Below are 72089 nucleotides of genomic sequence, written 5' to 3' on the forward strand. Positions count from 1 at the left end.
GCACTTTTAACATGTACGCGCGTCTGAAGGATGCACGTACATTTGAATGGCGCGCGGTGCAGGACCTACGGTGAGTCACATGACTGTCTGTGATGTCACCACAGGTCCTTCTGCACCCGCAAAAACTGCAGCGATAGTACAGAACTTGTGCTATCTCTGCAGTTTGTACTTGAAAGGCTGGGGGGCCCATCAGAGTGTGGGAGGGGGGCCCATCAGAGCATGGGGGCCCTGCACAGTCTGCCGCACATAACGCCGGCCATGAAAAACCGGCAGCCCCGCGGCACTGTACACAGCACCGCACTAATTAAGGCACGTGGGGCCCACTGAGGGCCCGAGGCCTATCGGGGGATTCCCCAGTACCCCGGCGGGCCAGACCGAGCCTGATTAACAGTACAAAACAGACTGGTACAGGAGGAGAGAGGACAGTGCCCGTGAGGGCTCACAGTCTACAGGGAATGGGTGAGGGTACAATAGGTGAAGACAGAGCTGGTTGTGCAGTGGTGTACTGAACACTGGAAACTCCCCTACATCTAATACTTTTTCCTTTCCAACTCCCAAAAATATATAACTCTCATTGAAACCTGGAATTGAAGACCACTGTCTCTGAGGCTCTATATCGCATGTAGGGCAAATTTTTTCAGACCTGATAGGTCGAGGATCACCCTCTAACCAAAACCAACCAGTTCTTAGAAATCCTTGCCATCTGGATTCTCCATTTCCTGTACTGTGACATTACACTCTCATCATGGGGGACTTTAACATCACAGTTACGGTAATATCCACTCTCAGATCCTATCTTGGCCTTTTACAGCTTACTAATTTTCCTACACATGAAGATGGGAATACACTGGACCTGGTCTGCTCCTGGCTCCTCTCAGTATATGACTTTGTTAAATCCTCTCTCCCATTCTCACAACCTTTTTTGCTTTCCTGCTCTCCATCTGGCCAAATGAGCCTACTTCATTACCCTCATCAAATCGCTATCTTAGAATCCAAAATGACTCTTCAAAACTTTCCACTCCCTCCTGACCCCTAAAGCCACCATCCCAAACCTCAGCTTTGAAGATCTGACCACTTATCCAAGAAAAAATTAACCATTCGCATCAGAACATTTTTACCCTATTCCATTTGCAGCTTGGATCCTTTCCCTCCCATACCTAAGGTTCACTTTCCACCTTTGAACCTATCACAGAAGAAGTTACCAGGCTCCTCACTTCTTCTCCCCCTACAACCATCACTAATGACTATATTCCCTCATATCTCTTTTAGTCCCGCTCCCAGGCTGCAACTACCCACCTAAGTAAAGTTTTTAACCTCTCTCTTTCTTCCAAAAGCTTTCCCTTCTTTCCTCCTCATACCATTATCACTCCTTTACTTAAAAAACAAACAACATCCCTCAACCAAAATGTCCCTGCTAACTACAGACCTGTCTCTAACCTCCCCTTCATCTCTAAAGTGCTGGGACACTTGATCCTCTCTCTTCTAATTTGCTGTCTCTCAGATAAGTATCTCATTGACCCTTTACAATCCACTTTCCATACTTTATAGTCTACCAAATTTACCCCTACTAAATTCTCTATTTACTCATAGACAAATGTAATAGTCACTACTCCCTGCTACGTCTTCTTATCATTTCTGCTGCATTTGACATTGAATCACCAGCTCCTCCTCAATTGGTTTTCCTCCTACCTCCCGTAGCACCCTCACTGTATCAGTTGCCCTATCTTTTGCTCCACTTCCCCTTATTGCTAGAATGCCTCAAGGCTCATTCCTATACCCCCTTTTCTTCTTTCTATACAATGCCCTTCTTGGACAAATCATTAGCAGATTTGGTTTAAATTACCATTTATAACTTTTGTTTATCCCCTATATTTACTCACTCACTCACTAATGTCACCTGCATCTTCTAAACATATCCAGAATCTCACTGATTCTCCCCTTCGAAAATGCAAAAACTCACTGTCGCTCTTCATTCTTGGCTGGACTACTGCAATTCTCTACTAAACTGTCTCCCTCTTACTAAACTTTCTCCTTTCCACTTCTAAATGAAGTAGCCAGGGACGTATTTCTCTCTAGCTGCTAAAACAATAGCTCCACTTTGTGCCAATCAATGCACTGGTTACCCAGAGTACATTATAAACTTATCACTCTCACCCACAAAGTTCTCCACAGCTCTGCATCACTATACATCTCATCCCTCATCTCATCTCTTTCATCACCTTACCCATGCTTTGCATTTTGCAACTAATCTAAAACTAACATCCTCCATAATGTGAACCTCCCACTTCTATTTCCAATACTTCTTTTGTGTTGTGTAAGTTGTCTGGAATCTACTACCACAGACAATCCAATTAACACTAGAACTACTGAGGTAGTCATTTTGACTACTTTGCACCATGTATTTCTATATAGGTGTCATGAGTCCAGTAGTTCTAGTGTTAAAAGGGTTGTCTACTATTTGGAAAACCTCCTCTCTTTTCCCATGTTTGTCCCCATTAAAATATAAGAGCTTACATTCACACTGTTACGAACCGGCGCCGCCATAGCCGCAAGCAGCCTGCTGCGGTTCCTGTTGCACCCAAGCGCCGGCTGCCGTTCTTGGCCGTGCCTCGGGTCGTCCAGTTGGCTGTTTTTTCCACCACGTCTAAGTGTGGAGACGCGGCTAGTGCGCAAGTGTGCGCCGATTTACCCTAGCCAGAGTTTAAGCCCGGTGTTTTGCCTAGTGAGCATGCTCAGCCTGTTTGTGTTATGTCTGAGACTAAGTCCTCAGTTCAGGCTACTGAGCATGCTCAAACTGATAGTCTGCTTTCTAAGCCTGTGGCTCAGGCTACTGAGCATGCTCAGGCATTTAGTGCATCAGAGGCTAGGTCCGGTAAGGACCTCACTGAGCATGTCCGTGAGGTGGCAGGCCCTGATAGGGCAGAGGGTGTCAGGTGTCCTGATGACGTGGCAACTCCGGACTGGCTCGCAGAGGCCCGCCCCTATGATCTGGCACCTCAGTATTGGTCGTCAGACGATGACTGGTGAAGTGTTTGGGGCGTGGCTGCCATGAGGTCATCAATGACGTGGCGGTTCCGGATAGGTCGCATGTGACATCACTGATGACATGGCACTCTGCTATTGGACCTTGGTGGTTCCACCCTGGGTTTGGGGCGGACCCAGGTTATAAAAGGGGCTGGAGACAACATGGAGGTGCGCAGTCTTCACTTTTGCTCAGTCAGAGCACACCTCCATGTTAGAGCCTCTTTGCGGCATACGCCTACGGTAGGTAGGGTTAGGCGAACGGTGCCTGTCATGCCAAGATTCGTGGCTCGGCACATCAGGGTCAGGCGCCGTGCTTCCCTCCTGCCGTTCCAGTCCTGCTATAGCAGCCCAGTGGCGTTAACTGGGCTGCGGCTGCTGTGCTTCCTGTCCGATTGTGTCCCCTACGCACACGGACAACGCACCTGCTGCGCCACCTGTCTGATTGTGCCCCCTACGCACACGGACAACGCACCTGCTGCGCCACCCGTCCGATTGTGCCCCCTACGCACACGGACAACGCACCTGCTGCGCCACCTGTCTGGTTGTGTCCCCTACGCGCACGGACAGCGTACTCCAGGACCCCTGTGGAGTTAACAGGGTGTTCCTTATTTTCCTCGGCTTCCCGGTCAACGCTACTGGTGTACACATCTGGCCTGACGTGTCCTACACACACGTGGCCAGTCGAGAGGTGGCCAGAAACGCTAATCGGAGGACCGCTCGGCCTGACGTGTCCTACACACGTGGCCGACAGGGCGCTTTCGTGGCGGTCTTCCGGTCAACGCTACCTGGTTACCACCCGGCCTGACGTGTTTCCTGCACACGTGGTTGGTGTAGCGCTAGGTGCACCAAAACGCTAATCGGGTTGTCGTCCGGTCTGACGTGTCCCAACACACGTGACCGGTTCCCAGAGTTCCTGGGTTATCTCAGAGCCATCCAGCTCTATAGTCTCCGCCTAACCCTCAGGTGCCAGCAGCTCCTTTGTCATCTGGAGCACGGTGGGCCCCGACTGGCGATTAGGATATATACCCCCTGGTCCTAATCTGCCGGTCCCCCTGTAACACACCTCCCATGCTGGCACCCTTCCAGCAGCGTCTGAGCTCGCAGTTCAGGGGCTCCTGTGACATTGTGACATCACACAAGCTAAGTGGCTAGCCACCACTGGCTTCTCCCTCCATGTCTACGGAGAAATAAATAATCAACAGGAAGAAACTAGCTAGCCAAAGCTTGCACTTCTTAGTGATTAATAATTTGTCCAAAGGAGGGAAAAGAAAAGTTGGCGGTGACTAGGCAAGGGGCTTGCTTGACATCACAACTTCAATTGAGCCTCGGGAATGTGAGCGCCAACACCCCTGTAACGGTGCCAACATTGGAGGTGAGTGTAAGCTTTTTTTATTTTAATGGGGCCAAACATGTGGAATGAGAATGGGTTGATCAAGTAGTAAACAACCCTTTTACTACCTAGCTAACTTCTCTAATCTTCCCTATTGTCCCTTTCTAAATTTCTCAGAATCTGGTCCCTCCAATTCATCTTTCTACACATCCTCCAGTAGCACTTAGTAGCTGTACTTAGGCAAATGCTGGCTAAGTACACATTCGAAATGTGGTGATAGAGAAGGATATTATCAATACCATGGATGGCAAGAAGAACAAACAATTCAATTTTGGAACAAATAAAGCCAAACATGTCACTCGAAGAAAGGATCACCAAGCTACAACTTGCCTACTTTGGACTTATCATACGAACATCTTGCACAGTGTTCATCCATCAAGTGCTCGAGATGAAGCTGAGGCTCATTAAATGATAAGCAGATCTACACCTCCGTACTAACAAATTCCCACAATGTCTGTCTGCTATTTAATCCTTCTTGTTTGCGCGATTCCTAAAGCATAACATGGACAAAACTGAATTCATTATCTTTCCTTCTCCTCTTTCAACCCCTGCAACAAGCCTATCCATCAAAGTTGATGGCTGCTTACTCTCCCCAGTCTCGTAGGCTCGTTGCCTCGGAGTAACCCTCCACTCTGCTCTATCCTTCAAGCCACACATCCAAGCCCTCTTCACCTCATGCCAATTACAACTCAAAAATATCTCCTGAATTTGTGTATTCCTTAAACAAGAATGTGTAAATACACTAGTGCATGGCTTCATCATCTCCCGTCTCGACTACTGCAACCTCCTGCTCTGTGGCCTCCCTTCCAACACTCTTGCACCCCTGCAATCTATCCTAAACTCTGCGGCCCGATTAATCCAACTCTCCCCTAGCTATTCCCCAGCCTCTCCTCTCTGCTAATCCTTTCACTGGCTTCCCATTGCCCAAAGACTCCAGTTCAAAACACTAACCATGACATAAAAAGCCATCCAAAACCTGTCTCCTCCATACACCTGTAACCTAATCTCCTGGCACCTACCTAAACGCAACCTCAGATCCTTACAAGACCTCCTTCTCTACTCACCTCTTATCTCCTCTTCCCAAAATCACATACAAGATTTCTCTCGCACCTTCCCCACACTCTGGAACGTTCTACCCCAGCCTACCAGACTCTCACCTACAATGGAAACCTTCAAAGGGAACCTGAAGACCCACCTGTTCCGACAAACTTACAATCTACAAAAACTATCAGACCAGTACACCACTGCACAACCAGCTCTGTCCTCACCTACTATACCCTCACCCATCCCCTGGAGACTGTGAGCCCACGCAGGTAGGGTCCTCTCTTTTCCTGTAGAAGTCTGTTTTTGTAATGTTCATGATTGTTGTACTTGGTTTTTATGTATACCCTTTCCACTTGTGAAGCATAATGGAATAAATTGCGCTAAAATAAGAAATAATAATAATACCACTAATTCCCCTTTCTAAATTTCTCAGAATCTGGTCCCTCCAATTCATTGACTCTACATCTTCCATGCACACAATAGCACTTTTTAACTGTACTTAGACAGGCTGATGATCAGATCATGCAATTTAATTTAAAAACACTTATTTATTATAATGATGGTTGGATCATACATTACAATCACTTTTTACCTATTTTGTCACCTCACGTCCTTTTAGATTGCAAGCTTGCGAGCAGGGCCCTCACTCCTCTATTGTCTGTACATGTTCTTGCTTAACTTTAAAGTGCTGTGTAACATGCTGGCGCTATATATATATATATATATATATATATATATATATATATATATATATATATATAAAATTAGTATACATTCGAAGGTGGTGACTGACTCCTTACTTGGCTGAGCACTGCTTTCATCAGTCTATGGCTGTTTTTCGAAAGCATTAAATTCTTACATCATCTTTAAATTTGTAAGCTTTTGGCTCAGGAGAGGCATATCTGAAAGAAAGGTTTAACTCCTTCACTCCCGGGCGATTTTCCGTTTTTCCGTTGTTTTTTTTTCCTCCCCTTCTTCCGAGAGCTGTAACTTTGTTTTATCTGTCATTCTTGTGGTTTGCATCTTTTTATTAACATTTTACAAATTTTAATACAAGAAATAGAAGGAATAAGGGAGGAATTAGGGAAGGGAAAAAGGAATAGACATAAAGGAAAAAAGGAAAAACCAACAGTTATGTGTCGCCTTTATGTTTTCTGTCATTCTTGCCCTACAAGGGCTTATTTTTTGCAGGATGAGTTGTATTTTTGAACGAAAACAATAGTTTTACCATATAGTGTACTGAAAAACAGCAAAAAATTCCAAGTGCAGAAAAATTGCAAAAAGAAGTGTGACGGTCCGATTGTTTTTGAGATATTTCATTCATATAATAAAACTGACATGTCGGTGTGTTGCCTCAGGTTGGTACGAGTTTGCAGACACTAAACATGTATAAGTTTAGTTTTATCTAAGGGGTTAAAAAAATTCATGTTTGTTCAAAAAAATGGCGTACTCTTTGCACCATTTATTTCGATTCATAGCGTTCTTATTTTTTTGGATTTATGGCTTAGTGATGGCTTATTTTTTGCGTCTCGAGCTGACGTTTTTAACGGCACCATTTTTACGCAGATGCTACGTTTTAATCTCCTGTTATTGTATCTTGTGCTAAATATGTGGCGACCAAAAACGTAATTTTGGCGTTTGGATTTTTTTTGACACTACGCCATTTACCGATCAGATTAATTGATTTTATATTTTGATAGATTGGGCATTTCTGAACTCAGCGATACCAAATGTGTGTATATTTTTTTTATCGCTTCATTTTCAATGGGGCGAATAGGGGTGATTTGAACTTTCAGGTTTTTTTATTTTTTAAAACTTTTTTTTTACTATTTTTTATTTTACCAGCCCCCCTAGAGGACTATAAGGAACAGCAGTCTGATCGCTTGTTCTTTTCTGTAGATCACAGCTGCACAGCAAAAAAGCAGCTCTTCTCTTAGGCCTCCGACACACATCTGTGCCGCCGGTACATGTTTGGTACGTTTTTGCACGTACCGGCGGCACGGAGACACGTACACCAATGCTACCCTATGGTAGCAGGCACACACACGTAAAAACACATGGAACGTGTGTCTGTGTCGTTTGTACGTGTGTGCGCTTTCCAACATGCTCGACATGTCCGTTTTTCTCCAGGATCACGCAGCCACGGACCCACTAATGTCAATGGGTCTGTGCCTGCACGGACGGCACACGCAGCATGTCCGTGTGCTACACGTACCATCCGTGTGTGTTTTTAAGTGAGCAATGTTGGTCAATCTATTTTTTTATTTGGTTATTAGTCAATTTACCTTTTTTTCTGTGGTTGTCAGTCAATATCCCTTTGTCGGTCGGTCTGTATCTCACCCTGTCCATTACTTTCTGATCCCCAATCACCAGCGCGGCGAAGCACAGCTGTGCAAAAGATACGGCGGCTTTAATTATGTTCTAAATGCCAGCCGTTCATTATTCAATCTACTATTCCCTGCTTCCCGCACCCACCGGCGCCTATGATTGGTTGCATTCAGACACACCCCCATGCTGAGTTACAGCTGTCTCACTGCAACCAATCACAGCATCTGGTGGGCGTGTCTATATTGTGCAGTTAAAAAAATAAATAAATAATTAAAAAAAACGGCGTGCGGTCCCCCCCATTTTTGATACCAGCCATGGTAAAGTCTGAAGCTGAAGGCTGGTATTCTCAGGATGGGGAGCCCCACGTTATGGGGAGCCCACCACCCTAACAATATCAGCTAGCAGCCGCCCGTTAGATTCGACATTTCCAGGACTCTAACCGACTCTTCCCGAATTGCCCTGGTGTGATGGCAGTCGGGGTAATAAGGAGTTAATGGCAGCAGCCCATAGCTGCCACTAAGTCCTAGGTTAAATATGGCAGCCGTCTCCCCAAGATAACTTCCATGATTAACCTGTTATTAAAATTAAATAAACACACACATTGAAAAAATCCTTCATTTAGAACAATTAAAATAAACAAACACCCTCGTTCACAAATTTAATAAAACCAAAAAAACCATCCAGGTCCGCCGTAATCCATAGATGTCCCACGACGCTCTCAGCTCTACTACATGAAGGTGACAGGAGCGGCCACACACAATGACCGCTCTCTATCACCTCCAAGCAGCAACTGAAGTGAGCCGCGTGATCATCGATGAAGTCAGTCAGGTTACTCGCGGATACTCCACCTGTGACTGCGAGTCACCCAAGTGACTGAAGTGAGCTGCGCAATCAGCGAAGAAGTCACAGGTGAGTTGTGGTGTCGGGTGGTTAACTCCAGCTAGCCGCGGGTAACCTGAGTGACGGCAGCGCTAATGGCGTCGCTAACTTCAGTTACTCAGGGGATTAGCGGACACCGGTGATTCCATCACGGATGTTCACTAATCAGGACGCCACACACAGACAAAGCCGTGGTATGACAATGAAGTCGGGTGAGGTTCTCTTTTTTATGCGTAAGTATGTTTTAGGCCTCACACACAGCGCTCTGCCGGGTGTTAGGAGAAGTGACTCTTGATAGCTACAGGAGTCATCACATGACCCTGTGCTACCATGACAACTATCAGATCACATGATCACATCACGTGACTTCCGATGGCACTGGGTAAGTGAATGCTTAATACGGCGCTCTATTTCATCTCACTGTCATATTTTGCCAGCGAGATACAAGAGGTAAACAGGCATGAGTGGGTCACTGACTCACTCGTGCCTGATAGCCGCACAAATCAGCTGTTCAAATCAGCTGATATGTGCAGGGATGGCTGCCGACTGCCCGTGGCAGCCGGCGATGATAAACCTTACACGATCCATGACATACCCAGTACGTCATGTGTCGTGGACATGTTAATGTTCATCCAGAGAAAGGTTATTTTTTTTTTTTTTACTGCATATGCTTCTTGCTTTTCATCAATAAAGTGCTGTGTTGTTGCCAATTTGTATGGTAAAAAATGAAATTTTACAGTACTATTAATGCAGTTTATATTTCACATATTTATTGTTTGTTTACATGCTAAAGTATACAGAGGGCTGTTGTACTCTTTAATTTGTGTGTCATGCAGTGACTCCGGAGTTCTGCCAGGTATAAGGGAACTCCCAGCAAATGCCGTAATACACATGGTACTCTGGGAATACCATACAACGATGAGCCCTGAGGCTAGGGAGAGGGGAGTGGAGTCACATTTTGCTACTTACCTGAGGCTGTTTTCTGCATTCCATAATGTTCCTATAAGTGTCCTTGTACCCATCGTTGATCACATGCCTAGGCCTTTGCTTGGCTCTTTGCTAGTGAGAAGGTTGGAGGGAGCACTAGTCTTGCCACTGCAATAAGGCAAAACAGGGGAAGGGAGACAGGCAGAGGGCAAATAGACACAAAGGAAAAACACTTCAAGCTCCTCTAATGCAGCTAAACAACACAGCTGCAACTGGCATGACTCTTCAGTTTCTTCCAAAGACTAGCTCCTTCCCAAGTTGACAACATAAGAATGAAGATACTATAACTGGCATGAGATGATGAGACACGTGATGTTTTGTACCTAACGAGAGTGGTCACAGAAGAGCTGCATCTGAGATAATGGAAAGCCAGGTATGAAAGAGTCCTTAACCCTTACAGCACTAAAAACAAGTAGATTTTACTCAAATACAAGTAGTGGATCTGCGAGCAATAAGGCATTGTGACATTCTGATCCCAGACCTGTCAGAGGTCTCCCCAGAGCGAGACACACTTATTCTATTGTGTTTTTGTAACGGCCATACCAGTGTTTTTGCATTGTCCTGCCCCTCTTCCCCAGCAGTGACGCTAGCACTCTCACATTCCTGGCCGCCCAGCAATAACGGCTCCAGCCTCATTTTCTGCTGCTGACTTCCGGGGCCTGCCCATCCCACACTGGTCTCCTGGGATTGTCCTTAGGATTCACATGCAGACATGCCCCTTTGTTAAAGGGCCAATACACCCTAACCGGGAAGTATCTCTTTGCCTATGGCCTAGAGTCAGGTATTTAAGACACCTTGCCCTTAACGGAGGTACCTAAGCAACGTGTTCCTGAAGTTGGTACTTCTCAGGTCCCTTTGTGCTGCCGCTGCTGTTATTGTACTGTGTACTGATTACTGATACTCTTCTGTGTTCCTGTGCATCCCGATTCAGCTCCTGCAACCACTCACACCTACTATTGTCGCTGTCACAATTGTCTACAAGCAGCTCCTATGATAATGGACGCTGCTGCAATTACCCATCTTGGCTGCCGCTGCAACTACTAATCTCGGCCACTGTTGCCATAACTACCTGCCTTGGCCAAACCTACAATACCAGCTTCTGCTGCTGACCTTACTGTCAAAGAGTATTTGTGTATATACCAGCTACCAAGGCACTGTGATCCCCTGGGGCTTTCCTTGTCGGCTACCTACTAGCATGTTTGCCTATCTCCACCTCCTGTAGTTTAGTGAAGACTTGGTAGCCGTTAAGGTACGCATCTCCAGGACCGTAATTGGTGCCTTTGGTCCAGTGGATCCACAAAGCCCTTGATCGCATAACGAGCATTACAGTTTCTCCCTCCGTATATATGTATTGTATGTATATCTGTATAAACAAAAAAAGCAAAAATGGAGGCAGCACTCAAGGGGTTTAGGTGAAAAAAGTTAAGTTTCATTCCCCCATCTAGATGTAAGGTTTGCCTCCACTTTTGCATTTGGTTGTATATTCAGAGGACTTTATTGGCTACTGCCCAAGAACCCTAGGAGGGATTACACCACTGACTGAAGGCTTTTTGAGATTTTATATATATATATATATATATATATATATATATATACAAATTGTATATACAAACTGTATATATACACACATATCGGGGAGTCTGAATGGAGTTGCACTAATGAATTATTTGCGTGTGTCTGTTTCCATATACTACATAGGGGTAATAAGATTTATGAGGCCAGGACAGGTTGTCATGAGAGCCCCGGACAAGATGACGATGATGGGAGTAGGAAGGTAAGAAGAGATTTATTCTTGTGGGTGGTGCTTTTCAAATGCTTTTTTCATAGTTCTGTACTGGGGTTGTCAGAAGCTTGGCTGTCACTATGTCTGAACTGGAGCTCTACTTGGACTTGCGGTCTCAGCCCTGCAGATCTGTCTATCTTTTTGCCAAGGCCAACAACATTCCATTTGAGCACCATGAGATAAAGCTGTTGCAAGGTTAGCTGGGCATTTCCTTCCAGCTCATGCAGCATTATAGCTAGTCAGGTACATGTGCTCTATAGGCATCAGGGTGAGGGAGGCTGCAGCATAAAAGAAATAAGACTGATTGAAATAAATATATATATATATATATATATATATATATATATATATATATATATATATATATATTACTGTATATACACTGAAAATTGTATTTTAATTCTGTCAGTGGAAGATCAATTAATTAGTTCTTCAGGATGGGTTTACATATAGAAATGTTACTTTCAATGATGATAACTTTTATAAATGTGATAATGTTTATAAATGTGTAAAGTTTTGTATTAAACAAAGTTGCCCAGTTCTCTATTGAAGTAGTTAATTGATATAAACTGAGTGAATCCATTGAAATCGCAATATATCCCACCCTATACTGTGATTAATATGTAACATATGCAATATATCCCACCCTATATTGTGATTAATATGTAACATATGCAATATATCCCACCCTATACTGTGATTAATATGTAACATATGCAATATATCCCACCCTATATTGTGATTAATATGTAACATATTTAATATATCCCACCCTATATTGTGATTAATATGTAACATATGTAATATATCCCACCCTATATTGTGATTAATATGTAACATATGTAATATATCCCACCCTATATTGTGATTAATATGTAAGATACAGTATGTAATATATCCCACCCTATATTGTGATTAATATGTAACATATGCAATATATCCCACCCTATATTGTGGTTAATATGTAACATATGCAATAAATCCCACTCTATAATGTGATTAATATGTAACACATGCAATATATCCCACCCTATATTGTGATTAATATGTAACATAAGCAATATATCCCACCCTATATTGTGATTAATATGTAACATATGCAATATATCCCACCCTATATTGTGATTGATATGTAACATATGCAATATATCCCACCCTATATTATGATTAATATGTAACATATGCAATATATCCCACCCTATATTGTGATTAATATGTAAGATACAGTATGTAATATATCCCACCCTATATTGTGATTAATATGTAACATATGTAATATATCCCACCCTATATTGTGATTAATATGTAACATATGCAATATATCCCACCCTATATTGTGATTAATATGTAACATATGCAATATATCCCACCCTATATTATGATTAATATGTAACACATGCAATATATCCCATCTATATTATGATTAATATATAATATAAGCAATATATCCCACCCTATATTGTCATTAATATGTAACATATGCAAAATATCGCACCCTATATTATGATTAATATGTAACATATGCAATATATCCCACCCTATATTGTGATTAATATGTAACATATGCAATATATCCCATCTATATTATGATTAATATGTAACATAAGCAATATATCCCACCCTATATTGTGATTAATATGTAACATATGCAATATATCCCACCCTATATTGTGATTAATATGTAACATATGCAATATATCCCACCCTATATTGTGATTAATACCTAACACAAACTCATCATTTCTACAACTTCATGTTAAAATAATGAAAATTTTTTTTTTAAAGACCGAAACCCATTACTGTTTAAAGAGTAACATCTATAAAAGGGAAATTATTTTTTTTTAGATTTTTTTTCTGTAGAGTATTATAGACCCAGATGAAAATCAAGACTGCATTTGTTATATAGCCTATAGCTCTTACAGTTTAATTAATGTCCATTGTTAAAGAAGAGAAAGGACAATATGCACTATTTAAAACAGCAAAGAATAATACAGTGTTCTGTTAAAATGAATAAATAAGTATATAAAATAGAGGCTGCCTTTATGTGGCTTAATGTTTAGTTGGAGCAGTTAGCCTTTGTCTATTCGCTGTATTTCTGTTGCAACAGGTTAAAAACAGAGCCAGAGGCAATATACAACAGAATGCTGTGTAAGCTGCTAGTAGTAAAGCCTTTCCCATGTGTCTAAAGTGTTATAGTAATGAGTTTACTTTTTACATTGGTTTTTTTTTCCTCAAGCAATATATATCCAGCAGTATGTATAATAGAGAATTCGCAGTTTGGTATTGATTTAAAGGGGACCTGTGGTCAGCGAGACTATTGTGTATCTATTTAATAATGGATGGAGCTCGTATTGTGAAATCAAGTGGCAGATTTAATTCAAATGTAACTAACTTTTCTATGATTAGAGAAATATATAAGGTCAAATCTAGAGTAGGTTTGTTAAAGGGATTGTTTACAGCTTGAAAACCCCTTCTTACTTTACAAGTAAATAATGCCTGTGAAATGAGGTTCTTCAGTTTTAGAAAACAGATGGCCATTTTCTTTGGATAAGCCGTTAACATCAGATCAGTGGGGATCAGTCTCTCAGCACCCTCTAACAAGTTGGCATAAGCCAACTTGATGTTTCAACAAGCATTAAATCTCCTTTCATGCTAGCCAATAGTGCTGAGCACAGTTACAACTAAAAGAGTAGCTGTCACTTGGAGATATTTACAAAGTTTGTCGACTGTTATGGCGGCGTACAGATCTGTTCAGACTACTGATTTTGACACTCCACCCTATAGTTTCTCTGATGTCTGTGGACAATGCAGACAGACTTGCAGAATGGTATTTCATAGGCAGGCTAGCAAGAGTTAATCTCTGCTAGTCTGCTTATTAGTCTCCTTTGATGACATGTTGTTGAAGAGCCAATCACATCTGCTCCGCTCCTCTATATGCTGGCTAGATACATCCTTTTATGCCAGCTATTGTTTATTTTAGATGGTCTGGTGAGATGTTGTGATCCAGACTATTTGGTGATTGTGGTACTTGTTGCTGAGTGTGGTTGTGCAGTTAACCCTTGTTGCATTTTTTTGCTTTCTTTTTGCTATTGAATTTATCCTGAGTCTCTTATTGTCTATTCCTGTGTGTGCAGTGGGTCAGAATTTTGGTTTTCCCTTGTATGTCTTTATCTGTGTTTCCTTCTCACTTCTACCCCTTCCTTCCCTGGTGGGAGGGGGAAATTAGATTTGATCTGGTCAGTAGCTTAGCCAAGTACGTGACTCAGGCAACTCCACCATCAAGAGTAACCCTCAGGTTAGGGATAACCTATCGTCCAATAGTTTGAGGGATAGCATAGGAGCCCCTGTCCCTCGTTATCCTACAGTCACATTGTGACAGCAGAGCTGTGACTAATATGTGATAAATGAACCATGGCACCTGCTGGCCCACCACAAGTCATTTCAATCAGCTGATTGGAGCTGGTGCTGAGTACAGAATTTCCACAGATCTGAAATAGCCTATCCTAGGGATATAGTCCCTCAGATTCTCATAGAGGCTTGTCACCCACATAGATTTGAAACAGAAATTGTGGCAGGAAATTACCAGTGGGAGAAGACGCATGAAGAATGGTCAAATCACTTTGACGCCTGAAGCAGTAACAAGATATTAAAAGAGGTTAAAATAGACTGAATATATGCACAATAAGTTGCTTTGTCTTTGCAGTACATATGGTAATTATTTATTTATGTTTTATTAGTACTTTTTCAGGAGGATTTATAACAGAGTCTGCATTTAGAGGATGCCATGTGGACATACCCCTAGGGGGAGAACTATTTAAATTGATGCACATAGTTTTTCTATATTTATTGCCAACAAATTCTGCATCACATGGTTTATTCCCAGTAATTTTTACAATGAGATGGATGATAAATATTTTAGAGAATTGCTGTTATTTAGTTTCCTACAATATAAAATCAACAAGCCAAGAGTGAGTAAGCCAAAGGTTTACCAAATACTTTGACAGCAATTAGCTAATAAAATTAGCTTATGAGACCAACCAATAGAAACAAATTATGATTGCCGGCAAGGCTGGGAGAAGTTTAGCTGTGAAGTTTCAATAGTTCAGCAGTCAAAATTGGTGCCATAGAAGGTTACACACAATGAATATGGATTCTTGAATGCCAGAGAGAACTGTAGAGGGTTAAAATAGATTTCAAAATGCAAACCAAGTTAATTTATTATATTAATCTTTTAGACCTGATGGGGCTGATAAATTTCTAAAACTAAAGGCCACTTTACATGCAACGACATCGCTAACGAGATGTCGTTGGGGTCACGGAATTCGTGATGCACATCCGGCCTCGTTAGCGACGTTGTTGCATGTGAAATGCAGGAACCGCCATTAACGATCAAAAATACTCACCATATCGTTGATCGTTGACACGTCATTCTAATCTCAAATATCGTTGGTGCTACGATGTTGTTCGTCGTTCCTGTGTCAGCACAAATCGCTATGTGTGACACCGCAGGAACGAGGAACAAAATTGTACCTGTGGCCACCGCCAATGAGGAAGGGAGGAAGTGTGCGGGATATTCCGGCCACTCATCTCCTCCCCTCCGCTTCTATTGGGTGGCCGCTTAGTGACGCCGTTGTGACGCTGCACGAACCACCTCCTTAGAAAGGCGGTTCACCGGCCACAGCGACGTCGCTAGGCAGGTAAGTATGTGTGACGGTTGTTAGCGATGTTCTGCGCCACAGGCAGCGATATGCCCGTGATGCACAACCGACGGGGGCTTTCACCAGAGACATCGCTAGCGATGTCGCTGTGTGTAAAGTGGCCTTAAATGTCAGAATGAGTTATGTGTGTGTGTGTGTGTGTGTGTGTATGTGTGTGTGTGTGTGTGTGTATATATATGTCCGCTAAAGGAATCCGCACCGTCTCATTTACAATCAAATTTTGCACAGACACCTCATGTGACTCATGGAACGTCATAGACTATGCTTTGACGGGAAAATGTAACCCCCCGCTTTACAGTTACTCTCCAAAAAACCTGCCTCCATTAAAGTAAATGGAGCTGGGACTACAGGTTATTAATAGCAGCGCTGAGTGGTTGCTAAAGGAACAAAATAAATTGTTAATATAAGAAGCTTATGTATGAGGTAATAAGATGTCAGTGGGGAGACCAATAGAGAGACAGACAGGGAAAGAGACAAACAGGGAAAGAGAGACACACAGCCAAAGAGACAGACAAAGGCAGACAGAAAGATAGGGAAAGATAGGGAAAGAGACAGACAGGGAAAGAGACAGACAGGAAAAGAGACAAACAGGAAAAGAGACAGACAGACAGGGAAAGAGACAGGCAGACAGGAGAAGAGACAGACAGAGACAGAGACGGGGAAAGAGACAGAGACGGGGAAAGAGACAGAGACAGAGATGGGGAAAGAGACAGAGACGGGGAAAGAGACAGAGATGGGGAAAGAGACAGAGACGAGGAAAGAGACAGAGGTGGAAAGAGACAGATGGGGAAAGAGACAGATAGACACAGAGAGAGACAAACAAACATAGACAGACACAGAGATAGAGAGACAGACAGAGATAGAGTGAGACAGAGAGAGATAGAGAGAGACAGAGATAGAGTTAGAGAGAGACAGAGACAGAGATAGAGATAGAGACACAGAGATAGAGAGAGACGGACAAAGAGACTGATACAGAGGCAGACACAGACAGACATGGATAGAGACAGAGACACACATGGATACAGACAGAGACACAGACAGACTGGCACACAGACAGACATACAGACAGGGAAAGAGACAGACAGGGAAAGAGACAGACAGGGAAAGAGACTTACAGAGAGAGACAGACACACAGAGAGAGACAGACACACAGAGAGAGACAGACACACAGAGAAAGACAGACAGATAGACAGAGACAGACAGACAGAGACAGACAGACAGAGACAGACAGAGACACAGACAGAGACAGACAGACAGAGACAGACAGACAGAGGCAGACAGATAGAGGCAGACAGAGACACAGTTACTATCCCAGGCAACGCCGGGTACTACAGCTAGTGTTCACTAAAAATTATATAGCCACTAAATTTATTCATAATGTAAGTAAAAGACTCTCATCAGGGCTAAGGGTATGTGCACACAATTTTTTGTGTGTTTCTTTTCTGCACACAAAGTATGTTTTGGCAGGAAAAAAGCAGCTGAAAAAACAAGCATTTTTATTGTGTTTATGCATTTTTTCACTTGCCTTTTTTCCTGCCTCTCTCTGTGGTTTTCTTAGTCATGGCAATCACAGGGGTTCAGGGGTTGTACAACTCGTGATCGCAGCCGGGTCTCTGGCTGATGTTACAGTTGGGACCCGGCTCCCACTGCCCGGAATGCTGCAATCACAGCATTCAGAAGGCAGGGGAAAGAAATGTTTACCTCTCCCTGGTGATCAGGTCCCTATAATGCGATCACAGGGACCCAATCGGTGCCATGGTAAACCTGGGTAATCATGATGATGAACTCAGGTTACTGAGCCACGGAGAGCCTCACAGACCATGCTGTATGCATGATGAGTGAAGCAAACTGCTGAGATATAATCCTCTGTAGTGATAAAGCACTGCAGGGGATTATAGAAATGCAGAAAAAAAACGCAGAAACAATTGACATGCTGCATCTTTTTTCAGTAACAAAATCTGCAAGGAAAAATTAGCAGCATGTGCACAACAAGTCATAATTCTCATAGACTTTGTTGGGATGCTTTTTCCTTGCTTTTATTAAGTAAAAAAGCAAGGAAAAAAAGCATGAAAAATCGCAAAAAAAAAATCCCACGTACCCGCCCCCGTCGGTTGTGCATCACGGGCAAATCGCTGCCCGTGATGCACAACATCGCTAACACCCGTCACACGGACTTACCTTCCCTGCGATGTCGCTCTGGCCGGTGAACCACCTCCTTTCTAAGGGGGCGGTTCGTGCGGCGTCACAGCGACGTCACACGGCAGCCGTCCAATAGCAGAGGAGGGGCGGAGATGAGCGGCTGGAAGATGCCGCCCACCTCCTTCATTCCTCATTGCCGGTGGATGGAGGTAAGGAGATGTTCGTCGCTCCTGCGATGTCACACATAGCGATGTGTGATGCCGCCGGAATGAGGAACAACATCGCTAGTGCCAAAACAACGATATTTGGTGTTTGAACGACCTCTCCAAAACCAACGATTTTTACCACTTTTGCGATCGTTGAAGGTCGCTCGTACATGTGACACGCTGCAATGTCGCTAACAATGCCGGATGTGCGTCACAAACACCGTAACCCTGACAATAAATCGTTAGCGATGTCGCAGCGTGTAAAGTACCCTTAAGAGCTCTATTTAAAAACCATTTATTTTGTGAAATCAGGTGACAGAACAGTTTAAGAGGGAGCGATCACACTTGGGGCCTGGTGCCTGAGTGAACACCCTTCCACATTAAGCACCATTGTAAAGAGCACTTTAATGGTGAGACCCCTGTAACTTTTCATTGGCGCACTGGAGCTTCCAATTAGATTCTGATGAGTTACACAATGTGGAGCAGAATAACGAGGACCATCAGCTGACTCTAGCTCAGCAAAACAAAGTAAAGAAATCAATGGCTGATATAATCTGAAAAGTACATATGATCCTGATCTTTAATGCAGTATGACGGATGTGTGTACAGTGGTGCTTATAATCACTGTATATGTATAGAAACTGACCTGTTGAAGAATTTGAGGTCTGTATTACCTAATGTTTTATTCACCTAAATAAATTGTGTCTGTTTTTATATATCTTTGTAGGTGAGAATCTCACTGAAGAATTTAAAAAAATAAATCCATTACAGAAAGTTCCAGTCCTAAGAGATGGAGAATTGACCCTTGTTGAGAGGTGGATGTGAACGTTTTGTACTAATTTTGTTTTATTTTCCTCTGCATTAATTACATTGTTAATTTTTCAACATTGTGCATTTTCTTCATTTCCAGTACGTCTATCTTGTCTTACCTGTTACAAAAATATAACACTCTGGACCACTGGTACCCATCCGACCTTCAGACATGTGCACATGTTAATGAATATCTTGTATGGCAGCACTACAACACACGTCCTCATGGCAGTAGAGTCTTCTGGCTGAAGGTATGTTCTCTCAGTACAATATGTACAATATACAGAATCTCTTCTAGAACCTGGAGTGTAGCAATAGAGAATGCAGAAATAGTAGTCACACCAGGATAATAAGTCACATATGGTAAGATGGGAGCCCTTTTACACATTTTGCATTGGGGCCGAGGAGCTTTAACACTTAGAACAGTGATCCTCAACCTTTCATACATTAAGAGCCACATTCAGGTCTGAGAGAAGGTCACCAGCCACATCTAGCTCCCCTAACCTCCATCCCACCCAGGAGGTGACAACCAGCTCCTGCTTTCCCAATAGCTGTGACACCTAGAGCCCCATTATTAGTATAATTAAAGCCAAAGCTTCCACATAGAAATCCCATTGTGGCAGTATCTAGGTGTTCCCTGCATACCCCTATTTTGTATTCTGGCATCAAGCATTTCCATCACACTATCACACTCAGCTTCAATAGCCTCCTCTATCGGCCAGTAACAACCTATCTCCAGTTTACTACTTGATTTCTGTCTTAAAACTTTTTTTAATTTTTATTCTACTAGCCCCTCTAGGTACTAGCCCCCCCCAAGTGGACTATAAAGATCAGCAGTCTGATCGCTTGTTCATTTCTGTAGATTATAGATGCATCGCTCTGACCTGCAGAAACATTGCTCTCCTCTTTGAGACTGCGCTCTGCCGGCAGTTAGAGGAAGTGACACATGATAGCTACAGGAGTCATCACATGATTCTGTACTACCATGGTAACAAGCGGCTCCACGTGATCACATAATGTGACTTACGATGGCGGTGGGTGGGTGCAAGCTTACAGCTGCGGACATATACAGTACATCAGGCTGTCAAATTTTGACAACCCGATCTAAGTGTTTAACAGGCACAGGTGGATCGCGGATAAACTCGTGTGTGGGAGGCACACATGTCAGCTGTTCAAATCAACTGACATCTGCGGGGATTACCCTAACATGATCCATGACATACCCAGTAAGTCATGTGTCATAAAGATTTTAAGGCTAGGGTCACACTAGCATACAGCCTACGATGCGAGAGAACACTGGGTTCAAACTCTGCTGTGAGCATGAGCCGAGTGTTTTTGTACCGCCCCGCGGCCTCGGCTGCAGCCGCCGAGCCGCTCGGATCCGTGCTCGCGTTCCACGGGTGGTGGCTCGAGCCTCTCACGGACAGGGGGTCACGTCGCTCTGCAAGGGGGTTGGCGTTACACACGGGGGATGCGGGTATTTGGTTTTGGGATGATTGTTCGCGACGCCACCCACGGGTTGTGGTGATGGTGGACACTACCGCTGTGGTGAAGGTACGGGGACTCCCGGGAGCGGTGTAGTGGCACAGCTAGGTGTTGACCCCTCCGTGGGTAGGGGATGTTGGTCCCGGGGCTTGGTCGGGCTGTGGGCAGGGGTGCAGGGCGCAGTGTTGCGGTGCAGCATGGTGCGGTGCCTGATGGCACTGTTGTACTCACGATTAAACCACACAGAGTCACTGGTAAACCAAATGGAGGAATGAACGAGGCCCACAGCCGGCTGCAGCTTCCTAGTCGGGTTGGCAATGTCCGCCTTTTTCCTGCACCTGTGTTTGTAGTGTGACCACTGTGCCTGGGCACTGGTAGTCTGCTCCCCGGCGTGTATGTGTCGTATGAGCCCCTGTTGCCCGCAGACGCTGGCCCTTGGATCTCTGGCCTCTGGCGGTGGCTACTATCCGGACGGGTTGGGCTGTTGCCTTCAATCGGGACTTTGGTGGGAATGAACCCCTGAGGTCCAGACCGCAATCAGTTAAACTGACTATGGTGGTGGCATATAGACTAGTCGGGGTCTGAGTACCCTGCCTGGTGCTCCAGTATCCAGTTAGCTCCCCGGTTTGGTTCCGGTGGGCCACTACCCTGTCCCGATCCCTTACGGTTCCGCTGGTCGTATTCCCGGTCTCTTGCAGGCGGCCACTGCCATCTGCGTGCCTGACTGTTTGAACCATCTGTCTGCACTGACTCACTGTCTGTACTCGACTGTTTTCTCTTTTCCTGCCTCAGGCCAGCAGACTCCTTGGGGGGGCGTGTCTTTCTGCCTGACTCTGCCCACCTGGTGTGCCTGTCTAACACTGAGGGAGGAAATCAGGTCTTTGTGGTTGACTGATGGTACCTTTCTAGTGTGGGGGTGTATGTGGTGAGTGTTGTGACCTGTGACCCCTGGGGTCCAGGGCGTCACATTATTCACTGTGATCTGATTCTCTCATATACGAGAATCAGAGCACAGGTGAGGAAAAGATGGAGAGATTAATTTCTCCATCTTCTCCATTTCCTGTATATCACAATGCACTCGAATGACATCAGTGCAGTCCGATGTTTCACATGCACCCATAGACTCCCGATTGCAGCATGTTGCAATATTTTTCCTCAGCCCAATTACAGCTGATAAAAAAGTCACAGATCCATTCTGCCTCATTAACTAACATTAGTCCTAGTACAATGCAAGATATGCTCGCATTACACTCCTCTGTATTATATACCAGTGTGAGCCACCCCAAAATTGAGCTTATGCGACTGAAAAAATGTTTAAACATCAAAGAAAGTATTCTATTTGTCTTTATCCCAGATTGCCTCATTCATTAATAGAATAATGAAAAATGTATCAACCTCCCAAACATTGCAGATATGGGATACAACTGGATATTCTGTTTGACCTACTCTCGTCCTTCTGCTATACAAAACTGATTAACTGTGAGCATCTATCTACCTTCAGCAAGCTTTTACTACCAGCTATAAATCATTACGCCTTCATATTTTAATATTGGCTCTGTTTTTGGTTCTGTTTAAATGTTGTTGCATCTGGAGTTGTATGCTTAGATTGTGCACTAATGTCACGTCTTTTATTATTTTATGTCTTTATCTTACCTTAACATGTATTTGATCATTATAGGATTATTCCCAATTAATACTTTTATTTTAGCATATCCTCGCATTATGCCATTAATTTATAAATCATGGGAGTCCAACCAATGATACTTGCATCCGTCTCAAAGACGAGGCCCTGACTTGTTCTACTGTCTGTGGAGAGATGGCCGAAATACATGTTTGTTTGTAAGGCAATTCCTATCGCCTCTTCACTGAGAGCAGCACAGGATGGGGACCCATTCTTGAGATCTATGATATAGGTCCTATTGGTGGCACTGAAGCTTGCCTGATCCAGGAATCTGGCCAGCCTCAGAACAGTGTTTTCACATTCTAATGAAGTGTTTCCCCAACTCCAGCCCTCAAAAGCCACCAACAGTTCATGTTTTCAGGATTTCCATAGCATTGAGATTTTGGAATCATCCCCTGTGCAGGTAATTGAATTATCACTTGTGCAATACTAAGTAAACCCTGAAAACATGCACCATTTGTGGCTCTTGAGGACTGGAGTTGGGGAACTGTCATGGTTCCACTTCCCCGTCCACATGGCTAGGGGACAGAGCCTTCTCTCGGGCCTGACTTCCGGAGCTTGGATGCTTTAAATTCTGTCATCTGTGGTGAACCAGCGCCGGCTATAAGCTTAGCATTGCTTTGCCTGTGATGGCTGGTCCCTGTAAGTGTTTCCTGATCCGTCCTTCCCCTGTGCTCTGTCTGTGCTCCGTCCCACCTCCTTCCTTGCCACAATAGCCCCAGTTGTTTCCCCTTCTCCTACCTCCCCACTCGGTTGCTTTCTCTGAAACTGACCTCGGCCTGACCTCGACCCCGCTTTTGCTCATTCCTCCAGTCTTCTTTCTTACCGTACTGTGTATGACCTGGCCTTCCTGACCATCTCTCACATGCCCCGTGGCCTCTGTATTCTGGCTAACTCTGCAGGGCAGTGCTCCAGCACACACTGTGTGTCCACCTCCATGCTGATTCAGCTCTGTGTAGTGTCTTTTCCTGCAGAGTTCCAGCTCCCCCTGGTGGTAGCCTGACAGGAACACTGTTTTAATGCATAGAAACTTCAAACAGCACACACTCCCTTAGATAATTAACCGCTCCGAGACTGAGGGGTGGCCGGTGATCTAGTTAATAAACTCTACAGAATAGAATTAAAAATCTGTGTATTTGTTAAGATAAAGAGCTGCAAATTCCAAGGTTTTTTGTTTCAACAAGTAATTTGCAGTTTTACCCATTAATAGAGATTAGACAACTCTTTCAAATCTTGCTATTACAATAGACAGTGGCATTTCCCATGGCAGCAATCAGTTCCCTGTGCTGGTCAGAGATATCTGAGGGATTAAACTGCTTTCCTGCAATCGCAAAAGTTAGACTCAGTTGCTGGCAGTACAACACAGCCAGCACATGCGCTGTATGGAGCAGGCTCAGCCTTCAAGCTTTTTCCATACATGAAGCATGCATGAGGATGATTAAGTCCCCAGGACACAATAGTTCCTGACACTTTACAGAGTTCACCAGGTGATTGAGCCGGCCAAGACTTTTGGCAATGCTAGGTCACTATGTGTAAGCATAGCTTTTTTTTACTTTTACTTTATAGGTAAGTGTAGTCTGCTGAACTTTCCTATAGAGATGTGTGCTGGTCATTTTATTGTTTAGGCCTGTCTATACAAGGACATTAGTTGCAGCTTTCCATCGGAGGTATACATGGGGATATGTATAAAGGAAGGCAAAACAGATGTTTCCAAATTTCTTTTTTTATATACTTTTGGAATTAACCTTAAGTAATTCTAGTTATCTTTGAACACAAGTAAATGTTATGATTGTTTGACATTTCATATACTTTGACAATATTGAATCCTGTCAAAGAATAGCATTTAATAGTCACATTTCTAATATGACCTACAAAAATAATTAGCATTTCTAGTATTTATGATTCAGCACATTCCATGCTTAGCTTGGCGGTCTGCAAATACAGATACATATCATTTATTTCTGGAGGGTAAGACACCTAATTTGCATTTACATATAATCAGGTTAAATTTGAATCCTTACAGCAATGTAATAACTACCTGTGAGTATAACGCAGTGTGACTGTCAGTTTACTGTGGTTTGCTTTTTGCCTGCCCTGGAACTAGAGGAATCAATTTCTTTTAAAGGAATAGTTTTACCTTTTGCTCTTTTAAATGGAAAATGTAAGGTTACTATTAAAGATTAGCGAGCACTATCATGCTCATGTGTTCAGTACTTGTAATGAGCATTTTGATGGGCTTGACTCGTTAACCGAGTATAATGGAGGCCCAAGAATCTGGCAAGCATTTTTTCGAAAAATCTTTTTTAAACAGGCATGAGGTCCCCTTAGACTTCTATTATACTTGGTTAATGAGACGAGCCCGTCAAAGCTTCAGACGGCTCATTACAGTGCCTGAACCCGAGCATGGCAGTGACACGCCCCAGGGCCTAGGGTACTCGGTTCCGGGCGTTGGATACAGGATGACAATGTCACTCAAGTGGCCAGTGCCCGGATTGTGACCCCAGGGGTATCTTGAAAAAAAAGGGATATTTACAAGGGAGTATGTACAAAATGTTGGTGACGCCACTTGCCGTGCGCGGCTATTTAGGGGAAAGCAGCCACTTCTTAATGTCCTCTGCTGGGACCGTTGGTGTGGTGCAGCATACATGTTGAACCCCCGACAAGTAGGGTTAGGCCCCAGGGGATCAATGTTAGAGGTACCAGTTGGTGCTGACGAAGGTATAGCAATAATTCACATGACACGGGTTCTGAGGTTTAACTAAGTTTTACTCACTGAGTCCTGGTAGCCGCAGCCTGCTTCTTGCTGGTTTCGGGGTCCTGGGTTCCATTTGTCCCAGTGCTGGTGTGGTGACCTGGTAAAACCTCCTCATTGCACGTTTTGGTATTAGGGTCCCCGTGGCCTGGAGCAACTGGATGTCCCTCTCTATTCTCCATCTTGTCTTTCTGGATATGTATACCAGGTAACTTGAACCTCTCTTGGGTCAGACCTTTCTTTCTGTCTCACTGCCCAGGTTCCCTCTTTGTTACTGGGTCCTGTACTTTCAGTGGTGATGGACCCTGATAGTCCCCAATCACCTGCAGGATTACTGGGTGGGCTTGAAACGTCCGCCCAGACTAGGGTCCTGTGCCCCATCATGCTCTGTTCCTTAGTGTACTGGCTCTGTTCCCCTTCAGGTGAACGGTCTCCTCTTTCATTCACCGAGGCCCTCTCCGGACCACACACACCCTCTTTCCCTCACGACTTCCACTGACTCCCTCTACCAACTGACAAACTGACCACTCCTCTCTCTGTGTTTCCGGCTACCGGATTGGGCAGGTCCCAACCAATGGGCAGCTACCTCTCTAAACCCATTGCTAGCCTGTTGCTCAGTCTGGGAAGTGGGCAATTTAATGTAAGTAGTGCAGTTGCCAGCATTGGTCTTCCAGGAAACCGGGGTAATGCAGTCCTCTGTGGCACCTGTTAGCTCAGGGTGCTGCAGCAGCGCTTGCTCATCACTAGTTACTATGTTGTTGACATTATTTTGCAAAGAAACCTGAAAGAACCGTGCAACCACTGTACCATCAAAGGGTTTAACCCTGGCTTTACTTTTTTTTCTATGGGGTCAAGAACTTACAGACTAGTGTCACGCTAGATACGGGGAAAAACCAAGCGCATGGAGAATGGGAAGGGTAGGGAAACCCTGTGTGCAGGGAGAGGGAAGATGGTGACCCCTGACCAATCCTACTTCTGGTCCATGGGGTCCCCCCTAGATAGATTCCACACCTTTGCGCCGAGCTGGATACCTGACCTTAGGTATCAATAGTACTGTGCCCTAAATAGGGAAGGGATGGGATTAGCTCTTTATCAACCACACTAAACAACTATGTAAGACACACAGGGGGAGACACATGAACAACTTATCATTAGATGACTCAAGTAGAAGTTCAGACGGAGAGAGATAAATCCAGCAGGAAAACTACCTATTACAATGAATACTGACAGCTTGAACAATGGAAAGTCAGGGAGCACTCTGCATAGCCAGACGCTGTGACCTTCAATGGCCAGACACCACATGACAGTCTGTCACATGTGACACACCCGTGAAAGGTAGTTGCTAACTTCCTGTCTGTTCTGCTGATCTTTGCCAGCTCACAGACCACTCCTGCTGGATTTCCCGCTAGAGATCCAGTGATTGACAGCTATCTCTGTATCTCTGTATGCACACTTATGTAAAGAAAAATGTCAACCAATGATAGGACCTCGCACTGAATCAAGAATCCCAGAATGAACAGTAGATTAAATGATTAAAATACATGTTATACTAAATCTTTTCTTTCAAAACTATATATTAAACTACTCCGCTCTCCCTGCTGTATAATATGATGCCTTCAAATTAAATAGCATTTTTATGGTGATAGGTTTCCTTTAGCTACAAATTTTACCATCATTTATTACAGTCTTAGTGCACAAAATGATAAAAAAAAGTCAGCTTTTAATAAAACATTGAGGTCAAGTTCACAAATTGCAGTTTGGCACAATACAGGATATGTTTTATGTAGAAAAAAAATCTTGAAAAAAAGTTTGTGTCAGTTAAATAATAATACAAGCAACAAAGTACTAAACTGTGTTAGCAAAGTTAGATGATAGCTTCAGTACTTAGACTTTAGTGTTAGAAGATGGATCTAGAAAAGCTCATGCATTTCTTTTTCTGCTCGAGCCACTGAATAGTTGGAAGAAATGTTATTTTGGTGTGCACATTTTTAAATAAGGCTAAATGTCATTTTAATCTAGTGTATGACTCCGGTTCTTATGGATCAAGAGGCTTCACCAGAAAAATTGGACCATGTCCTTGCTGAATTTCAAGAGATCATGGTACAATTGGAGATGAAATTCTTACAGGAACGACCATTTATCGCTGGAGATCAGATATCACTGGCAGATCTTATGGCTATTGTGGATATCATGCAGGTGAGTGCATAGAATCCCAGATTATTGCTGAATTTATTAACTTTAATTTCTCGGTGTTGCATTTCTTTCTTCAGATTTATTGGTAGCCCTCCATATAGGTGTCTAGACTAGATATTATAAGTGAAGTTGTAAAGCTTGCTTTTAGAGGTTTAGACTGTCCAGTAGAACTAAAGTTTGTGTTAGTTACAAAATATACCTAAAACTAAAAGAAAATGAATTTATTCAATTTGCTTTGTGCATTGTCCTTGGTGAGACCATCATAAGTCAACCTGTAAAAGAAACCTGACAGCTGAAATATGCTGCCCGTTCCACAGGCAGCATGCCTCAGACTGTGGCTGCTTGATTTTCAGCCATATACAGTATGTTTAACTCTAAAATGCTGTGACATTTAAAAAAAACAAAAAAAAAATCATGTCTACTAGCTGCTGGGGACCAAGCTGCATGGGATACTATAGGCAGGTCTTGGTCAGCTTTCTCCCTGCCCACACTTCTGGATTGACAGGTCTCTTCTTGGATATGCCTGTAAGGAGATACATGTCAGTCACTAGTATTAAACTATATTTTTTTTCTAAAGCGCTGCATAATTTCAGAATTAGACATATACTAGCTGTAGTTCCCGGGCGTTGCCCGGGATAGTAACTGACTCTCTGTCTCTCTCTCAGTCTCTGTTTGTCTCTGTGTGTCTGTCTGTCTCTGTCTGTCTCTTTATGTCTCATTCCCCGTCTGTCTCATTCCCCGTCTGTCTCATTCTCCGTCTGTCTCATTCTCCGTCTGTCTCTGTCTCTTTCCCTGTCTCTTTCCTTGTCTCTGTCTCTTTCCCTGTCTTTTTCCTTGTCTGCCTGTTTTCCTGTCTGTCTCTTTCCCTGTCTGTCTGTGTCTGTCTGCCTCTCTCTTTTTGACTGTTTGTCTCTCTCTGTCTCTTTTATGTCTGTCTCTGTCTGTCTATGTCTGGCTCTTTCCCTGTCTGTCTGTGTCTGTCTTCCTCTATCTCTTTGACTGTCTCTCTCTGTCTCTTAGCTTGTCTGTCTGTCTGTTTCCATGTCTGTCTGTCTCTTTCCATGTCTGTCTGTCTCTTTCTGTCTCTCTCTATCTCTCTCTCCACCGACATCTTATTACCTCACACATAAGCTTCTTATACTATGAATGTCCTTTGTTCCTATAGCAACCACTCACAGCTCCCATTAATAACCTATAGCTTTGCAGCTCCATTGACTTTAATGGAGGCAGGTTTTTTGGAGAGTAACTGTAAAGCCCGGGTTTACATTTTCCCATCAAAACACAGTCTATGACGTTCCCTGAGTCACATGGGGTGTCTGTGCAAAATTTTGGGATTGTAAATGCGACGGTGCGGATTCCTTTAGCAGACATACATATACACACACACACACACACACACACACATACATACACTCAGCTTTATATATTAGATGGTGGAAATCAGGAAGCCACAGTCTGATATATGCTGCCCTTGGATATCAACTGTCAGATTTCCTTTAACGGTTGACTTGTGAGTGTCTCTCAAATCATGATTCACAAAGCAAATTGCATAAATTACATTGTTTTTCATTTTTGGTACATTTTGAAACCCACTGTATCTTTGTCAGTGCATAAGAGAAAGCTTCTTAAGTGTGAGAAGAAAACAGTATACATGAAGGAATCGCACAAAAGTTCAGGAAGAAGACACAAACTCCATATAGCAGCTGTGTAGTCTAAAGCCTGCTTTACACGGTACAATTACGCATACGATATCGTATGCGATTGTACCCGCCCCCATCGTATGTGTGGCATGTTCAATTTGTTGACCGTGGCGCACAAACGATTATTTCCCATCACACGTATTTACCTTCCATACGACCTCGATGTGGGCGGCGAACATCCACTTCCTGGAGTGGGAGGGACGTTCGGCGTCACAGTGACGTCACGCGGCAGCCGGCCAATAGAAACGGAGGGGCAGAGATGAGCAGGATGTAAACATCCCGCCCACCTCCTTCCTTCCGCATTGCCGGCGGGAGCCGCGGGACGCAGGTAAGGAGATGTTTATCGTTCCCGGGGTGTCACATACAGCAATGTGTGCTGCCTCGGGAACATTGAACAACCTGACGTTCAATTTTTAGTAATTGAACGAAGTGCATGCGATCAACGTTTTAACGTTCAATCGCAATCGCACGGAGGTATCACACGCTACAATGTAACTAACGATGCCGGATGTGCGTCACTTATGATGTGACCCCGCCGACACATCGTTAGATAAATTGTAGCGTGTAAAGCCCGCTTTATTCAGACTCATGAAATCATAACAGTGTTATCTATAATGCTATTTCCTAACATGCTATATCTTCACTAAAGTTGACTAAACTTTTCCATTCTGCAGGTAATTGCAAGTGGAGTACCCATTTTTGAAGAAAGACCAAAGCTTGAAGCATGGAAACACAGAGTCGAGGAAGCCCCAGGGCCAGAGCTTTTCAAAGAAGCTCATCAAGATATCCTTAATATCAAAGAACAACTCAATTTAATGACCCCTGAAGCAAAGAATCAATTTAAAGGCAGACTTCTCCTGTTTACAAACTGCGGATTGTGGTTATGTTAATGTGTCATATTTTAAAGTAAATGCATATGGAGAAATAAATTAACTAAGATTTCTTGAATCTTTTAAAAATCCATTTTATGGCTCGTCATCCATAGGAGATAGCTATGTGCCAAACTGTTTTTTGAACAAACAGCTGTTTTGTGTTTTTAATAATCTAACAGGGATGTCTACTTTGTTGTATCATCATTTAACCACACTGAGTGCTGGGAGGTGAAAGCTGAAAGTGTTTGTAATCACACTCAGCTCTGTTGCACTGTACATAGTAGCTGCAGAGATCAGAGCTGAGATCAGGGCTGTCCATCTTTACATCAATTTACACAGCATGTTCTTCTGAACTTCTTAGGATGTGTTATTTTTCCCCCTGAGTCACATCAGTTACGTACAATTGGTCAAAGTCACACAGGGTAAAAGTACATGCCCTCAGAAACAAATGTCTGGTAGTGCCTAGTTATGTTAAATTATGTAACATTTACAATTATGGAACATTTACAAACCAATATCTCCACAATAACAATGGAGAGGAGACATTTAATATGTATAACAGTCATTTTGTTCAGCTCAGCAGTCACTTTACCATGATTTGTCCAGTTTAACAAAATCAAATAAACTAGGACCGGCGGGTCCCTGCTAATTTTTTTTTAAAAATCCGGTTCCGGTTTGGAATCCAGTACCCATATAAGTCTGTGGGAACCAGAATCCAGCGGTTAAAAATGTTGGTGGAAGGGATAGGGGGATAGGAGAGCAAGCGGTGCACTCATCGAAGCTCTGTGTCATGGCTGGTCACTGCTTCCAGGTTGCGTATTCACTTCCGGCATGCGTCTAGATGGTGTACTAAAAATAAAGTTAGATGCTAGATGCTAGAATGTATGGGCTTCTTCCAGGTATGAAGTAATTTGTCACATGATGGGGGGGCATGTTCAAAATGCAGCCTGGTTTAGAAGAAACATTATTTTTCTTAAGGGTGCTTTACACGCTGCAACATCGCTAGCGATAGCTAGCGATGACGTGCGCGATAGCATCCACCCACGTCGCTGTTTCATCATGGGGGTGATCGCTGCCGTAGCGAACAATATCGTTACGGCAGCATCACACGCTCATACCTGCTTAACGACGTCACTGGAGACAAGCTCTCCTTTGAGAGGGCGGTTCGTTCGGCATCACAGGGGAGTCAGTAAGCGGCCGCCCAATAACAGAGGAGGGGCGGAGATGAGCGGCCGGAACATGCCGTCCACCTCCATGCTTCCTCATTGCCGGTGGACGCAGGTAAGGAGATGTTCGTCGTTCCTGCGGTATCACACATAGCGATGTGCGATACCGCAGGAACGAGGAACAACCAGCGGCATGTCCCACCAACGATATTATGAAAAGGAGTGACGTGTCAACGATCAACGATTTTTGACGTTTTTGCGATCGTTGATCGTCCGTCCTTTAAGTCACACACAATGATATCGCTAACGGCGCCGGATGTGCATCATGAACACCGTGACCCCGAAGATATATCATTAGCGATATCGTTGTGTGTAAAGTACTCTTTAGTCTACGTGGGCATGGAGTTGTTTATAATAGAAGCATGGATCTGGGGGGGTAGGACCCCTAGACGGAGGAGAGAGGGATGAGCAGATCTCTGCACCCATGATTATGTGTCCACCTCTGCTCATCCTAAGCAACCTGCTTCATGCTGCATGCAGCAGGAGGCTCAGGATGAGCTGGGCCCGCAATAATGTGTCCTCCTCTGCTCATCCTGATCCTCCTGCTGCATGCAGAAGGAAGCTCAGGATGAGCTGCTCCTCAATGTTTCATCCTCTGCTCATTTTGAGCTTCCTGGGTCATGAATCATGATTCTGACCCGCAGAGAGCGCCTGTCATTTGTAGCAGGCAGACGCTGTCACACAGGCTGGGGGCATGTGTGACTGCAACCAATCACAGATGCCAGGACAGCCAGTGGACGCACAAAGCAGGGAAAGCAGTGCATATGTATGAGCAATGATGAGTGGCCCAGGGAGGCCGCAGGACCAGAGTACAGCCGCGAGGGAACATTTTTTTTAATTTCTCTAGTGCCAGATCTGGATCAAACACCTGAAATCTCTGGTCCGGGTCCGGCACCCGGGAACCTTTGAAACCGCATGGATCCGGACTTTAGTGATGGGCGGAGCCATACTGTAAGTCATAATTTATCCTTCCAAATGTAACACAATAATTTTCTCTGACACATATATTACCTAGCAGGTCTAGGTCCTGCTCTGTTGGTGTCTATTTTATAACATTCTGGTACATACTGAGGTAAAATACTGGAGTTGGGGACCATCCTGATTGGGTAAGCCATGTCACAGTAGGATGACTTTTATGCTTTTTTGATTAAAATAGTGTCAACTAAATACCTTAGATTTTGGCTGTGCACCTAGCTTATACCAACAGGTTTACCAGCCCATTTTTTTAGTTTTGTTTTAGTTTTGTGTATACTTTGTACATATGTGCAACCTCGTGTCAGCAGCTGCCACTGCTCGGATCCGGCCTTCTGGGGGGTGGCTTGAGGGTCTCCGGACCCGGAGGTCTCACGGACACCCCGAATAAAAGGGGGACGTAGATGTACGGACTGGGCCGTATTAAGTTTGTTATGCCACCCTCAGTGTGTTGTGAGGTGGGACACCCCCGCTGCTATTATGGGGCACCAAGGGGATATGTAGTGGCAGCTGGATGTTAACCCCTCCGTGGGTAGGGATGGTTGCCCCGGGACTCTGTCTTTGTGCAGGGTATAGCTATGTCAAGGGCCGGCGCGCCTGGGTGAGCAGGGGGAGGTTTGGTTACTCACAGCAAATGAATCACACGAGTCTTTTGGTAAACCAAGGTGCTGGTGGCTGGCCGCCGCAGCCGGTTGCATTCAGGTCCCCCACCCGGGCTGGTGGTCACTGTCCTTTTCCTCTGCACTTGTTTTGTGTATGGTGGACTGCCTGGTCTGGAATGCAGGAGTCCGCTCCCGGCTGGATGTGGCCTATGGAACCGTGCCCGCAGACGCTGACCCGTGGGATCTATGGGCCCTGGCAGTGGCCTTCTATCCCTATTGGTGGGCTGTTGTCTTCTATTAGGGACTTTGGGTGGGACAGGACCTATAATACTGGCCTCAATTGGTTAATTAGCTAGGCCGCTGGTTTCGGTCCTTGCTTCATGGTCCGAGTACCCCCTCAGTGCTACGGTTTCCGGGTCAGTTCTCCGTATCTGTACCGGTGGGCTACAACCCTGTCCTGGTCCACCTCGGATCTGCTGAGCCATCTTCCCGTATCCTGCTGACGGAGACCACCATCTGCCACCTAGCCAAGGCACCAGGGCTCTGACCCTGGCACCGTTCAACTTCAACTTCCTCTGCTGGAGCTACACCTAGCTCCAGCCCACACTCCTCTCAAGTTGAACTACAAAACTAATCTACTTGTTTTCCCACCCCGGGCTGTCTAGACCCCTAGGTGGGCGTGCCCAACCACCTGGTCCCGCCCACTGGTGCGTCTATCTTTCCCTAAGGGGGGGTGACTAGGGTTTCAGGTCAGCTGTATGTTACCTAAGTGAGGGAAGGTGTTATGCGGGGGCCTATCTGTGACTACCTGGTTTTGCCAGGGCGTCACACATATATACGGGTGTGTCGTTTTCTTTATAGACTGTGCATCTTGTCTATATAGCTTTCCATGGGCAGGTGGGAAACCACAGGCCTAGGTCCTTTCTATTTTGAGTGAGGCCTTCCACCACATTGTGAGGTAAAATACTAGCATTAAGGACATCTTGTTGCGGTGGGGTGGCTTTTACACTTTTTTGATCAAAATAGTGTCAACTAAGTACCCTAGTTATTTAAATTTACGATTATTGTTTATTTATATACTTACGAAGGGTATTTGCTTATTGTTTTTAGCCTAGGCTTTCCCAGCAGAAATAATTTAGCAAATTAATATTAGTAGAACATCATAACACCAAGTCACATTATTAATTAACTGAACCAGATACAAAAATACATCCACATGTTTTTTCAGGGTATATCAAACTGCAGCCCCCTTACGGACCTTTCAATTGGATTTTAATGGGAGAATGACTGATCAGTGGGAATCTTATCTCTATGAGAATTATGGAGCCAGGCCGGTACAGAGGTGGCTGTGCATGCGCAGTAACTCTCTATTGTTATCTAGGGAGATACAGAAACTAGTGGTTGATTGCCCTCAGTAAGAGAAAGAAAATAATATTCTTAACATTATTATACCTTTTAATGGCTAACAAAAGTAAAATAAGTGATGCTGCAAAGATTATTCTATTCTCTTACTGAGAGCAATCCCTAGTTTCTTCAAGGTAGAATAGTACCAAAACCTTTTTTTATTTTTATAAACAAGTGAGTAACTATGCAAGTAATGTCTCAAGTAGACAAATTTATTAAAATAGATCTGCACTGAAATCTCAGAATACACAATGCAAACTGAATACATTATTAAATAGGTCTTCAGACCTCATGAGGCTGCTCTATATAATTTGTAAATGCATGATAGAATGTCTATATAATCCTAATGTTAAATTGAGCATTTTAGGAGTCCAGATAAACAGTGAGAAACCTCATGAGACCAAGTGTATTCAGCCTCCAAGCATTCACACTCCAGCCTGACTGACCGCGGCAGCTTGTACTGAGCAGGGTGAGATTTCAGCAAGGAGGACACTGAGGAGGTAAGGTTGGGGAGAATGAGCTTACACTTTCACCATGGAGGAAAAGTCAGCTTGACATAAAATTTGAAAAGAAAATACACCTGCCTTTTCAAGTCTAATATATAATTAATGTTGTATTGAGTTTGTATTGTAAAAATCTAGTTACTGGTGTGGTTTATGCCTTGCAAAAATTAAGTAGATCTGTCTCTTTCTGTAATGTCATATTACCCTATTCAAGCTAGTATAAAGTGACACAGCATTACTGTTCTCGCACAAATGTGACAATATAGCAAAATATATAAGAATTAGAAATATATCATTATTTTTGCAGATAAATTATTTTTATCTTGTCAAATTGACATAATGCAGCCTCAGCACTTGGAGAGTAGAAATGAATTCAGCAGATTCTCAAACCATACTGTATGAGATTCATTGCACTGACAGATCTGGGAGCCAAATTATGCTCGCAATTATTGGGTTAAATAAAGACGTTGGCAATAAGTTTGGACAAGATGAGCAATTTAGAGAAGTTAGGGATTTTAACAAATTGATTAGGTCTACATTGAATACACGAGAGTATATATACACATTAGAAAAGAGTAAAACCAATTAAATACAATTTAGGAATCAAAAAAACAAAACAACAAATTAGTAGGAACGAGAGGACCCATGGAAGATTGGGTTCGGCAAGGCTACTTAAAAGTTCAGTTTGAACCAGGACTTGACCCAAATTTGACCCTAGAACCATATAAGTCAATCAGAACCTGAACTTTGGTGCTGTAAATTAGTCGCACTAAGGGCTAAGCTGAAAGAGGGATAACTGATTTATTGCAGAAGTACAGAACATATTATAAGAAGCCATTCGGACAAGAGCCAAGGGTGCATATTGTAATTCCATTGTTCAAGCGGCAAAAAGAGCTTACACTAAGATATACTGCATGTAATATATATATATATATATATATATATATATATATATATATATATATATACACACAGTACAGACCAAAAGTTTGGACACACCTTCTCATTCAAAGAGTTTTCTTTATTTTCATGACTCTAAAAATTGTAGATTCACATTGAAGGCATCAAAACTATGCATTAAAACATGTGGACTGAAATACTTCAAAAAGTGTGAAACAACTGAAAATATGTCTTATATTCTAGGTTCTTCAAAGTAGCCACCTTTTGCTTTCATTACTACTTTGCATACTCTTGGCATTCTCTGATGAGCTTCAAGAGGTAGTCACCGCAAATGGTCTTCCCACAGTCTTGAAGGAGTTCCCAGAGATGCTTAGCACTTGTTGGCCCTTTTGCCTTCACTCTGTGGTCCAGCTCACCCCAAAGCATCTCGATTGGGTTCACGTCTGGTAACTGTGGAGACCAGGTCATCTGGCGGAGCACCCCATCACGATCCTTCTTAGTCAAATAGCCCTTACACAGCCTGGAGGTGTGTTTGGGGTCATTGTCCAGTTGAAAAAAAAATGATGGTCCAACTAAAACGCAAACCGGATGGAATAGCATGCCGCTGCAAGATGCTGTGGTAGGCATGCTGGTTCTGTATGTATGCCTTCAATTTTAAATAAATCCCCAACAGTGTCACTAGCAAAGCACCCCCACACCATGACACCTCCTCCTCCATGCTCCACAGTGGGAACCAGGCATGTAGAGTCCATCCGTTCACCTTTTCTACAAAGACACAGTGGTTGGATCCAAAGATCTCAAATTTGGATTCATCAGACCAAAGCACAGATTTCCACTGGTCTAATTTCCATTCCTTGTGTTCTTTAACCCAAACAAGTCTCTTTTGCTTGTTGCCTGTCCTTAGCAGTGGTTTCCTAGCAGCTATTTTACCATGAAGGCCTGCTGCACAAAGTCTCCTCTTAACAGTTGTTCTAGAGATGAGAAGGTGTGTCCAAACTTTTGGTGTGTACTGTATATATATATATATATATATATATATATATATATATATATAATTTCATTATTTTATATTAGGCTAATTCAGCATGAATCACGAAAGACTTATGATCAAAAAGTCCCATGTCTTGAGCTCAAACATGGGTGCGGTACACAATCCAAGCGTCACTTTCAGTGCAGTTATTTTTGGATATATTCCTATAAAATACGGAATACTGTCCATAACAAAACAATATGAGGGCACCAACAGTATGATGTCTACCACAGTACCCCACAAAGTATGAGGGCCTGCACACACAATAGTATGTCTCCCTCAGCCCCAAAAGGCAATATGAGGGTCCACGTACACAATTTGATGCCCACTGCCTCCACATGCTGTATAACGTACTCCTCAGCCCCCACACAAAGTATGAGTATAATTTTTAAAACACTCAAAAATTATTTATATTGGCAAAATAATGTTTTGTCATTCGTTGGGTGAATAGTAGCCTGTATAGACTGCCCGATTATTCAGAATTCTCTAGTTGTTTCCCCGTGGTCCCCACATAGCTTCTCATGAGCCGGATCAGACACCCCATACTTTGCACTGACGAGGGGTAAGTACCCCTAAATTGGGATTCTGATCTGGCATAAATCCTAAAGTGGGCTTACACGCTTCAATAGATCTTACAATGTGTCGGCAGGGTCACGTCGTAAGTGACGCACATCCGGCATCGTTAGTGACGTAGTTGCATGTGACACCTACGTGCGATCAAGATTGAACGCAAAAACGTTGATCGCATACACGTCGTTCAGTTACTAAATATTGTACGCTTTGTTGTATGAAATGAGTATATTGTAACGTGTGGCACCCTACTAACGATCTGTCTAATTGAAATTATCAACATCATATGCTATGGGGGTGTGTCGTGACACGACAGGACTCAAGCCCCCCCCCTAAGCTAACTGTTCGCACCTGCGTTACGGCTTGTTCTGTCTTTAATAGGCTTCCGCTACTGCGGTAAAATACGGTACTTATGTATGTATCTGGTCCTGTGGTAGACTCTTTTGCATGCGCTTCTGTGTCCTTTGTGCGTTTTTTTGGTGTGTCACACATTGTGATTTGATTTTGTTTTGTTTTTGATGGTAGGTTTTAATTCTTTAATATTTTTCTTTTTGATTCTGTTTTTTTTGGGCTAAGTTTGCTTCACTTAATATTGTATTTGCGTGATAAAGAGAAAAAAAAAAAAAAGTTCAACCAAGAGGAAAAAAAAACGCCTCGTCCATTCTGGAAAAAAAGGGTGGGTTATGCTGACGTCATAGCACACATGATCTAAAAGATCGTACAACATATTGATCAATTTTGCATAGATTTCATAACTCAGAAGTGACGGCAAATATGTGACCTATGTACGATCTCGGCAGATCGTATATGCGACCTGGGCGTGGCACATCGCATACGAGATCGCACACCTAATTGTAAGGTGTAAAGCAGGCTTTAGGCCTGCTTTGCACATTACGACATCGCATGCCGATGCTGCGATGTCGAGTGTAATAGTCCCTGCCCCCGTCGTACATGCGATATCTTGTGATAGCTGCCGTAGCAAACATTATCGCTATGTCAGCTTCACATGCACTTACCTGTCCTGCGACGTCGCTCTGGCCGGCGAACTGCCTCCTTCCTAAGGGGGCGGGCCGTGCAGCGTCACAGCGACGTCACACGGCAGGCGGCCAATAGCAACGGAGGGGCGGAGATGAGCTGGATGTAAACATCCCGCCCACCTCCTTCCTTCCGCATAGCCGGTGGATGCAGGTAAGGTGATGTTTCTCTCTCCTGCGGCTTTACACACAGCGATGTGTGCTGCCGCAGGAACGAGGAGCAACATCGTACCTGTCGCTGCACCGGCATTATGGAAATGTCGGAGACTACACCGATGATATGATAACGACGCTTTTGCGCTCGTTCATCATATCAAAAAGGTTTTACACACTACGACATTGCAAGTGATGCCGGATGTGCGTCACTTTCGATTTGACCCCACCGACATCGCACCTGCGATGTCGTAGTGTGCAAAGCCGGCCTTAGTCATATGGAAAGGATTGTTAAAAATCCACTTTTGACTTTTAGGATCGCCACTTCCAACAGGTGGCGCTGCGCTAGAGTTTGTCTCCTTTCCTGGAGAGACAATTCTAGTTTTGACAATCATGCATGTTAAATGTTTCCTCGGTCATAAGTTGTATATATTTGTTGACATCCACTGGAAAGAGACAGGCTTATTTCATTGATGGGCTGTCAACCTGTAAATTCAATACAATACAACTCCTTCAAGTTTTGAAAAAGATGATGCATGTTAAGATCAATCCAAGATGACACATTCATCAGCTTCCACAAGTAATAATTTGTTGTGGATGCCACGTTCCATAATTTACCAGTGTACTCCATGAATATTTAGACTTTAATGTTTCATTAGACTCTTCTGCATATTGGTAATAGATTTAATGCTTGTTTTTTGTTTTACATTTTTACATATACATAATTTATCCTGTATACTCCCTTTTATTTTTTATCAGCAATCCTGCCTAAATATAATCTGTTCTGACTTAGATTTATCCAGACGGCATTTCACAAACAATTAAATATTGATATCACTTGGCGAAGGCGTGCATATCTTCTTCCTCTTGTCCCTGGGTGATCTGAATTTCTTCCAAATTCAATGTATTTGGATTATAAATTACTCAAGATTATTTTTGAATGTTACCTCAAATTCTTCTCATGATTAAATCATGCCTTCTCCACATTTTAATACCTAAGCATTTTTCTTTTCTCCAGCTGTATGGAAATAATTTACTTTTATTCCTGTGGGCAGCTGTGAATCCAGACCTGCTGGCTTATATTACAGATACTGCCTTTATGTGCAAAGCTATTATTTTAACCTACAGTATATGCAGCTTAAAAGCCCTCGACATTGAAATGTATAGAAACCATAGCTTTTTCAAGTAAGCCTTGCAGAGGAACAAAAAACAATAACTAGTGTGTATCTGGTATGGTGAAATAAAAGCAACCAGTAAAAGGTACAGTGCTATACAATGAAAGGAACCTTTCATCTCATTGTCTGTACATAAAATACTGACAGCTTGTTTTATTAAAGGGATTTTCAACAAATAACACACATACTGTATATTGTGTAAAAAAAAAAAGACATGGACAGTTTTAGACAAAATGTTATTCTGGACAAATTTAATGGGGTGCTGAATTTCTGAAATGTTGAATTATTTTACCAACCACAGCCACATTCAGTGGCTACATTAATCTCAGACATCAAAGATATCTGGTATTTACATTTTCTAATTGTATAACTATGTTGAGACCAAATATTTCTACTCTGTACTGGTAGTGAACAAAATGCACTATATAAAGGCTAATATTACTACCAATGATACCAACATACAAGATCCAAATAACGCCACAGCATGACATCTACTATCATCATACCATAGAGACATAAATCATTGGGCCACTAGTTTTTTTTGTTGGTCTATCATAGGATAGGCCATCAATATCTAATTGGTGTAGGTATAATACGTAGCACCCCTGCCGATCAGCTGTTACCAGCGTCGATGACTGATGGAAGTTCTCCGATGCTGCCTAGAACACAGCAACGTTAAAAAAATTATAGTGGATGTGGCTGAGTAGTACAAGTCCACCCTTTATACATTTAAATAGGAGGGGTACACCATAGAAATGATAGAAATGTTTTGTTACATCAGCATAGGAAAACATCCGGCCACTGCTGGCACCAGTAACAGCTGATTGGCAGGGTGCCGTGAGTGTCACCCCATTGACCGGATATTGCTGGCCTATTCCAATGAAAGAGTACTTGCCAACATCTTCAATGTTAAGACCAAAATATTATTGAATAAAAAACATTTTTCAATATTACAAACATTCACAGAACACATTCTATTAGATACAATATTTATATAAGTGTAGATTGTACACCTTAAATCAGTTACATTTGATCTCTATTTTATCCAAGTATACTTTGTTGACATATTCCAGTCATTTTTTGAGTCTGCAGAGTTTGATACCAAAACATAATAAAATAAACTTCAATGATCTTTCCATGAGTGGAGTGGCAGAATCATTTTCTAACCAGCTAAGTCAATGGCATGTACAGTGCAGGAGACAGTAAGTGCAGCAGATACGCCTGCTGGGAAGGTGCAGAACAGATTCTGTGAAGATAAATTGAAGCTGACGTTGAGGAGAAGTGTGGAATAAACTAGGTCATGCCCTACCTTGAACAGATGAAAAAACTATTAATATTAAATATTAATTACAGATGACAGTTTCTTATCGATACTGGCAAGGCCGCTGGGTAACTGCACTGTGGTACCTCTGCTAGTCCAGTGGAATCAGGTCTCGCCTATGCCTCAGCTGGAAAAAAAGGCTGGTCGCAGTAAGGCTGGTTGTAGCAGGGCTGGTCACAATAGGGCTGGTCGCAGTAGAGCTGGTTGCAACAGGGCTGGTTGCAGTAGGACTGGTCGCAGTAGGACTGGTTGCAGCAGGGCTGGTTGCAGTAGGACTGGTCGCAGTAGGACTGGTCGCAGCAGGGATGGTTGCAGTAGGGCTGGTTGCAGCAGGGCTGGACGCAGTGAGGCTGGTTGAAGTAGGGCTGGTTGCAACAGAGCAGGTCGCAGTAGGGCTGGCCGCAGCAGGGCTGGTCGCAGCAGGGCTGGTCGCAGCAGGGCTGGTCGTAGCTAGTCTGGTTGCAGCAGGGCTGGTCGAAGTAGCAAACTGTACAGGAGAACAGGACTTTTCAGCTTGCCAGTGCTGGGGTTTTCTACCAGCTCAGTATATTTCTTCTGCTTGCTGATACTTAAGCACTGAAACAGGGAAAGGATGAGAAGTTACAGCAAGAGATGGACAGTTAGGGATGAAAAAGCGATAGCACATCTTGGTAGACAAAGAGCTGAAGCAGCAAGATGGAGCTAGAATGGGTAGGGGTGTGGAGTTAGGCTAAATTCCCATGAGTGTATAATTGTACTAGTTTTATCCTGAAAATAGGTGATTTTTCATCTCTGTTGTCATCTGTACGCTATCCATATGGTATCCGTTATTATATCATCAGTTATTAAAATTTACAACACTAAATAGAGTTTCCTATGTTAAACAATAACATTTTATATGGAAAAATCATATGCTTTATAGTTGATCGGCATAGGATGTTATTTTTGTTTGAGCACTCATAGAATTGAGTAGGTGAGTTTCATACTGTAATTTATTTCACTCACAAATTTGGTCCATGAAAAATAAGCACAGATCTGAAGTGCAGAGTTGAGCAACATTGGTCCTGGAGTGCTGGCAGTTATTTTAGGATAAGCACTTGAACTGAAAATATGGTTGTGTGAATTAGCCTTCTAGGAACAGGCTGCCTGCAGAGAGGAATTGGAGACTTTGTGTAGGCTGGCTAGAGGGCTCATGCATTAGTTGCATTGATTGCTTCGATGGAGTATTCAAGTAGGAGGCCCTTATTTTTCTGATCCAAAATTCAATTTGTCTCCACAAGAATTCAATAAAAAAAATATAAATAGGATCCAACATTCTGAGAAATGACTACATAATAAGGCTGGAGCCACATGAGTGTTTAAAAAAAATTGGCCTGATTTTCACCCAGTAGAGAAGAACAAGTGAAATACTATCATGCAAAGTCTACTTTGCTATACTTTGCTACAAATTCTAAGTGAAATACTAGTCATGCAAGTGCTATGTGAGTGTGTAATTTTTTTTCTCACCTAGTATGCATTTGACAGTCATTTACAGGACCATTTACGGTGTTCTAGGCTACAGAATGGAAATGTATACGTAAAAAATGGACAGTATATGGATGGTCTGTGTGACGTCTGAGTTTTTCTTGCACCCATTGACTTGTATTGGTAAGTCTCATCCAATTTATGCATCCCCTACCAGCATGCTGGGATTTTTTTCTCATCCCGAATCTGGGTGAGACAAATATCGCTGATCTGATCAGCCTCATTGACTAACAATGGTCCGAGTTCATTGCGTGATTTTCTCACTTTGCACTGATCCTATTCATACATTCATATGAGCGAGGCCACATATAAGTTTTATTAGATGAAACAATTAGGCTATGTGTCCCCGTTTTTTGTGTGCTTCTTCTCTGTACACAAAAAAAAATCATAAAATCATGTTTTTGCAGGAAAAATGCAGCTAAAAAAAATGCATTTTTTAATGCATTTGCGTATTTTTCCACTTGCTTTTTTTCAGCTTCTTCTTGTGTTTTTATTGTCATAGAAACCACGAGGATTCAGGCACTGTACCCCAGTGATCGCCATCGGTGCCCATGCTGCTCCCGGAAGTTTAACCCCCTGAATGTTGCGATCAGTGCAATCGCAGCATTCAGAAGGCAGAGAGAGTAATCACTTACCACTTCCTGGCAATGGGGTCCCTGTAATGCGATCACAGGGACCCGATTGCTGCCAAAGTAAAGCTGGGTCCTCACCATGACGAGCCCGGGTTACTGAGCTACGGAGAGCTTCGCACACCATGCTGTATACTCGGTGAGGCAAAGTGCTGCACTATAATCCACTGTAGTTATAAAACACTGCAGAGGTTTATAGAAATGCAGGGACAATTGATATGCTGCTTTTTTCAGCAACAAAATCTTCAAGGAAATTAGAAGCAACTTCTAACGTACCGTAAGTAACGATTCTCATAGACTTTGCTGGAATATTTTTTCCTTGCTTTTATTAATTAAAATAAGCAGGGAAAAGATGCATAAAAAAACCCCACACCACAAACGCCATGTGGGCACATAGCCTTATCGTAATGAAAACCAATACATCCATAATGAACTATCATTATTTCATGTCATATGCATTTATAGTAAAATAGAAAAAAAAAAAAAGTTTTTTTTAAATATTTGGAAATCAAGCGAGGTAAATATTATATTTTTTACTTACTTTATTGCTTATGTTGTATTATCTTCCTTGGTTCATTAATCACTTTTATTCCAGATCTTTCCGTATTAGTTCCCGTGTAATTTAGACATTGCCAGGATAATTGTTCACTCACCGTTTGCTTTTAGCTCAATCCATTTACATCACTGTATATATTAAACAAAAATTCTAGATCAGACATATAACGACAGACATTAGAAAAAAAATACCTCTCACATTTAAGCAATGTGTCACATTTAATCTGCAAAAGACTACAATTGTGTGATGTCTAGATTCATTACACCCTACACAATATTTAACAGGGTTTTGTAACTTCATGGATTGCCAGTGATGGTTAATATGCCAGAGCTTTCAATCCTTTCTACCATATGTCGCACCTATTGCCTTACTTCCCCGTTATCAGCTTCAATCATTCGCATCCCGTAGCGTAACTGTATTGACCTGTTTTAGCAACTGGCCTACAGGATTCATTTTTATTTAGTTTTGCCATCCCCTATCCATAGATGATTGTTTTGCTAGTTAGTAAGACCAGATGGTGCACCATCTTGAAAAATCCACCCAGATAGCTAATTAGACAGACTCTAGCTTTGAGGTAGCAGATTGTAAAGTCTCAGAGATCTTCCACTCAATGCAAAGTCATAAATCATCATCCAGAATGGCACTAACAAATCGGCCCATACCCAAGACTGACTCACATATTTGGCTCTTTAATTATGTTTGTTAATGTGCCAGTGGTCTTTTCAGGGCCAAGCATTTTTTTCCCCAGGATGTTTATAATCCTAATGCATGCTGCTGTCATCGCTGTTGCTCAACTAATGCTTAGTGTTTGGAAATTCAGAAGTGAAGTGAAGTAATCAAACATCAATATAATATAACATTTCTATTTCTCATCTATAACGCTTTCTAGCAATGTTACATGATCGATTCTAGCAGTGAATGTCTATATGAGAAATGTTATGAGTAATCACAGACAATTCTATATAAACATATACCTGCGCGTTTTAAAATATTCCAATATTCATCCAAAGTGAATGGATTAGTACATGCTGAGATTTTTTCACTTGGATATTTGGTCCGTGTGAGAAAACTATCATCTGAACAGCATTAGTAAAAGTTCTGTCCATGCTAGGCCGTTTTTTTTACATTAAGGGTATGTGCCCTCATAGCAGATTTGTGTGCAGATTTACTGCACACAAAACTGCATGTTTTGGCAGGAAAAACGCATCAGGAAAATATGCAAGCTTGTCCATGCCTTATTCTATTCATTTTTTTAGTCATGGTGATCGCGAGGGTTCTGACACTGTACCCCCACGATCACCACCGGGTCTCCGGCTGATGTCACAGCTGGAATCTGGCTCTCAAAGCCAAGAGCAGTGCCCGCGCCACTTCCAGAAGTTTACCCCCTAAATGCTGTGATCAGTACAATCACAGCATTCAGGAGGCAGGGTGAGGGATCACTTACCTCTCCCTGGCAATCGGGTCCCTGTAATGCAACCACAGTGACCCAATCACTACCATGGCAACTCTGGGTTGTCACCCTAGTTACTGAGTTATGGAAAGCTTCACAGACCATGTCGGATGTATGGCGTGTGAGACGAAGTGTCAGTCCTGCGAGTGCAGCACTGAGAGATATAATCCATTGTAGTGATCGAGCATGAGCACTGCCATGGATTATATGTGCAGGAAAAAACGCAGAAAGAATTGACATGCTGCTTCTTTTTCAACACTTAAATCCGCAAGGTAAAAATAAGCAATGTGTGCACAGCAAGTCAGCATTCTCATAGACTTTGCTGATATGCATTTGTGCCACCCCCGTGGAAGCAGCTGAGCTGCTCGGATCTGGGTTCGCTGTGGCTCGAGGGTCTCCGGACCCAGGGGATCATGCAGCCACTCAAATGAAAGGGGATATTTACAGGGGAGTTGTTATATAGTTTGTGACGCCACCCGTGGTGTATGGTAATTTAGGGAGTACCGCCGCTGCTGTTGGAAGTACCTGGGGTGATGAAGTAGGGCAGCAAGGTGTCCACAGGTAGGGGGAATGCTCTGATACTCGGTGATGGGGTGCCGTGGGGTTCAAGAGTCACTCTCGTACTCACTCAGTTCATAAGCAGACACTGACAACCGGGTAAACCAAGTCTTTGAATACCGCTGCCGCTGACGGGAGCTCGTCTGGGTCCCGTCCCCAATGGTGCTGCCTGGTGATCCGTGACCTGCCTCCTGGCACTTAGTTTGACTTCAACTTGGTGGCCCGGTAGCATGGAACTAGCTGGGCCCCACTCCCTACTATGGCTAAGTATTGGAACTTGCTCTCAGGGCTACGCTTGGGATTTTCTGGACCGTTTTGGATTGGAAAGTCCCATCCCCCTTGTTGTGCTAATGCCCCGATTCTGGAGTGGGTGGGAACAGATCATGAAGTCTCCGTTCTCCTCAGGTGAATTATCGGGTTTCCTGAAGCTACTCCCCGACCTAGGGTCCGTGTACCCCATCGTACCTTCAGTCCCGGATCGGTGACAGTGCTAGGTTGCCAGCTGTCCTCCTCGACAGGTCTAGGCACCACGCCACAATCCCCTGCGACCGGGGGTTCAACTCCTCGAGGCCCAGACCACCGTCTGCAACCTAGACAGTTTCTTCAGGAGCCACCGCTCCCGACTTCCTCTGAGCCCCTCACAGCTCAAGGGCTACTTCCCAACTACTCTCTCTACTCACTGACTGACTACATGCCTCACTTCCCCCTCCTGACCCCCCTATGTGGGCGACTCTATTCCACTCAAGTTGTCCACTGGTGTGTCTGTGGGTGTGGTGCAGGGTGTATCTAGGATTTGATTTGCTGTTGGAGGCAACACCATTTAGATAGTGACCCAGATATATGAGGGAGGTGGAGTACCGCACAGAAGGGCAGCTTTTGCAGTACCCTGTGATGACCTGATAGTCCAGGAGTGTCACGCGTTTTTCCTTGCAGTATTGATTAATATCTGCAAGAAAAAAATGCATGAAAAAATTAGATAAAAAAAAGCAGCGTATGCACATGGCCTAACATCACTTGGAAGGAAAACACCTTCTTGGGATCGTACCCTAAGTCTGCATTCACACATCCATGAAACGTTGGTGTGCTGTTTGTTTTTTTCTCAGAAAGCAGAATGACTTGAATTTCATCGATTCATACACAAATGCAAGACTAATCCATGTTTTCTATTTGTGAGATTTAGAGCATGTCCTGTTCTCATCCATTTTACAGATCAGCCATTAAAGTCTTTAGGAACCTGTAAGAGATGGATGAAACATAGAAGACATAACTTTTAATTCAATATTTTATCAATATTTTTTCCTCGGCTGCCCTTCACTATTACAAAGATAATCTATGTGTTTTTACCTTCCCCATGTCCACAGGCTAGTCTCTGCCTCTGTTCCTGTGACGCCCTGGACCAGTCAGGTCGTCCCAGGTAGTCCCATGCACACACACCCCCTGGGTGACCTACTGGGTCTGAGTACCCCTCCTGGTGCTCCGGTTTCCAATTGATTCCCCGGTTCGGTACCGGCGGGCCATCGCCCGACCCCGGTCCCTACGGTTCCACCGGCTGTAATCCCAGCTCCTGCAGGCGGCCACCACCGTCTGCCTCCTTGCCAGAGGTGACTGGTCTCCAACCCAGCCACCTGAGTAGACTATTGGCAGGCCTGGTCACAGGTCTGCACTTGAACTCGACCTCTCTCCTTCACTGTCAAGACTAGACTACTACACACTCTGAACTCGTGTCTTTTCCCCATCTCCAGGCCTCTGAACTCCTCGGTGGGCGGAGCCAACTGCCTAGCTCCACCCCCCCTGTTGTGGACATCAAACCTGGAAGATGGTGACAAGGTTTTTAAGTTTGGCTGCTGTCACCTTTTTAGGGAGGGGTTGTGTGTGCATGGGACTACCTGGGACGACCTTACTGGTCCAGTGCATCAGAGGAACAGAGACAGAGACTAGCCTGTGGACATGGGGAAGATGAAAACACATAGCTTATCTTTTGTAATAGTGAAGTGCAGCCGAGGAAAAAATATTGATATAATATTGAACCGACAGGGCCGAGTCAAATCAACTGATTGAGGACTGGACTTAAGGACCTATCCCGCACAAGACCCGTTAGAAAACAACAGCCCAACCAGTTAGGGTAAAGCCACCGCCAAGGCATAGAGACCCAGAGGGCCAGCATCTACAGCTATCTGTAGCTGCAGAACTACAAGGCTCAGCATACTCCATCCAGGACTGTATGCAGGAGTTTTTTGCCCACCAAAAAAATGACGTGGGCTTCACCATATTTTTGTATGCTAGCCAGGTACAGCAGGCAGGTACGGCTGCTCCCAACCCTCAGCTGCCTATTTGTTCCCGTCTGGGAACAAAAAAAATAGGGAAGGCCTAATTTTAATTATTTCATGAATTTCATGAAATAATTAAAAAAAAAAATCGACATGAACTTCGCCCCATTTTTGTGTCCAGCCAGGTACAACTAGGCAGCTGGGGATTGGAATCCGCAGCACAGGTTAGCCCGAGCTTTCTGGGCCCCTCTGCTGCGAATTGCAGTCCGCAGTCGTCCCAGAAAATGGCGCTTTCATAGAAGCGCCATCATCTGGCGCTGTATCAAACTCTTCCAGCTGCCCTGGTGATGGGTGGCTTGCTGGGTAATAATGAGTTAATAATAGCTTTGTTTTACTAGCTAGCATTAAGTCAGAGATTCTTAATGTCAGGCAAGTTTGACCCGGCCATTAAGAATCTCCAATAAAGGGTTAAAAAAAGACACCACACAGAGAAAAAATACTTTAATAGAAATAAATACACAGACACACTTAGAGAACCCATTTTCATTACTCCCTCACATCCCTCCACGATCCATGGTCTTCTGTCTTCTTTCTCCTTCAACCCATGCAGCTCTACTACATCAGACAGCGCTGCATGGGAGGAAGACGGTGCTGCTTCCCGTGCAGTCTATATCACTCAGTGAGTAGCAGTGGCCCCCACCATGTTTTTGTATGCTAGCCAGGTACAGCAGGCAGCTACGGGCTGCCCCCAACCCCCAGCTGACTATTTGTACCCGACTGGGAACCAAAAATATAAGGAAGCCCTTTTTTTACTATTTCATGAATTTCATGAAATACAGTCATATGAAAAAGTTTGGGCACCCCTATTAATGTTAACCTTTTTTCTTTATAACAATTTGGGTTTTTGCAACAGCTTTTTCAGTTTCATATATCTAATAACTGATGGACTGAGTAATATTTCTGGATTGAAATGAGGTTTATTGTACTAACAGAAAATGTGCAATCCACATTTAAACAAAATTTGACCAGTGCAAAAGTATGGGCACTTCAACATAAAAGGGACATTAATATTTTGTAGATCCTCCTTTTGCAGAAATAACAGCCTCTAGTCGCTTCCTGTAGCTTTTAATGAGTTCCTGGATCCTGGATGAAGGTATATTTGACCATTCCTGTTTACAAAACAATTCCAGTTCAGTTAAGTTTGATGGTCGCTGAGCATGGACAGCACGCTTCAAATCATCCCACAGATGTTCAATGATATTCAGGTCTGGAGACTGGGATGGCCATTCCAGAACATTGTAATTGTTCCTCTGCATGAATGCCTGAGTAGATTTGGAGCAGTGTTTTGGATCATTGTCTTGCTGAAATATCCATCCCCTGCGTAACTTCAACTTCATCACTGATTCTTGCACATTATTGTCAAGAATCTGCTGATACTGAGTTGAATCCATGCGACCCTCAACTTTAACAAGATTCCCGGTGCCGGCATTGGCCACCTAGCCCCAAAGCATGATGGAACCTCCACCAAATTTTACTGTGGGTAGCAAGTCCTTTTCTTGGAATGTTGTGTTTTTTTGCCTCCATGAATAACGCCTTTTTGTATGACCAAACAATTCAATCTTTGTTTCATCAGTCCACAGGACCTTCTTCCAAAATGTAACAGGCTTGTCCAAATGTGCTTTTGCCCACCTCAACCGACTCTGTTTGTGGCGTGCTTGCAGAAATGGCTTATTTTGCATCACTCTCCCATACAGCTTCTCCTTGTGCAACGTGCGCTGTATTGTTGACCGATGCACATTGACACCATCTGCAGCAAGATGACGCTGCAGGTCTTTGGAGGTGGTCTGTGGATTGTCCTTGACTGTTCTCACCATTCTTCTTCTCTGCTTTTCTGATATTTTTCTTGGCCTGCCACTTCTGGGCTTAACAAGAACTGTACCTGTGTTCTTCCATTTCCTTACTATTTTCCTCAGAGTGGAAACTGACAGTTTAAATCTCTGAGACATTTTTTTGTATCCTTCCCCTGAACAACTATGTTGAGTAATCTTTGTTTTCGTTTTCAGATCATTTGAGAGTTGTTTTGAGGAGCCTCTGATGCCACTCTTCATAGAAGATTCAAATAGGAGAACAACTTGCAAGTAGCCACCTTAAATACCTTTTCTCATGATTGGATACACCTGCCTATGAAGTTCAAAGCTCAATGAGGTTACAAAACCAATTTAGTGGTTTAGTATGTCAGTAAAAAGTAGTTAGGAGTGTTCAAATCAAGAAATTGATAAGGGTGCCCATACTTTTGCACTGGTCAAATTTTGTTTAAATGCGGATTGCACATTTTCTGTTAGTACAATAAACCTCATTTCAATCCAGAAATATTACTCAGTCCATCAGTTATTAGATATATGAAACTGAAATAGCTGTTGCAAAAACCCAAATTGTTATAAAGAAAAAAGGTTAACATTAATAGGGGTGCCAAAACGTTTTCATATGACTGTAACAAAAAAAATGAAGTGGGCTTCGCCCAATTTTTGTGTCCAGCCAAGTACAACTAGGCAGCTGGGGATTGGAATCCGCAGCTCAGGGTGCCCAAGCTTTCTGGGCACCCCTGCTGCGAATTACAGTACGCAGCCGCCCCAGAAAATGACGCTTTCATAGAAGAGCCATCTTCTATCGCTGTATCCAACTCTTCCAGCTGCCCTGGTGACGGGTGGCTCGCTGGGTAATAATGGGGTTAGGGCTAGCTGTATATTATCAACTGGCCCTAAGCCCGAAAATCAGGGTGTCACGCCAATATTAGACATGGCCACCATGAATTTCTACAGTCATGGCCAAAAGTTTTGAGAATGACACCAAAATTATATTTTCACATGATCTGTTGCCCTCTGGTTTTTAATTGTGTTTGTCTGATGTTCACATCACATACAGAAATATAATTGCAATCATATTATGAGTACCAACAAGTTATAATGACAGTTAGAATGAGTTAATGCAGCAAGTCAATATTTGCAGTGTTGACCCTTCTTCTTCAGGACCTCTGCAATTCTCCCTGGCATGCTCTCAATCAACTTCTGGACCAAATCCTGACTGATAGCTGTCCATTCTTGCATAAGCAATGCTTGCATTTTTCCAGAATTTTCTGGTTTTTGTTTGTCCACCCGTCTCTTGATGATTGCCCACAAGTTCTCAATGGGATTAAGATCTGAGAAGTTTCCAGGCCATGGACCCAAAATCTCTATGTTTTGTTCCATGAGCAATTTAGTGATCAACTTTGCTTTATAGCAAGGTGCTCCATCATGCTCAAAAAGGGTGCCAAACTGCTCATGGACAGTTGGGAGAAGTTGCTCTTGGAGGACATTCAGGTACCATTCTTTATTCATGGCTGTGTTTTTTGGCAAGACTGTGAGTGAGCCGATTCCCTTGGCTGAGAAGCAACCCCACACAAGAATCGTTTCAGGATGCTTAACAGTTGGCATGAGACAAGACTGGTGGTAGCGCTCACCTCTTCTTCTCCTAATAAGCTGTTTTCCAGATGTCCCAAACAAACGAAAAGGGGATTCATTTGAGAAAATGACTTTATCCCAGTCCTCAGCAGTCCACTCCCTGTACCTTTTGCAGAATATCAGTCGGTCCCTGATGTTTTTTCTGGAGAGAAGTGGCTTCTTTGCTACCCTCCCTGAAACCAGGCCTTGCTCAAAGAGTCTCCGCCTCACAGTGCGTGCAGAAGCACTCACACCAGCCTGCTGCCATTGCTGAGCTAGCTCGGCACTGCTGGTAGTCCAGTCCCGCAGCTCAAACAATTTTAAGATACGGTCCTGGCGATTCCTGGTCCTTCTCGGGCGCCCTGGAGCCTTTTTGTCAACAATGGAAGCTCTCTCCTTGAAGTTCTTGATGATGCGATAGATTGTTGACTGACGTGCAATCTTTGTAGCTGGGATACTCTTCCCTGTTAGGCCATTTTTGTGCAGATCAATGATGGCTGCACGTGTTTCTTTAGAGAAAACCATGGTTAACTGAAGAGAAACATTGATACCAAGCACCAGCCTCCTTTTAAAGTGTCCAGTGTTGTCATTCTTACTTAATCATGACTGATTGATCACCAGCCCTGTCCTCATCAACACCCACACCTGTGTTAATGGAACAATCACTAAAACAATGTTAGCTGCTCCTTTTAAGGCAGGAATGCAATGATGTTGAAATGTGTTTTGGGTGTTCATTTTCTTAGCCAACATTGACTTTCCAAGTAATTGCTGTTAAGCTGATCACTCTTTATGACATTCTGGAGTATATGCAAATTGCCATTGGAAAAACTTAAGCAGTAGACTTTGTAAAAATTAATATTTGAAACATTCTCAAAACTTTTGGCCATGACTGTAGTACAGATAAAAAAAAACACAACACACAGAAACATATTTTTATTATAAATAAAACAACACAATTAGTGACTCCATCTTTATTGAAATAAAGAACCCCCCTCCGCAGTAATCCTGGGTCAAGGGTCCCGCGCCATCCAATCCAGGTCCATATCATCTGATCGGTTTGCTGGAAGCAAAGTGATCAGATGATGTGTCAGGTTCAAGGGCCTGAATCACATGACACAGCAGCTGATTGTATAAACAGCTTTTATACAATCAGCTGATGCATCAGTGCAAAAAAACCCCAAAAAAATCTTACACACTTCAGTGCAGACTCTTGTCCAACAGCATCAGCTGATAGTTTAGCCGGCCGGGCGGTAAAAAGCCGGTCACACCGCTGGACTTATAGTGTCAGCTGATTCCGTCAGGTCTGAGAAAGGGAATGAGAGAAGATAGAGAAAAGAGAGAGAAAAGAGAGAGAAAGGAGAGAGAAGAGGAGAGAAGAGGAGAGAAGAGAGAGAGAGAAGAAAGAGGAGAGAAAGAGAGAAGAGAGAGCAAGAGGGACAAAGAGAAAAAGAGAGACAGAGAAAAAGAGAGAGAAAAAGAGAGAGGGAGAGAGAGATAAAAAGAGAGAGAGAACGAGAGAGAGAGAAAGAGAGAGAAAAAGAGAAAGAGAGAAAAGAGAGAGAAAGAGAGAGAAGAGGAGAGAAGAGGAGAGAAGAGGAGAAAGAGAAGAGATAGAGAAGAGAGAGAAGAGAGAGAGGAGAGAAAGCGAGAGAGAGAGGGAAAAAGAGAAAAAGAGAGACTGAGAAAAAGAGAGAGAGAAAAAGAGAGAAAAAGAGAGGGCAGAGAAGAGAGAGAGGAGAGAGGGAGAGAGAGAGAAATAAAGAGAAAGAATGAGAGAAAGAGAGAGAGAGAAAGAGAAAGAAAGGGAGAGGAGAGAAGAGAGAGAAAGAGAGAGGAGAGAGTAGAGAGGAGAGAGAAGGAAAAAGAGAAAAAGAGAGACTGAGAAAAAGAGAGAGAGAAAAAGAGAGAGGAGAGAGAGAGAGAAAGGGAGAGAGAGGGAGAGAAAAAGAGAGAGAGAAAGAGAGAAAAAGAGAGAGAGAAATAGAGGGAGAAAGAGATAAAAAGAGAGAGAGGAGAGAGGGGGAGAGAGAGAGAGAGAGAGAGAAAAAGAGAGACAAAAAGAGAGAGAAAGAGAAAAAGAGAGAGAAAGAGAGAGAGAAAAAGAGAGAGAGAAAGCTAGAAAAAGAGAGAGAGACAGAGAGAGAGAGGAGAGAGCAATGCAGCCTCATTCCGTGATCTGCTCCGGTTTTAGAGGTGTGTCCCACGGCTCACAGCTGATGTCCGGCTCCTCCCCTTAGTGCAAAATTAAATTAAATTATAATTATAAATATATAATAATTATAATTTAAAATTAAAAATAATAAAATAAATAAATTAAATTATTTACCGGGACCGGGACTAGAATTCATAAAGTTATGCTTCTTAAGCGCTATCCACTGAGCTACTGCCTCCAATGATAAAGATAGGCAGATTTGGTAATCTTGACGTCTACATTGCAGAGTGAAGTCTCTAGTGACAGCGCGATTCACTTCATTGCTATGGGGAGAGGACACAGAGCGATCGTGTTCTACGGTGCTCATGCATCTTCATGTAGCAGAGTTGACAGTGTCGTGTGGTGTACGTCGGACCTGAATGAGTATTTGGGGATTAATAAACTGGTAAAAGAGGGTGTTTGTTTGTCTTTTATTCCAAATAAAGGATTTTTCGCTGTGTGTCTTTATTTACTTTCACTTACAGTTTAATCATGGACGGTGTCTCGGGGAGACGCCTGGCATGATTAAACTCATTATTACCCCGATTGCCACCGCACCAGGGCAATTCGGGATGAGCTGGGTGGAGTCCCGGGACTGTCGCATCTAATGGTTGCGGCAATTCTGGGCCAGCTGCTGGGTGATATTGTTAGGCTGGAGGGCTCCCCATACCATGGCGCTCCCCATCCTGACAATACCAGCCTCCAGCTGTGTGGCTTTATCCTGGCTGGTATCAAATATGGGGGGAACCACATTTTTTTTTTTTTTTATTTATTTATTAATTTTACTGCACGATATAGACCTGGCTGTGATTGGTTGCAGTGAGACAGCTGTCACTCATCGTGGGTGCGTGTCTGACTGCGACCAATTATGGGCGCCGGTGTGAGGCAAAAGCACGGAATATCTGATTGAATAATGAAGCTGCAGCCATTTTCTAAAGAGGAAAAGACGCCACAGATTTTTGACAGCCGTGCAGCGAGACGCCCGTGATCGGTGAGTAGGAAAGAGAGAGGGATTGTGCTGGGGAAGCAGGACGAATGCAGATAGCAACGTGTGCACATAGCCTTACTGTGAAAAGCCACGTTTTTGTTGATCGAACCGTTCTCGAACCTAACTCGAACTGTCGAGCTTTTAGCAAAAAGCTCGAGCTCGAGCTTGAACACCCCCCAAAATCACTCGAACAAGAAATTGGCGAACCTCGAACATCGAACATCGCTCAACTCTAGTGGTGATCCAAAAAATAACCATGTTTTGGGGTGTAGCAAAAGGTTTGTTGTTTGTTACATGAAATAGGAATTGCTTTATCCCTTTGCTATTTTGAAAGAGAAGAAGCAATGATGTTACATTACATTACAAGCCTTGTAATGGTTACCCTTTTTTTAGAAGTAGTTTCAGGTTAATTTACACTCGGTGGGAAATGTTTTCAACTGCAGTATAGTGATACAAAACAGTAGACAAATAATTATAATAGATCTGTGCTTCTCTCTATCAACAGTATAAATTGAATGGGCAGAAGCAGCAACTGAATGAATATGATGGGACAGACCAGATTTCCAGTGCTGTACAGCCAGTATTGGCAACATTAACCTGATAGCAGAAGTACAGTATAGCTATGATGCTCATTAGACAGGCAGGAGATGTGTTGCAGCAGCCACACTGTGTAGAACAGTGGTCTCAAACACGCTGGCTGCGGGCCGCATGCGGCCCCTCAGGCTGCTTCGTGTGGCCTGCAGGTCCATGCCCCTGTTCACTATCGCGACAGGTGCAGGGGCCGCAGCCACTGTCTGCACTTTTTGTCAGGTGAATGTTTTGCCAGTGCTGCGCTCTCGAACCGGCAACACAATCATCTGACATAAAGCGCTGACAGTGACACTGCACCGGCCGCGATAGTGAATGAGAGCACAGGCCTGGGGGCCGCATGAAGCAGAGATGAGGCAGCCGAGGGAGCGCGGGACAGGTGGGAAGAATGGTGTTTTTTTTCTTTTGTGTGTGTGTAAGTAAAGGACGGCACATTAACCCCTTTGCGACCTATGCCGTACTGGGTACGTCATGGCTCCCTGGTACTAAAGGACCCATGACATATCCAGTATGTCATGGCGAAATCGCAGCCCCAGTGGCTGCGATCGCTTTGCGAATACCTTAGATTCGGGGAGGAGGGGACCTCAGGAGGGGTGGTGTCTCCTCCCTGGACCTACGGAGGCTGTGATTGGCTGACGAACGCCGCTTAGCCAATCACAGCCACTGTAATGTTTTAACCATTGAAAATGACTGAAGCATTGAAATCCAGCCATGGTCAGTGCATCTGTAGCTGGGTGACCTCAGTTTCACCCGCCCCCAGCTCTGATTGGAGAGACCGGCCTTGTGACCAATCTCTCCAATCATTGTGGATCTGGGGCGGGAGACCACTCCCCTCAGCTTCACTCCGGAGTCTGTGGAAGGTGAGGGGAGTGATCGGTAAGTTATAGCCACTTCCCCCCCCATTACTACAGGATGGGGACAAAGTGCGCACATTACTATGGGATGGGTATGAGGCTGGGGACATTACTATAGGATTGGGACATTACTATAGGATTGGGACATTACAAGGATGGGCACAATACTATTGGATGGGGACATTATTACTATAGGATGGGGACAAGGTGAGCACATTACTCTAGGATGGGGACTAGGATGGGAACAGTACTACAGGATAGGGACATTACTACAAGGAGACAAGGATGGGAAACATTACTATAGAATAGGGATAAGGTTGGGGACATTACTATAGAATGGGGACATTACTATAGGATGAGACAGTACTATAGGATAGTGGGATTGCTACAAGGGGAAAAGGATGGGGAACATTACTATAAGATGGGGGACAAGGATGGACACATTACTATAGATTGGGGACATTACTATAGGTTGGGGACAAGGATGAGGCACATTACTACAAGATGGGGACAAGGATGGGGAACATTACTTTAGGATGGGGACAAGGATGAGCACATTACTGTTGGATGGGGACTAGGATGGGGCAGAATACTACAAGGGGACAAGGATGGGCATGTTACAACAAGATGGGGAACATTACTAAAAGATGTTGGTCAAAATTTCTATATAGTGATAATTGTAAGACTTAGTTACAAGAAAGGTATAAAATGTAAAAAAAAAAAAGATATTTTTTTTTATATTTCAACAAAGAATGTGCACATTTGCTATAATAAACAAGTGAAAATGTTCAAAATCAGTGATGCAAAGGTGTGTAAAAAAAAATGTCCTGCAAAGTATGCGGCCCCACAAATTATTTTTCTTCCTCTGTGAGGCCCATATGCCCAGCCGAGTTTGAGACCCCTGGTGTAGAATATGAAGATATAGGCAAGGTGATGTCATGCTGTGTATCCTCCACACTGGCAATCCTGGAAGCAGTAGTAGTAGCAGAGTTTAGACATAATTGTATGGTGCCATTTGCATTTTGCGCGGACGAGTGCAATCCGATAAAATATTGGATTGCTGTCACTCTAGTGTAAAATTATGGGGCATTGTCCATCTGCAATTGATTTCTCATGCCAAAGTGGCATGTGGAATGAATCGCAGAATGCTGCGTTTGGCAGCGAGTCTCGGCTCATGCACCCCATACAAGTCTATGGGAGGGTGTGAGACATCGCACTGCACTCGCATGTAAACCGAGTGCAGTGCGATATATGAAGAAACAGGCACCGGAGGAGAAGTGGGAGAAAGTGTTCCCTCTTATCCACACCTGTGATGCAATCACATGATCCTCGGCTGATGCTCGCAGCAGAGGGTTATTAGCATATTGCTTCCAATGCCCTCACATCGGAAGCTGTACGCTAGTGGAATCGTACCCTAACATAATGGACCAGATGGGCGGGGGCATCTGCATTGGCTGCAGCATTATAGTTTAGAACAGAAGGAAATTGGCTCTAATCCATGTCTGATCAATTTCAACAAGTGTAAGGGATTCCACATTTACAGTATATGATTTGGTCTGCTTTGGCATAAAGTCACCAGCTGAGCTTAATATTTTCTCTGGAAGCTGAAGAAGACAGTATACACATAGAAAACTGGGGCAGTTTTTGTCATTTGTCCAATCTGCTAATGTAGAGGTCCATTGGGCTGGAGTTCATAGTGTAGCGGCCCTGAGGTCATCAGGGAGCTACAAGGTACTGCATCCTGGTGGGGTTAGGTACCAGGCTAGGGTTGGACCAATGGATGGCCGCCTAGCGGTGGAGCCAATCCAGTCCACTAGATGACCAGGTGGAAGGTGCAGACAGTGGACAGTCAGAGAGAGTAGTCGGCAAAAGTCGGTGACAGAAAGAGGAAGCTAGTAGACGCACTTACCGGAGTGAAACAGGGACCTGAGTGCACAGGTGGTTAGTTGCTGGTGGGGTACTCCTGTAACCACAGCACCGACGGGGTACAGAATCCTAGGTCAGGCAAATTCTCCAAACAGACCAGATAAAATCTGCACAGTGAGGGGACAATCAAGGACCTCACTGACCTTGAAGTTCGGGACACAGTAACAACAGGAGAACCGGGGACAGGACCAGAGACTCCAACCCCACAAGGTTCAGCTATCATATTATGGACTGCTGTTAAGAGCTTACCAGGAAGGGACCTGTAGCACCCTGGAAAACCAGGTAGTTGAACATGTAGGCCCCTGCATAACACCCATCCCACGAAGGGTTAAATCAGCCAACCTGAAACCCTAGTCATTCCCCTCAGGGAAGGACGGACACACCAGTGGGCAGGACCAGGTGGTTTGGGAACGCCCACCTAGGGGTCTGGAGAGCCCTGGGTGGGAAAACAGTCAGTTCAGTGATAGTTCAAGTTTGGAGTGGAGTTGCCAGCTGACAGGTGCCAGGGTCGGAGCCCTGACACCTTGGCTAGGTGGCAGATGGTAGCCAGAGTCTGAAGGAGATGGGAAGACGGCTACGGAGATCCTAGGTGGACCAGGACAGGGTTGGAGCCCGCCGGTACCGACACCGTAGAACCGACCTAAAAACCGTGTGCACAGAGGGGGTACTTGGACCCTGAAGCCAGGACTGGCACCAACGGCCTAGCTAATTAACCAATTGAGGGCAAGATTTTAGGTCCTGTCCGAACCCAAAAAGTAGACAACCACCCACAGAGAGGGATAGGGCCACCGCCAGGGCCCGTAGATCCCAAGGGTCAGTGTGGCGCCCTGGACATACACCCCCACCCTGAGACAGGCACATCAGCCAGACACAAAATCCTTGTTGCCTCCCTCCAGGGGCTGTTGTCCACACTAGGTGGGGTGGAGCCAGGTGGTTGGCGCCACCCACTGAGGAGTTCACAGTCCTGGAGGCGGGAAAGGAAGTGAGTTCAGATCAGTGAGTAAGGAGTAGAGGGTAGTTAGGGAAGTGGTAGGAGAGGAGCAAACTGACCATGTCCGGGTGTGTGGCCCGGGCACTAAGAGCAAGGTTGGCAGACGGTGGTAGCCGTCTGCAGGAGAGGCGGATCAACGTAGGACCGGGGACAGGCGGTGGCCCGCCGGTACCGAACCGGGGAACGAAGTGAAGCCAGCACACACAGGCAGGGTCTACGGACCCCGACCAGGTTTGGAGTCGCCATTAGAGGTCAAATCCGTCAGTGACCGGAACCCCAGGAATTTCCTAACAGCCAAGATCCGATTGAAGGCAACCGTCTGACCAGCAAAAGGAAATACAGCTACCGCCACAGCTAGAGTTCCAAGGGCCACAGCCTGCGGGCAAAAGGGCTCCTCCGGCAAATACACACGCTGGTGAGTGGGTTACCGGTGGGAATCCATCGGGACCGAACATACACAAAGGTGCAGGGAAAGGCAGCCACCATTAACTGTCCAGAAGAAGCCACAGCAGCTGGCTGCGGGACCCGTCCATTGACCGTTTGGTTTACCAGAGACTTTGTGTACCTTTGTGGCTGAGTGAGTACTACCGTGCCGTCTGGCACCGCGCTGCGCAGTCCAGGCGACCCTGCACCCATCCAACCCTGCCTCCCCGTCATCTCACCGGGCCCCGGGACCACCAACCGCTACCCACGGTCGGGGAAAACAACATCCCAGCTGCTCCCTGCCATCGCTCCCGGGATCCCTGTCACCATCAGCGGTGGTGCCCAACCTCACCACAACCCGTGGGTGGCGTCACGGACCAAATCCCCAAACCAAACTACCCCCCTTTCACTCATGGGCGAGGAGCGCTGCTCGAGTCCCCGGATCCGGCCCACCACTCGAACCACCGAGCAGCCATCGCAGCAGCGCCGGACCCGATTTTTAGCGAGCGCAGCGGCGTCCCTCCCCGCCCGCAACATCAGCATCAGACGGGCACGGCTCCCAACCAAAGGACCGGGAGCGGACTCCCGTGTTTCACACTGGGAAGTCCTACCTACAACACACTGAGTGCAGAGGAGAGAGACTTTGACTACCAACCCGGGTGTGGGATCAGATACACCCATCTGCAGCAGCTGCCCACCATTACCTTGGTTTACCACAGGACTTGTGTGCTTTATTCAATCGTGAGTAACATCCCCGGCCTGGCCGGGTGCGCCGGCCCCTGCTCTTACCATCCTCAACATAGAGACACTGGGCCCCGGGACATCCATCCCTACCCACGGAGGGTTAACATCAAGCTGCCAGATCAACATCCCCGGGAGCCCCGCAACGGCAGAGGTGGTGCTACATCTCACCACACACCGTGGGTGGCGTCACAGACATTTTACAACCAATCCCGTATAGATACGTCCCCTTTTATTCGGAGTGTCCGCGCGACCCCTGAGTCCGGAGAACCCCTCGAGCCGCACAGTAGATCCGGATCCGAGCAGCACCGACTGCTGGCACGGGTGCGGCATAGACCCCCAGCGCTCCAAGCCATGAGGAGTCAAAGAAAGGTGCAGGGGAAAGAAGCCACCAAGTCACTAAACCAGCACTGGAACTAAGGGGACCTGCGGTGAATACCAGTCTTCCTCGGGTGACCAGTTTACATCTTGCCGTGAGTAAAGGAACCAGTTATACAGCAGCCCCTTGTGTGGCCTGTCTTCAACTCCCATCTACATCAAATATCCTCTGGGGCCTGGACCTGCTTGCAGAGGGCCTAACATCCAGGCTGCCACCAACACCAGCCCCAATAGGGAAAACTGTGCAGCGGCGGCTCCGTCCACGCAGCCGTAAACTGCAAGTGGCGTCACGTGATAAACTCTTATTTAATTCCCTTGTAAATATACCCCTTTGTCAAAAAGCACCCAGGGCACGGAATCGGGCAACGGCCACAAAGTGACATTCCCCAGTTATACACCACCTGGAACCGAGTACCCAAGAACCCTGGGCGACACACATAGTATCTGCCTGAGAAAGGTCAAATTCCAGGTATGCGACTGTTCAGGCAGTGCATTTAAGTTTGCTGATGTACATTAGGTTGGTGCAGGAGCAAATAAAACATTTTGTAATATATACTGTAATATGCGCCACTACCTCAGCAACTTGTTTCTCTAGCACTGGCATAGGGGAGAGAACATTTGCTCTGAGAAGGTCTCCTGATCAGACATGCAATAGGCAGTGATCTGCTCAGTGAAATATTCACCAAGCAGGGTACACAGTTTTCCTAGTATGTGCCACTTTTCTGAAGCCAGAAAAAAATCTCCCATTTTGCTTTTATAGCAAGGATCTAAAAACATGGCTATCTAATAGTCATTCCTTTGTTTAATGGGAATGATACATATGTCAGCACACAAGTAATTAAGCATGGAGCTTTTCTTACTTACCAGTATGACCAAAGGCCCTAATGGCTCATTTTCTATACCCCACTGACAGTTTATAGTCATGGTAAGAGATGAGCGAGCCTCTAGAGACTCGAGTTTGGTTCAGTTCGTCAAACGGAGGCTGCGTTCGAGTTCGGTTCGGCGAGCCGTTCGACGAACCTCTCGAACCCCATTGAAACCAATGGGAGGCAAACACAAACACATAAAAATACATTATAAATATACACATACAGTTAATAAACATTGCCATAACACTTACCTGTCCCCGCGATGTGCCCGGCACTCTGTCTCCCGCCGCTTTTCGTTCCGATAATCGCTGCGTCCTCCCGGTAACCAGCACTTATGATATGACCTTCCGTGAAGTCAAAAAAAGCATGCAACCAGTCACGTGTATATTATCTCATTGGCTACAGACTGGTCACATGGCTTTGATGTCATGCTAGGTCCTGTCAGTGCATCTCTCCAGTATGCAGTGATCGTTTGTGTATCTCCGTGTACCGGCGACATGCTCTGGCACACGGTCGACTCCCCATTCTGCTTCCCCGTTCCGTTATTCACCGGCTGCCACAGCCGGTCAGTAACAGAGATCACCGTTGCTATAGCAACGCGCCTGTCAGCGGTGACGTCACCGCTTACAGGCAGCAGCTTCTGGTCACTCACGGAGTGAACATACTGCACGGAAACAGCAGCGTGTTCCTCCCATGCAGCGCTGCTGATGTAGCAGAGCTGCATGGGTTGAAGGAGAAAGAAGACAGAAGAGCAGGATTGTGGAGGGATAAGAGGGAGTAATAAACATGGAGTCTCTAAGTGTGTCTGTGTATTTATTTCTATTAAAGTATTTTTTCTCTGTGTGGTGTCTTTTTTTAAATCAGAATAAGGAGCCAGCACAAATTCTAAACTGTACTTATTAATAAATGGAGATTTTTGGCAAAATATTGCAATACTTTGAGCTACCCCGCCACTCCACGGCAAATCTCAAGGGGCAGTCCTATACTAATATTTTATTTATCTGAAGGGTGCCATGCGGCCTCACACATTAAAAGCAGGACTATTTAAAACAGCACCTACCTGATGCTTTGCAACCCTGTACCTGTGACTGACATCACAGCTGTGGGCGGGACAGGCCCAGGCAAGTGCTGCTTGAATAAAAGCAGCACTTGCCTGGGCCTGTCCCGCCCACAGCTGTGATGTCAGTCACAGGTACAGGGTTGCAAAGCATCAGGTAGGTGCTGTTTTAAATAGTCCTGCTTTTAATGTGTGAGGCCGCATGGCACCCTTCAGATAAATAAAATATTAGTATAGGACTGCCCCTTGAGATTTGCCATGGAGTGGCGGGGTAGCTCAAAATATTGCAATATTTTGCCAAAAATCTCCATTTATTAATAAGTACAGTTTAGAATTTGTGCTGGCTCCCTTTTTCTGATTTTTTTCATTGGCAGGTGGTTAGCCTCCACCAAGCCGTGCACCCTTTTTTGGTCATTCTAGCTGTCTGATTTTTGGCAAGTGGTGACTGTTCACACACAGCCATCAGCCCTGTCCACAGGCTATTTAATTCAAGCAGCACTTGCCTGGGCCTGTCCCGCCCACAGCTGTGATCCCAGTCACAGGTACGGGATTGCAAAGCATCAGGTAGGTGCTGTTTTAAATAGTCCTACTTTTAATGTGTGAGGCCGCATGGCACCCTTCAGATAAATAAAATATTAGTGTAGGACTGCCCCTTGAGATTTGCCGTGGAGTGGCGGGGTAGCTCAAAATATTGCAATATTTTGCCAAAAATCTCCATTTATTAATAAGTACAGTTTAGAATTTGTGCTGGCTCCCTTTTTCTAGTCTTTTTTTTAACCCTTTATTGGAGATTCTTAATGGCTGGGTCAAACTTGCCTGACATTAAGAATCTCTGACTTAATACTAGCTAGTAAAACAAAGCTAGTATTAACTCATAATTACCCAGCAAGCCACCCGGCTCCAGGGCTGTTGGAAGAGTTGGATACAGCGCAAGATGATGGCGCTTCTATGAAAGCGCCATTTTCTGGGGAGGCTGCGGATTGCAATTCGCAGCAGAGGGGTCCAGAAAGATCGGGCTAACCTGTGCTGCGTATTCCAATCCCCAGCTGCCTAGTTGTACCTGGCTGGACACAAAAATGGGGCAAAGTCCACGTCAATCGTTTTTTAATTATTTCATGAAATTCATGAAACAATTAAAAAAAATGGGCTTCCCTATATTTTTTGTTCCCAGCCGGATACAAATAGGCAGCTGGGGGTTGTGGGCAGCCCGTAGGAGCCTGCTGTACCTGGCTAGCATACAAAAATATGGCGAAGCTCATGTCATTTTTTTGGTGGGCAAAAAACTCCTGCATACAGTCCTGGATGAAGTATGCTGAGCCTTGTAGATCTGCAGTTGCTGTCTGCTCTCCTCCATACAGACAGACAGCAGCTGCAGAACTGATTGTATGCAGGAGTTTTTGGCCCCACAAAAAAATTATGTGGGCTTTGCCATGTTTTTGTTTGCTATCCAGGTACAGCAGGCAGCTACGGGTTGCCCCCAACCCTCAGCTGCCTATTTGTACCCGGCTGGGAACAAAAAATATAGGGAAGCCCTTTTTTTATTAATTATTTCATGAATTTCATGAAATAATTAAAAAACAAATGACGTGGGCTTCGCCATATTTTTGTATGCTAGCCAGGTACAGCAGGCACCTACGGGCTGCCCACAACCCCCAGCTGCCTATTTGTACCCGGCTGGGAACCAAAAATATAGGGAAGCCCGTTTATTTTAATTATTTCATGAATTTCATGAAATAATTAAAAGACAAATGATGTGGGCTTCGCCATATTTTTGTGTTCAGCCAGGTACAACTAGGCAGCTGGGGATTGGAATCCACAGAACAGGTTGGCCTGAGCTTTCTGGGCCCCTCTGTTGCAAATTGCAGTCCGCAGCTGCCCCAGAAAAGGGCGCTTTCATAGAAGCGCCATCTTCTGGTGCTGTATCCAACTCTCCAGCTGCCCTGGTGATGGGTGGCTCGCTGGGTAATAATGGGGTTGGGGCTAGCTGTATATTATCAACTGGCCCTAAGCCCAAAATTCATGGTGTCATGCCAATATTAGACATGGCCACCATGAATTTTTAGTACCGATAAAAAAACCCACAACACACAGAAAAATATTTTTATTATAAATAAAACACAACACAATTAGTGACTCCATCTTTATTGAAATAAAGAACCCCCCTCCGCAGTAATCCTGGGTCAAGGATCCCGCGCCATCCAATCCGGATCCAATATCATCTGATCGGTTTGCTGGAAGGCAAAGCGATCAGATGATGTGTCAGGTTCAAGGGCCTGAATCACATGACACAGCAGCTGATTGTATAAACGGCTTCTATACAATCAGCTGATGCATCAGTGCAAAAAAACCCCCAAAACTACACACTTCAGTGCAGACTCCTGTCCGACGGCATCAGCTGATAGTTTAGCCGGCCAGGCTGTAAAAAGCCGTCTTCACCGCTCGACTTACAGTGTCAGCTGATTCCATCAGGAGACCGCATCAGCTGATCATTGCCAGGTCTGAGAAAGAGAGAGAGAGAGAAAGAAGAGAGAGAGAGAAAGAAGAGGGGGAGAGAAAGAGAGAAAGAAGAGAGAGAGAGAAAGAGAGAAAGAAAAGAGTGAGAGAAACAGAGAAAGAAGAGAGAGAGAAAGAAGAGAGAGAGAAAGAGAGAAAGAAAAGAGAGAGAAAGAAAGAAGAGAGAGAGAAAGGAGAGAAAGAAAGTAGAGAGAAAGGAGAGAAATAAAGTAAAGTAGAGAGAGAAAGGAGAGAAATAAAGGAGAGAGAGAAAGGAGAGAGAGAGGAAGAAAGGAGTGAGAGAAAGGAGAGAGAGAGAAAGAGAGAGAAAAAGAAAGGAGAGAGAGAAAGGAGAGAGAGAGAAAGGAGAGAGAAAGGAGAGAAAGAAAGGAGAGAGAGAAAGGAGAGAGAGAAAGGAGAGAAAGAAAAGAGAGAGAAGGGAGAGAGAGAAAGAAGAGAGAGAAAGGAGGGAGAGAGAAAGGAGAGAGAGAGAGAGAAAGGGGAGAGAGAAAACAAGGAGAGAGAGCAAGGAGAGAGAGAGAGAGGAGAGAGAGAAAGGGGAGAAAGAAAGGAGAGAAAGAAAGGAGAGAGAGAGAGAGAAAGGAGGGAAAGAAAAGAGAAAGAAAGAGAGAGAAAGGAGAGAGAGAAATGAGAGAAAGGAGAGAGAGAAATGAGAGAGGGAGAGAGAGAAAGGAGAGAGAGAAAGAAAGGAGAGAGATAAAGGAGAGAGAGAGAGAAAGGAGAGAGAGAGAGAGAGAGAGACAGAGCTCACAGCTGATGTCCGGCTCCTTTGCTCAGTGCATAATAAAATTATAATTATAAATATATTATAAATATATTATAAATATAATTTAAAATTAAAAAAAAAAAATCTTTACCAGGACTAGAACTGGTGACCTAATGCTTCTTATTTGAGCACTTTATCCACTCAGCTACTGCTTCTAATGATAAAGATAGGCAGATTTGGTATACTTGACTTCTGCATTGCTGAAGTCTCTGCTGAACGCGCAATTCACTTGATTGCTATGTGGAGCTGATACAGAGCACTCGTGTTCTGTAGCAGAGCTGACACTGTCGTGTGGATTACGTCGGACCTGGAGGGGTATTCGGTGATTAATAAAGGGGTGAAACAGGGTGGCTTTTTGTCTTTTATTCCAAATAAAGGATTTTTCGTAGTGTGTTTATTTACTTTCACTGTCAGGTTGATCATAGACGGTGTCTCGGGGAGACGCCTGGCATGATCAACCCCGTTATTACCCCGATTGCCACCGCACCAGGGCAATTCGGGATGAGCTGGGTAGAGTCTGGGACTGTCGCATCTAATGAATGTGGCTATTCCGGCCGGCTGCTGGGTAATATTGTTAGGCTGGAGGGCTCACCATACTGTGGCACTCCCCATCCTGACAATACCAGCCTCCAGCCGTGCGGCTTTTTCCTGGCTGGTATCCTGGCATTTTTTTTTTTTTTATATTATTTATTTATTTATTTTACTGCACGATATAGACCCGCCCGCAGACGGCTGTGATTGGTTGCAGTGAGACAGCTGTCACTCAGCTTGGGGATGTGTCTGACTGCAACCAATCATAGGCGCCGGTGGGCGGGGAAAGCACGGAATAAATAATTGACTAATGAAGCGGCAGCCATTTTCTAAAGAGGAAAAGACACTGCAGATTTGTGACAGATGTGGAGCGAGGCGCCCGTGATCGGTGAATAGGAAAGGGAGAGGGATTGTGCTGGGGATGCAGGACGCATGCAGATAGCAACATGTGCACATAGCCTTACTGTGAAAAGCCACGTATATGTTGATCGAACTGATCTCAAACCTAACTCGAACTGTTGAGCTTTCAGCAAAAAAACTCGAGTTCGATCACCCCCCAAAATCACTCAAACATGAAATTGGCGAACCTCGAACCTCGAACATCGCTCAACTCTAGTCATGGTCAGTGATGAGCGAATATACACAGCACTATTCGTTACTTGCACAAATATTAAGGTATTCGCAATATCTGTTACTCACCGAGTATTTTGGCATTCACCTTTTGAGATTTCAGACCCCTCACAATTTGTTTGGCTCTTGATTTTCAGCCACTAAACATGCTGGGATTGCCTTCCAATGCCATCAATGATAGTGGCATTACTTTGAATGGGAGGCACAGTGACAAAAAAAGCCTTACAGAGATTTCCCGTGGCTGTCACACTACTTCCCGGTTTGCTTATTATATCTCATACATATGCACTGCTTCCACTGCCCACCCTGTCTGCCGATGTCTGTAATTGGCTTCAGCAAGAAGAAAAAACTTTGGCACACAAAATATGAAAGACTTTAAACTCATATGAATGAGTGATTCAAGCAAGTGAGCAAGTGATTCTTATTGCAAAAAAAGGCAAAGACTCAAGAAAGCAAAAACTACTTATTAGCTCGTAAGAGAACCTTTCTCAAGGTGATAAGTAGAGATGAGCCACCCCTTAAAGGCTCGAGTTTGGTTCGGTTCGTTGAATGGAGGCCGCGTTCAAGTTCGGTTCAACGAACCGTTCGACGAACCTCTCTACCCCATTGAAAACAATAGGAGGCAAACACAAACACATAAAAACACATAGAAACCATATTCAAAGGTGTCCAAAAGGTGACAAACAACTCCCAAGACACAAGAAACACATGGGAAAGTGACAAGGACATATACTCATGCGAAAACAAAGCAGCTGGATGAGGAAAAAGAGGAGGTGACACAGATAAAGGCATGTCATGCCCTTCTAAAATCATGTAAAACACATCAAGGGGACTCCAAGCAGAGTCTCCCTTTTTTCCAAAAATTGGGCCACACACACCACAACTTCAGTGGCATCACTTGTGCCCCAGTTGCAAACTGGACAGGTTTATTTCCATCAAGCACATTCAAAAATACACCAGCCTTAACTGTTCCCAGGATGACACCGGGGTAGATAGCAAAGTCTTTGCTGAACCATGACTTGTTCATCTTGGCTCATTGTTAAAAACACAGCAAGGGTACTCCAAGCAGAGTCTCCCTTTTTTTCCAAAAATTGGGCCACACACACCACAACTTCAGTGGCATCACTTGTGTCCCAGTTGCAAACTGGACAGGTTGATTTGCATCAAGCACATTCAAAAATACGCCAGCCTTAACTGTTCCCAGGATGACACCAGGGTAGGTAGCAAAGTCCTTGCTGAACCATGAGTTGTTCATCTTGGCTCATTGTTAAAAACACATCAAGGGTACTCCAAGCAGAGTCTCCCTTTTTTCCAAAAATTGGGCCACACACACCACAACTTCAGTGGCATCACATGTGCCCCAGTTGCAAACTGGACAGGGTGATTTGCATCAAGCACATTCAAAAATACGCCAGCCTTAACTGTCCCCAGGATGACACCGGTGTAGGTAGCAAAGTCATTGCTGAACCATGACTTGTTCATCTTGGTTCATTGTTAAAAACACATTAAGGGTCCTCCAAGCAGAGTCTCCCTTTTTTCCAAAAATTGGGCCCCACAGACACCACTTAAGTGGCATCACTTGTGCCCCAGTTGCAAACTGGACAGGTTGATTTGCATCAAGCACATTCAAAAATACGCCAGCCTTAACTGTTCCCAGGATGACACCAGGGTAGGTAGCAAAGTCCTTGCTGAACCATGAGTTGTTCATCTTGGCTCATTGTTAAAAACACATCAAGGGTACTCCAAGCAGAGTCTCCCTTTTTTCCAAAAATTGGGCCACACACACCACAACTTCAGTGGCATCACTTGTGCCCCAGTTGCAAACTGGACAGGGTGATTTGCATCAAGCACATTCAAAAATACGCCAGCCTTAACTGTCCCCAGGATGACACCGGTGTAGGTAGCAAAGTCATTGCTGAACCATGACTTGTTCATCTTGGTTCATTGTTAAAAACACATTAAGGGTCCTCCAAGCAGAGTCTCCCTTTTTTCCAAAAATTGGGCCCCACAGACACCACTTAAGTGGCATCACTTGTGCCCCAGTTGCAAACTTAACAGGTAGATTTGCATCAAGCTCAGTCAAAAATACACCAGCCTTTACTCTCCCCAGGATGACATAGGGGTAGTAAAGTCCTTGCTGATCCATGACTTGTTTATCTTGATGAACGTTAGTCTGTCCACATTGTCACTGGACAGACGCGTGCGCTTATCTGTCAGCACACACCCAGCAGCACTAAAGACACGTTCAGAGACAGCTGTGGGACACGACAAGATCTCCAAGGCGTAAGTGGCGAGCTCAGGCCATTTTTCAAGATTTGAAGCCCAAAATGAGCAAGGCTCCAGTTGCAAAGTCATGGCATCGATGTTCATTTGGAGATACTCCTGTATCATCCTCTCCAGCTGTTGACTATGTGTCAGACTTCTTGTCTCTTGTGGCCTTGCATTGGATGGTCTAAAAAAATTATGAAATGATTCCATAAAATTGCTGTTACCAGCACCAGATATGGTGTTGCAGGTACGGTTTGACTGATAATGATGGGACAGTCCCATGCTTGCCAAGTTACAACTGGGAGACTCACTCTGTGCACCACTGGTGTTTGGTGGAAAAGCCGAGCTAAGATTGAGTAACAGCTTCTGTTACTCCTGCATACGTGCGTCCCTTTCTATGGCTGGAATTATTTCGCCAAATTTGGACTTGTACCGGGGATCTAATAGTGTGGCAACCCAGTAGTCATCATCACTTCTAATTTGGACAAAACGAGGGTCATATTGTAGGTAGTGCAGCAAGAAGGCGCTCATGTGTCTTGCGCATCCATGCGGACCAAGTCCTTGCTGTGTTTGTGGCGGCGAGGTGATAACAGTACTTTCTTCTTCTGACATCTACCCCCCAACCTCGTTCAACTGAAATTTGACCAAGTTCTCCCTCATCTGCTGAGTCTTCCATGGCCATCGAGAGTTCGTCCTTCATTTTTTCCTGGTGTCATGCACCTTCCTCAACATTTTGGCTGCTACCATGCGCCCTTGTTAATCCTTCTCCCCCACCGTCCCATGCCTGCCGCCTTGGTGATGATGATGAACATCTGGACCTTGTAGATGTTGGTATCCCTTGCGCATATGAATCCTCCTGTACTTCCTCCCCTTCCTCTTGTCCCACCACCTGACTCCGAATAGTGTTTAGCGTTTTGCTCCAGCATGTAAATGACTGGAATTGTTATGCTGATAATGGCATTGTCAGCGCTAAACATATTCGTCGCCATTTCAAAACTGTGCAAAAGGGTGCATAGGTCCTTGATCTGAGACCACTCCAGCAGCATGATCTGCCCCACCTCTGCATCTCGTTGGCCCAGGCTATACATCATAATGTATTGCACCAGGGCTCGGCGGTACTGCCACTGTTGCTACAACATGTGGAGAGTCGAATTCCAGCATGTCGCCACATCGCATTTAAGGCGGTAAACCGGCAGGCCAAAAGACTTCTGGAGCGATGCAAGTCGGTCAGCTGCAACGGTTGAACGGCGGAAGTGAGCAGAGAGTGACCATGCCCTGTGTAGAAGCCCATCTAGGCCGGGATAGTGGGTTAAAAATTGCTGGACAACAAGTTTCAACACGTGAGCCATAAAAGGCACATGTGTCACCTTGCCCAGGTGAAGGGCCGCACCCAGGTTTGCAGAATTGCCACACACGGCCTTCCTTGGCTGCAGGTTGAGTGGAGACAACCATTTACAAAACTCAGACCGCAGAGCTAACCACAACTCTTCAGCTGTGTGACTCTTATTTCCCAGACATTTCAACATAAAGACTGCCTGATGCCGTTGAGCTCTGCTGCCAGCATAGTAAGGAGGAGTGCAGGATTCCTTGTGCGCAGTTACAATGCGGGTGACCTGACCAGGCAGGCTTGGGGCGGAGGTGGAGGACCCAGACAAGGTTGAGGAGGCAGAAGCAGTGGAGGAACTTCTACATAAAGAGGATTGACGCACAAGTCGTGGGGATGGCAAGACTTGTTCAGCAGACCCTTCTTCATCTCTCACCATAGTTACCCATTGCCCAGTCAGCGACATGTAATGCCCCTGTCCATGCTTACTGGTCCAAGTATCGGTGGTGAAATGCATCCTGTCACACACAGAGTTTCTCAAGGAAGCGGTGATGTTGTGTGCGACATGCTGGTGTAGCACAGGCACACCGTTCTTAGAGAAGTATTGGCGACTGGGCATCTGGCACTGGGGCACTGTGACTGACATAAGGTCTCAAAAATCCTCTGTATCCACCAGGTGGAAAGGCAGCATTTCGGTAGCCAAGAGCTTACAGAGGGTGAAAGTCAACCTCTTAGCTTTGTCATGGCTCGGAGGAGATGGCCTTTTATTTGTCCACATCTGAGGGACCGAGATCTGGCTGCAGCATGGAGATGGTGTTGAGTAGGGTGTCCCTGGAAAACTGCAGGTCTGTGAGGAAATTGCAGGCGGAGACATGATGTTGCCTTCATCCAAACTTGATGCTCTTGATGTCTGAGAGAGCTCTACACCAGCACTTGTTTCCCCTTCCAAAACAACTGACAACCTGCCAAGCAAATTGCCTGTTGCGGTTAAAGAGGTGGAAGGTCTGCGTGGAAAAACATGTGTGACAGCTGTCTCCACAGTCATCGAGGAAGAAGAGCGCGCGGATGCACTTGAAGGGGCAGACAGTGGTTGGCCCGCTCTGCTAGGCCGCATTGTACCACAGTGAGCTTCCCACTGGGACTTATGCGTGTTATTCATGTGACGATTCATGGAAGAAGTATTCAAACTAGTAAGCTTTTGGCCTCTACTTATAGATTGGCGACAAATCTTACATATCACATGATTTGGGAGATCCTTTGCGAGGTCAAAAAGGACCAGGCTAGGCAAGGCTTAGAGCCCATGCGACCTGCAGAGCCATCCCGACTTGTGCTCAGAGGCAGAGTTGTGGCTGAGGATGCAGTTGTTGACGTGTTTCCAGTACTCCGACTCTGTAAGTGGTATCTAGAACTTTATCATCAAGCGATGTGTTTGCACTCCTCTCGCCCTCAGACCTAACCTCTTCCTGCCCTGACTGAATTGTTAAGTTGTCATCCCAATCAGGTATCTGCGTCTCATCATCATCAGTATGTTCCTCATTGTCTCCACCAACAGGTGTTACAGTTTGGGAATAATGGTGTACATTATGCTCAGAAACTTGGTCATCAGGGCCTTAATCAGACTCCCAAAGCTTCTGGCCATCACTGCAGACCATTTCCTTGTCTGTACTCACTGTAGCTTGGGAGCAGACCTCTGATTCCCAGGCTATAGTGTGACTGAACAGTTCTGCAGA

At 44.5% G+C, this 72089-nt stretch overlaps 1 protein-coding gene across 1 annotated transcript; it reads left to right on the forward strand.

Moving 5' to 3' along the window:
• Nucleotides 1-19218: 19218 nt before the first annotated feature.
• Nucleotides 19219-30009, forward strand: LOC142315095 (glutathione S-transferase theta-1-like; the record flags this gene model as incomplete). The annotated part of the gene is made up of 4 exons (XM_075352524.1): nucleotides 19219-19313; nucleotides 19409-19559; nucleotides 27246-27422; nucleotides 29794-30009. Coding segments are annotated over 4 exons (639 nt in total), but the record flags the coding sequence as incomplete, so codon positions are not given.
• Nucleotides 30010-72089: the final 42080 nt, after the last annotated feature.

The sequence above is a fragment of the Anomaloglossus baeobatrachus genome, chromosome 1 (genome assembly GCF_048569485.1).
Source record: "Anomaloglossus baeobatrachus isolate aAnoBae1 chromosome 1, aAnoBae1.hap1, whole genome shotgun sequence".
NCBI lineage: Eukaryota > Metazoa > Chordata > Amphibia > Anura > Aromobatidae > Anomaloglossus > Anomaloglossus baeobatrachus.